Below are 72089 nucleotides of genomic sequence, written 5' to 3'. Positions count from 1 at the left end.
CAGCCCTTTGTATGAAACACTCTATGCTGCTTTGCCTGATTCGCCTTGTGCGCTATATGCTGTTTGACGAGTGAGCCTCCCTAAACGTAGTCTATTCAGATGGAGCTTTTAATGCCAACATCACTGAGCAGGAGGTTTCTTTTCTCAACAACAATAAGTCACCGTGCCCGGATAGTTTCAGTGCAGAATTCTATATATCTTTGAGTATCCACATTACCCCTTTTCTCTCCTGCCTTTATCAGTGACTACACAGAGCTGAACCCCCCTTTCTTACAGTCAGTGAGGCCCAGACTATTTTTCTTTTAAATGCACCAAATCTGTCTCTTCCTATCGACCCATTTTTAACCTAGACTATGAAATTATGGCAAAAATCTTTGCAATTAGGCTCCATTCCATACTCCCATCTATTTTTTTTATTAAATTGAGTTTATCTTTGAACATTTTCCATGAACAAATAGATCAAACTAAAAATGGTAACCATTCGCACCACTTACCAAATCTGTACAATACAAAAAATAATCAGCAAAAAAATAACAAAATAATAAAACATAGAATATAGCCAATGCCATGACAAGAAAAAAAAAAACAATACAGGAATTATAAAAGCATAGTCGAGATCAAAGTCTAGATAATAAGATATTTTAAACAATCGGCCAATAGACTAACATGAGAGAAATCTCATCAAACATGGAGCTTTATGTTTATTGCATGCCATCTGCTGGGTGCCAAACCATTAGGAGAAGGGATTTCACCCCCCCAGCAACACAATAAATAGAAGCGGTCCAAGAACCCCATATGCGATCATATTTATGGATACAATTGCGCTTGGTATATAAGAATTCTTTCATGTCCCACCACTTCATTTATCAGTCGACACCATTCAGCAAATGTAGGGTCTCTAGTGGCCATCCAAGTGTGGGCAATGCAACCCTTGGGGAGGGTCAATGCATTTAGTATAGTGACCAGTGATGCATTGGACACTGTCACCGAGACCCAAACCAAAACTATAGACTTTAGGAGATAAAATAAGAGATATGGTAAGACCTCACCTTTGTTATCTCTATTTCTACAAAGTCCATAGGAATCCACAGGAGACCTTGGGGTATAGGCAATGACGTCAGTCTCGGGCACCTCAATAGTTAAACTTGTGCTCCCAGGATGCACCGGGCTCCTCTCCTATACTCCACACCCAAGCCAAGGCACCTCAGTTTCGTAACAAGCCAATGGCCGGAGGATGAGAAGAGAGGAGGAAGAATTTCTGGAACACACAAGTATCACATTCTCACATACAGAAGGAGACGGAAACCGGTGGCCAGAACACAGCTCATCTGCAGCACAGGTGCGACAAGGCAGGAGTCCTGTGGATCCCTATGGACTTCATAGAAATAGAGATAACAAAGGTAAGGTCTTACCATATCTGTTATTTTCTACTGCAGGGTCCATAGGGCTCCACAGGAGACCTTGGGGATGTCCCAAAGCAGTCTCCTTAAGGGTGGGGATGCTCCTGTGCAGAGAGGAGAATCCACCGCCCGAAGGAGGCACCCTGAGAGGCAAAGGTATCGAATGCATAATACCATAGGAATGTATGGACAGTAGACCAAGTGGCTGCCTTACACAGCTGAACAGCTGAGGCACCATGACGAGCTGCCCATGAGGGACCCACAGACCGAGTAGAGTGAGCTTTGACAGAGGACAGAACAGGAAGGCCCTCATGAATGTAAGCCTCTGATATTGCCAGGAGCATCCAGTCTGCCAACGTCTGCTTAGTGGCAGGCCATCCTTTCTTTTGGAAACCAAAAAGGACAAACAACGATTCCGACTTCCGAAATGAGTTGGTACGGTCCACATAGGTCTTTAGAGCCCGTACCACATCCAAGGATGCCTCACCAGCTGAGAGATCTTTGGAGTTAAAGGCTGGCACTACAATTTCCTCATTAATGTGGAAGCTGGATACCACCTTAGGCAGGAAACCAGGATGAGTACGAAGAACCACCCTGTCCCTATGAAAAATCAGAAAGGGGGGACGACAAGAAAGAGCCCCCAAATCTGATACCCTTCTGGCCGAAGCAATGTCCAGAAGAAATACAATTTTAATAGTAAGCCATTTTAAATCCACTGAGCCCAGTGGTTCAAATGGTGGTCCTTGTAGAGCCCTAAGGACCACAGTCAAATCCCACGGAGCCACCAGTGGGATAAAAGGAGGTTGGATGCGAAGCACCCCTTGCATAAAGGTATGTACATCCAGAAGGGTAGCAATCCTAAGGTGAAACAGTACTGACAGGGCAGAAAGATGCACCTTCATAGAAGCAAGGCGAAGATCGTGATCTAAGCCCGCCTGTAGAAATGCTAAAATCCTGGATAATCCAAATGTCTAAGGATTATAACCTCTGGAGCGACACCAATCAAAGAAAGTGTGCCACACTCTGTGATAAATTCTCGCAGAAGCAGGCTTGCGAGCTCTGAGCATGGTGTTGACCACGGAGCTAGAGAAACCCCTGGAACTCAAGAGGGCAGTCTCAAGAGCCACGCCGTCAAAGACAGACAACTCAGGTCCGGGTAGAGGCAAGGACCTTGCGATAATAGGTCCGGACGCTGTGGCAACAGCATCGGATTGTCTATTGACAGACTCTGAAGATCTGCGTACCAGTGACGTCTGGGCCACGCTGGAACTACCAGCAGTAACATACCTCCTCCTGTTTGAACTTTCGGATTACCCGAGATAGAAGGGAGAAAATGGAGGGAACAGTTACACAAACCGGAATGTCCACCAGCAGAGCTTTCATGTCTCTTGTCCTGGATCCGTACCTTGGCAGCTTGTGGTTGTGCCGAGATGCCATCAGATCTATTTCGGGAAGGCCCCACTTGTTTACCAGAAGTTGAAATACTTCCTGATGAAGTGACCATTCCCCTGGGTGTACCTCATGAAGGCTTAGGAAGTCCGCTTCCCAGTTTAAGACTCCCGGAATAAACACCACTGATATGGCTGGGAGATTCACCTCCGCCCAAGTCAGGATGCGGAACACTTCTACTAGTGCCGCCTTACTTTGAGTGCCTCCTTGGTGGTTTATGTAGGCCACTGTGGTGGCGTTGTCTGACTGGACTTGCATGGGATTCCCCTGAAGTATGAGCCGTGCTTGTTGAAGAGCCCTTAGAACTGCCCTTAGTTCCAATATATTTATTGGCAGCATGCACTCCTCCATTGTCCACCTTCCTTGGAAGAAGTGTGGACCTGTCACTGCACCCCAACCCCAGAGACAGGCATCTGTCGTCAGGAGGACCCACTCTGGAATCCAAAGGGGCGGCCCTTGGTAAGGTGACTTGCATGAAGCCAAAAAGTCAGAGACAGACGTACCTCCAGAGACAGTACCAACATCTGCGTTCTTAACCGGCGTGGAGATCCATCCTTCCATCTGGCCATACTCCACCATGTCGAAGGTCAACACCATGGAGCTGTGAACCCGCTGCTGCAGTGTGGATATCTTGTCCCTGGTTAAGAAAATCCTCTGTTATTGAGAATCCAACAAAGCCCCGAGATGTAGCATCCTCTGTGAGGGCGTCAGTGAGGACTTCTTCCTTTTTATCAACCAACCGTGGCTTTGTAGCACTGTCCATGTCAGTTGCAGATGCTGAAGAAGCAATTCCAGAAACCTGGCCAGCAATAGCAAGTCATCCAGGTAGGGTAATAGACGGATCCCCTGCAGCCGCAGTTGGGCCGCCATTACCTCCATAAGTTTGGTAAACACCATGGGTGCCGTGAACAGTCCAAACGGCAGGACCTGAAGCTGGAAGTATTGATGTAACACTGCGAACCTGAGGTAATTCTGGTGAGCTGAAGCTATCGGGACGTGCAGGTAGGCATCCTGTATGTCCTGAGACACCGTAGAATCCCCAGGTTCCATAGCCAGTATAATTGACCGCAGGGTTTCCATCTTGAACCGGGGTGTTCGGAGGAACTTGTTTAGGGACTTGAGATTCAGGATAGGCCTATATGTACCATTTGGTTTTGGAACCAAAAAGAGAGTGGAATAATACCCTGTTCCCCTCTGGGAAATAGGTACTGGAACTATAACTCCCTGTAGGAACATAGATCAAACCACTCTCTGCAGTTCCAATGCCTTTTCCTGATCCATCTGTTGTCCCGTAAGGCAGAATTGATGTGGAGGTCTGTTTTGGAACGAAAGGGCGTACCCTTGAGAGACCACTTCCCTTACCCAAGTGTCTGTTGTGGTATGATACCAACACTGGGTGAACTGAAGAAGTCGGCCTCCCACTTTGGGGTCCCCCAAGGAGAGGCCCGTCCCATCAGGCTGAAGGTTTAGCCTCAGGCTTGGTAGCTGGACGTCTAGCATTCCAGGCCTTCTTTTTGGGCTTTGTGACTTTCTTAGTTCCAGACGGTCTGGGATAGGACTGAGCCTTGGCCTTACTCTGAGGGCAGAAGGTCCGAAATGACTGAGTTCCAGAACTCCAGGGTAACGGGGCCAAAGGTAAACAGGCAGACTTGGCAGCCGCCAAAGTGTCCACAATTTCGTCCAAATCTGGACCAAAAAGTATCTGGCCGTTAAAGGGTAAACCTTCTAACCCTTTCTTGGACTCGGCATCCGCCCTCCAAGATTGCAACCAGAGAAAGCGTCTAGCCGACACTGCAGCCGATGAAATGCGGGATGTTAGCATACTAACATCCAGAGCAGCCTTATGCACATATGTGGCTGAATGTCTGAGGAAACCTACCAGTTCCACTTGTTCACTGGTAGCTTCTACAGGCAAGGACGCCTCCAGGGCATTAGCCCAACGCTCCATTGCCCTGGCTACCCAGCATATAGCCATAGCTGGCCTAGCTACTCCCCTTGAAAGAGAATGGACTTTAAGCATATTTCCACCTTCCTGTCCGTGACATCCTTTAATGACGACATGGATGGCATATTGAGTGTCGCACTTTTGACAAGGCGCGTAATATGAGAATCCACCTGAGGTAGAGTTTCCCATTTAGAGAACTACTTCTCCTCAAACGGATAAGTGGTCTCCAATCTCTTCTGTGGCTAAAATCTCCTGCTTGGAGTTTTCCATGCTTCTTCCAAGTGTTCAACCAACTGATCAGACAGCTGAAAAGCTGTCGCTGAACTTTTAACTTCTTTAAAGAAAGCATGTTTGGATTTGCCTGCTGGGGTATCCTCCGTCAGGTTTTGCACCGTATTGGAGAGTGTATTAACCCACACAGGTTCCGACTGTGTTTGGTAGGGAGTAGGTTGTAAAGGCATACTATGAGCCACAGTCAACTATCTGGGGGTCCCTTGTGACGCACATGGCATAGCAAGCTGCGGAGGGTACCCCAATGGTGGGGTCACTGGTGGTGCATCAAGCCGACCCATCAGGGTATTTAGTGCTTGTGCAAAGCAAGCCCATGGAGGCTCTTGAGAAGAGCTGGGCCCAGCAGGTAATCCTGCATTCCTGGTACACAGGGTACACAATCCTCCCACAATAATCTCTCCCTCTCTTATTCCAGCCAAACATCTGTTGCAGGACTGTGTAAGGGGTAGATCAGTCTGACCAGACTCACTGCCAGACATTATAAATGTATGTGTCAAGCTCCTCAGTACAATAATCCTTTGAACTGTGAAGCAAATTAACCCCTGAGCAGCACTGTCACTGCAAGGGCTAGTGAAAGAGAAAGTACAGGGATAGATAAAATGGCTGACAGAGAAATACAGGCAGACAGCGCTAGCACCGACACATACAATGCCAGGAAAAACCTGTCCTGCACTATATTGCACTATCATCAACTAGCTAGACCTTGTGTCTAGTAGGAATAGTGCTACATACACTGACCTGCTTAGAGGAGAGGTATGTAGCGGGGCCCAGGCACCGCAACTCCCAGTGAGATCAGCGCTTCAGCACATATAAAATGACTACTGGACTCATAGGATGCATGTCTGAGGGAGGAGAGCAACATGCAACCGCCAGACCGCAGTGGAAAGGCGCGCAGTGCAGCGGGGGAGGGGCCGGCTGTGCAGTACAGGGAAGGCCCGCTCCCCTGGCATGCTATTAACCCCCGGGATGCCGACAACGTCCGCACGCTGTGGCCCGCTATCCCTGATAGTATAGTGTCAGAGCACGTGCAGCCGCTTCCACAGGACAGGCCCGCTGCTTACCTTAACGTCCCCCGTGAAGTCCAGCCACAGTCCATGGCGTCTGGAGGTTTTTGCTAGACAAAACCCCCAGACACCCGCCGCGATCCCTGGCGCCATGCCAGCATCTCAGCGCCGGCGGGGTGTCGGAGTGGCAGCATGGGCGTCCGCTGGACTGCCCCTGCTGACCACTCTTGTAGTTTTTAAAAGTTTTCTGGGGCTGTCAAAGCAGCCCCTCTTGAAGTGACCCGACTCCGTGCCGAGCACCTACGAAACTAAGGTGCCTTGGCTTGGGGGCGGGGTATAGGAGAGGGGCCCGGTGCATCCTGGGAGCACAAGTTTAACTATTGAGGTGCCCGAGACTGACGTCATCGCCTATACCCCAAGGTCTCCTGTGGAGCCCTATGGACCCTGCAGTAGAAAAGAGCAATGTTACCCCCCTTTTTTACTAACCCAATTGGTGACCTGAACCGAAAATGTTTGGACAGCACAGCATTCCCAGAGGCGATACCAAAATGGACACTGGGGGAAGAGGAACACTTAGGACACCTATCAGGGGCCCCAGACACAAATCTACTCATAATCAAGGGGGGAAGATAAACATTATGCAGTATATAAAAATGAATCGCACTGCAGAGGGCGGACAGAGGACTGCGCAACGTCAAAGACTACTCTTCATCCTCCAGTGGGCCCAAGTCCTCCAATTTAAGTTGAAGCAACGTCTGTGCAAGGTCTGAGCTTTCAGTAAAGAGATATCCTAGAAATCAGTCCCTTTTCACCACACGCTTGCCAGAGGGTTTTCATAGGATCAAGGGCAATCAATGGAGGACATAAAAAAAACTGAAAGTATAGGGCATGATGAAGCTTTAAACAGTGAAAGAACATAGAGTTTGGGACCCCAAATTCAGGGGTACATGTAATAAGCCTTGGAGAGAGTTAAAGTACCAACCAATCAGCTTCTAACTGTCATTTTATAAATAAAAACAGACTGTAAAGTAACAGGAGCTGATTGGATGGTACTTTATCTCGCTCCACTTTATTTCTATCCAAGGCTTAGTACATCTACTTCATAGTCTTAATAAAGGGTGTTTCAGTCGCTATTGGCCCCAAAGTTTGTCTTATAACTTTTAAAATAATTGACGTAATTTAGTGAAATGTCCTATCGCCAATACCTGGAAAGCTGCACAGTGAAGGAACAGAGGGGCACAGAGAGATCCATATATAGCTGCTGCCTGCACCCTGCTGATCACTGCAGTGGCGCAGGCAGTGGTTATAGATGGATCTAGCTTATCCATTACCGTGAAGTCCATCCAGGCAGCCGCTTGGCAATGGCTCCCTAGTAAAATAAAGTTGGACAAGGCTCGCATGACCTCATACAAAATATGTATTTACTATTTCGCATGCACCACTGACAGAGGGGAATGGTATTGAAATGCCGGCGGCTGTTTAGCAGGCATTTCGTTTTCAAATCCCGACAGCGGATACCCGACTGGGGCAGGTAAGTACCCTAATCCTCCCCTGCCCCCCCTAACCCTCCCTTAGTGGTGCCTAACCCCCCCTAGTGCCTAACCCTATCCTACCCCCGGGTGCCTAGCCCTAACCCCCCCCTTACCACTCCCTAAACCTAACCCTCCCGGGCTGGGTGCCTAACCCTAAGCTTTCCCTGGCGGTGCCTAACCCTAACCTTCCCCCCTAGGGGTGCCTAAACCTAAACTCTCCCCCTTTGATCGGACACAACGAGCGAAGGAAAGTCCTTCGCTCGTCGTGTCTGGCGCATGCGCACGACGGAGCTCCCTCCGTCGTGCGCATGCTCAGTGCAGACCATCGACCCACTTGCGAGCGGACAGCCGCTCGCGAGTGGGTCTGAATCAGGCCCAAAGGCAGCCAGCAAAGGGACACAACAAAATGTGCACTAGTGTGACCTGTGGACAGCTGGTATATTGTGATGCCACACCACATCAGAGACATATTTAACTGTGATCAGCATATAATACCTAGATGTTCAGTATATTTTACCTTCCAACATCACTCAGAATCCCCACGCCAGAATCCTGACCGTCGGCATCCCGACAGGTAAGTATTAGCGTTAGGGGTTTAGGGGTTAGCAGGGACTGTAAAGCGTGGTTAAGTTTCAAGGGGGCATACCACAAGTCACAGGGGTCTGGCCTTGTGGCATGCCCCCGTCTCTTCCTGGCCTAGCAGAGCACACCGGCCCATCACTGCCGCCACCCCTTCCCTCCCCCTGAGCTCCTACCATGAACTCCGGGGGGGGGGGGAGGAGGGCGGGGACACCTCCGAAAAGTGCCAGATGGCCAGTCCGGCCCTGGGGATTAGGCACTATGGGGAGGGTTAAGGTTAGGCTGCGGGGGGAGGAGGGTTAGGCTGCAGGGGGGAGGGTTAGGTTTAGGCCATTTACCTTAAGGCGTTTGGATTTTGGCCGTCGGAATGCCGCAGTCGGTATTCTGACCACCGGCATCCCATACCCAACATGTTATATTGATGGGAGAAAGTTTTGAGCTTGCAGATGGGAATTAAAATAGTTTTTTCCAACATTTATCAAACTTGTGTAAAATACAGGAATATCACTTCACATACATTTTTCTGCACCCCAAAAAACTGTGAAGACTTTTATTGGCTGAAAAACACTTGCTGGCTATCAATATCCACCATTAAAAAAACCATTGTAAAGATATTTGATACCTTTTAAGAACCTCCAGCACTTTGATTATGACCAATAACAACCTTCATATGGTTCTGCTATCTCAGTTGCCATTTTTTGGGGGGTTGAGAATGATTTCCCCACTTTTTCATGCCCCTTCTCCCAGGTCGCACTCTGTAGAAAAGTCACGTGACCTTGCCACGTGTTGCACAAATTGACATTTCTAATCGAATATCGCATTTCTCGCGTGCGTGCGATCGCGCGGTGTATGTAAGTTTGGAGATGCAAGTTCACTTTCGGAAATGCGCAACTAATTGGATGGACCCCTCACAATTCTCTGTAAAGAGTTGTGTAATATGTGTGCGCTATATAAATAACTGTTAATAAGTAAATAAAATATGCTCTAAACGTGATGCTCAGGCTCAACTTGTGTCAGCGATTGATTGCATGCAGTTTGTGATATAACCTATCTACTATTAAGTGTATGGGTGGAATTTCTTGTAAGATCAAGGGGCCCATTTATCAAAGTGTATTTGAGGTATAATCCCCAAGTTTACATCAAATATTAGGTATCCCCCGTATATATGAAGGAGGGACTGCGGTAGGTATCTGATACCTGCTGTGATCCCTCCACTACTGCTGGCAGCCGCCTCCCCCACAGGTTTCTATGGGGGATGCGGTGCTGCCAAATTTACCAATATCCGGAATGCGATGTATTCCAGATATTGGCCCCCGCAGCTAACGCCATCTGAAGGAGGCGTTAGCTGCTGTTGCCTATGGGCTACACCGCGCACTATTAGCCGGCAGAGGGATCCGCCGGAACCCTCCCCAGCTATGGCGGATGTGCATGTGCAGTACGTGGGACTGCGCATGCGCACCTCCCCCTGCACTGGCCGGCCGCTCTCCGGAGACATCACAGGGAAGGGCTCCTTTTGGAGCTCGTGTCCCTGCATGTCCCAGATGATACATCCGGCCGGTATAAGCGCATTTTTCAATGCGATCATGGGCATTACTGGCATGCCCCAATCACGTTGCAAAAGTGATCATTGATATATGGTGACCCAAGTGTTCCACAGTAAAGTGACAGGGATAAGACTAAGGGGCCCATTGATTAATGATCGCATTTTGCAATGCGATCAGGGCATGCAGTACCGCCCATGATCGCATTGCAAAATGGTATCATAGCGGCCGAATGTATGATCCGGCACATGCAGGGTGATGGGCTCCAAAAAGAGGCACATGCACATCCGGCACATGCAGGGTGATGGGCTCAGTTCCTGCGATGTGGCCGGAGGCTGCTGCGCATGTGCAGTCCCGCGGACTGCACATGAGCGGCGCCCAGATCCCTCCGCCGGCTCACATGCGGTAAGTCCCCATAGGCAACAGTGGCTAACGCTATCTTCAAATGGCGTTAGCTGCTGGGGCCAATATCGGGAATCCTTCGCAGTCCCGATATTGATACATTTGGCAGCATCGCATCCCCCATTGAAACCTATGGGGGAGGAGGCTGCCAGCGGCAATGGAGGGATCGCAGCAGGTGTCGGAGATAGCTGCTGCGGTCCCTCCTTCATACATCCGGGGGATACTTAGAATTTGAGGTAAACGAATTTACCTCAAATTCCCTTTGATAAATGGGCCCCTATATAGCTAGCTCTGTACAACTTCATTAGTTTTACAAAGTGTGACTTGTTGTTAATGGATTGTCACAGCCCAAAAATAAATAAATAAAAATTATTGTAGCTCAAGCTTAAAATACCGTGTTGTGTGTATGATAGACATTTAGGGATTTTGCCATCATTAATACATATGAGATAGAGCTGAGACACCTTGTGATCACCTTGTACTGCAGACTGTGTGTACGAGGCCTACACTTCCTGTGTACTAATTGTGTCTCATTAATTCAAGAGCGGTTCACACAGCACTATATAGTGAAGTGCGGTCTCGAATAGAGCTTCAAGCAGAGCAATGTATGACTGCAAGGTATTTTTATGACTATTATAGGAGATTGCAGATGACCTTGGTCTCGGCCGCTGAAATGAGAATGACACCCCTTGTATTTGAAGTTACCATACAGTTGTTGTAATGCGATGCTGTTCGTGAACAGGCCCACGCCAAACAATGAGAACAATCTCAGGCACCTTCAGCAAAAGAAATCATCCAAATATTGTCTCTGTGAATGGACCCCTGTTGTTCCCACAATGGGATGAAAGTTGCTGATACTAAGAATACCTCACATGGGACGAAATAACAATAGGCTTGTTTAGTATAGCTTCGCAGACACAAAAAGAAATGTTTATGTTTTACATGGCCATTTTGATGGCTGTAAAGGACGTATAGAGAAATGCACAAACACACAAACAGGAAAGTCATGAGAATGCCCTATTCAGGTGCCAATGTGCTAGATCACAAGTCTGAAGAGTAAGTACATTTCCATAACACATCGACAACACCCTGTGTATAGATGCATGTGATAGCTGGAAGCTGGCTGCCTGCTGGGCATTGATAAAACTAAAGGTCATGCTGTAAGACATTAGCAAGTGAATGCTTATAGATTAGGGGGGTTTCTGTTTACACCGAGAGACAAATTAGGAATGTAGAATATAAAGACTGCACCTACAATGTACCGATTACTAGCGATAGCGACTTCCATTATATAAACTAAAAATGTTCACAGTTTCTTTCATATCCATATTCTACTAGTGATATAGGAGGTGATGATATAGCATGGTCTCATAATCTCAGGTGGTTGTACAGCCCAATGACAAACCCAGGCAGCTTGTCATGTCCATGAGACGTCCAGCTTTTTGTAAGAAAAGAAAGAAATTAACTTTTATCTAGGTAAGTGCATGTTCAATACTTTAATACTGTATATTTAGAAAAAAAAGATATTACATTTATCTATTTACTAATAACAAGTAGCCTTTTGGGTGCAGAATATTTGAAATATAATATATGCCTTGAGTAAAAGGTTTGCTATTTAAAACTTAATTAAATTTAATTAAGTAAATGTTTCTTTTGGTACTTGTAACGGGCAGCATGGTAGCTCATCGTCGCTGCTTCTCCTGCCGTTTTCAAATTGTACGTTTCAGCGAATCATGACTTTAGCCAATCAGTGGCCGAATTGACAACATTTTAACAGTGGCAACCATAACAATAAAAAGTACTTATTTTTAAGGCTAGAATAGATATTTTGTAATATAATGTCAAATACTGTAATGTATTCCAAGACTAAAGCAGTCATTAAATCATTAAATAGCAAGCATTAAATATTTGCGGCTTATTCCCCGAAAATATACGTTTTCCGGGGGTAACTGCAAATATTTAGTATCCCCCGGATGTATGAAGGATGGACCGTAGCAGATGTCTCCAATACCTGCTGTGATCTCTCCATTCCCGCAGGCTGCCAGATGCTGCCAGATTTACCAACATGCGATGCACTCCGGATATTAGCCCCTGCAGCTAACGCCATCTAAAACCAGCGTTAGCCTATTGTCAGCATCGGCTCCAGGCATGGGCAAGCCGGTCCGTTGCCCGAAGCGTCATAGTATCCGGTGGGCGCAAGAAATGCCCACCCTCCCTCCCGGCGCTAGTCTGATTATGTAAGCTCAGGAGGAGGGAGCGGAGGAGGGAAGGAGCGGCAACACAGGACGGCGCTGGGTGCAGCAAAGCCTAGCGCCGGCCCTGCCAATTGTAGCCAATGTGCTACAGATCACACAACTTACAGGGAAAGGGTTACATAGGAACCCTTCCACAGCAACGGCAGCCGCACATGTGCAGTCAGTGAGACTGCGCTCGCGCAGTAACCCCGACAGCACTTCGGGGAACATCGCAGAGACAAGCTCCTGTCCCTGCATGTACCAGGTGATACATTCCGGTGCTATGATCGCATCTTGCAACGCAATCAGAGGCAGTAATACCATGCTCAGATTGCACTGTAAATGCGATCGTTAGTAAATGAGCCCCAATATCTGATGGTGTTAATAGTACAGGAGCTCCCTGATGCTTGATAGATATGCCAACATGGGTCATCCCTGGTGGTAAGCCTATTCGTGTATAAATCTATATTCTGTACCGAAAACCACCTTTTAGGGGTGGGCCTCTGTTAATTGGCCAGGCCTCTGTGCTTGTGTGTCACTTTCTGGGTCACATGACTTAAAATAGACTTATAATAGAAATGACCAGATATAAGATTTATGGACGATTATCATAGACTACAGTTTTACTACAGTAATAAAATGCTTTATATCTGATATGTATGCATGATAGAGAAGGAGAACAAAATAAACATCCTCTGACTGTACAGTGCTGTAATAAAATACAATCAATAGATATTTTACCACAGGCCCATGGCCTTCAAAGTAAATATGACCTACAGGAAGTTTGAAACCAGTGAAAATGAAGAACAAAGTCAAATTTGTCCTGGTTGCATGAGTCGGAGCGTGTGATAGGGTGATGATTTGGGGAGGGAGTGTGACAAACAACCAACCAGTTCTTGCAGAGTATAAATGATATTTAATCCTAACACAAGTGGGTAAAGTGCGACTCACTTTTTACTTGTATTAATAAATAGTGAACAGAAATGATGTATTTCTATGTTTAACAAAACACTTTGGGACAATAATATGCAAATAAAGCCTTGAAAAGCAGGAAAATAAAAATTATATAAATTAACAGGCATTCAGAGAAATCACATTGTGATTTCAATTGAACGCGAATTGAATAGCGTCGGGAGCGAGCTCCCGGAGCTTTTCAATTCAGTGTGCTATGGTCGGAGAATGCCGGTTATCGCGCCTTAAACATGGTGTTTAGTCGCGAGAACGGCATTCTCTGACCAAAGTGCAGGTCGCGCAGTTGTTTTGGTCGGATTTCTCCTCACATCCTCAGGGGGGTGCGAGAAAAAATCCTTAGCCCGCCCAGACAGCACACTGAATTGAATAGCTCCGGGAGCTCGCTCCTGGTCGCTATTCAATTTGCATTGAATTGAATCGCCCCCAATGTGTTTAGCATAACAACTGATTAGAATAGCAAGGCGTTAAGCTGGGTACACACCTGAAAGATATATCTGCAGATGACGGTTATTCATACACACTGAACAACCATCGCTGCTAACTGGCCGGGGGTCGCATCACGCCGCCCTCCCCGGTGGCCTGTGCAGCAAGTGTATGGGTAGCCATTAGACCGTCCGCACACTGCACAATGTGCAAATATATCTACAGATATATCTGCCATCGGCTGTACTGCACAGCTGACGCGATATGTCGTTCACAGACATATCATCTGTACAAATTGGCCGATGCACACACGATATATCGGCCGTTTAATTGAAAGTCCGATATTTTTGGCCAGTGTGTACCCAGCATTATGTATACTTTATCAATGTTTAAAATAAGTGGATTTGTCAAAATGAGTAAGCGGGCAGCATCCATGGTACAGTAAAGTACAGCCATGTGCTGACTGCTTCTCAGACCTGGGGGGAGATCACATGTAATAAAGTACAGTTTTCGTGCAAATTGTGCTGTGGGATTTAAAGGGACAATTTTATTACAGCTAAAATTTTCCTTTTACATTTTTAAGGCAAAAATAAAATTTTACATTTTTAAGGCAAAAATAGTCGAAAGACATAGATTTTGACAAATTGCACCCCATTAAATTCCCCCCTTGATGTCAGATAGACCTATTTGTTCTCTATAAGGAGAGCCACGGAAAGAAGATTTGTCCTTACTCTTGTAGTTAAACGACAGTTTCAGCTTCCCATGTGTACATCCTTGTAGATAGATAGATTTGGGCAACAATTGGCTGAACAACCAAAAAGTTGTGTGCCAGGACCAAAATCTGGAGTCAACAATATTGTAATTTAAAAAAATACATGCCACACAAATTGTTCGGGTGCTAATGGATAGCCGTGATCGTCGAAAAACAGGGATTTTTTGCTGAATAGCCACGTTTTTCCCCACATGTTTTTTTTCACCCTATCTTATTATTTCGGTTGGAATAATAGGATAGTTCTCCCGAAAACACAAAGGACCTGTGATAAGCTTGTGGACCTATGTGTTTTCGCCATTTAGGTGGTGAAAAAACGGCACTTATCGTGGATTATTTTTCGGGGCACATCAGGTCCCGAAAAATATCAACGATAAGTGCAGGCGTCGGGTGACACTTCGGTGCTAATAGGATAGCCCCCCCGCAATCAATTAGCAGCGCTGCTTTAGCACTGCTAATTGGATACCCAACCCTTAGGGGGAGATGTACCAAATCTTAGAGAGAGATAAAGTGGAGGTGTTGTCCATAGCAACCAATAAGCTTCTGTCACTTTATAGTTTACGCTGGATAAATGACAGATAGAAGCTGATTGGTTGCTATGGGAACTTCTCCATTTATCTCTCTAAGGCAGGGGTCAGGGAACTTTTTTATATTTTACCCCAAAATATATTTAGATACGCCGACGGTACCCCCTTGATTTGAAAGGAAGGAAATCATATAGAAATGCCCCCATATAATGCCCCGTAGTAGTGCCCCCATAGTTATGCCCCTGTAGTAGTGCCGCCATATAATGCCCCTGTAGTAGTGCCCCCATATACTGCCCCTGTAGTAGTGCCCCTATATTTATGCCCCTGTACTAGTGCCCCCATAGAATGCCCCTGTAGTAGTGCCCCCAGTTATGCCCCTGTAGTAGTGCCCCCATATAATGCCCCTGTAGTGCCCCCATAGTTATGCCCCTGTAGTAGTGCCCCCATATAATGCCCCTGTAGTGCCGCTTGTACAAAAAAAACAAAAAAACACTTACCTTACACGCCGCCGTCCTGTCCGCCCGGCTGCTCCTAGGAACTATGGGAGAGACGTTGTCATGACACTTATTTTACCCATATTGTACAAATCTGGTTGTTTAGTAATCTGGACATATGACAGGATGAAGTGGACCCTAAGCATAAAACTGCCCCCAAACGCATCGATTTGGATTACTGTCCAATTTAGACACACTGTGTATGTAGCCGAGAAGCGGATGACTATATGGGTTTAGAGTGGACATCTTCATACTCTGTTTACCAACATGCACGAAATCAATAGGATTATTATTGGGTATCAGTCTATTGGACCATTTCTGGCTGATGAGTGCATACCACTAATTTCAATAAACCTTTCAGAACAGAGTGGATTATCATAATTATTATACAGTGTATAACTCTCAGCATACACAGATATCCAAATGACAGAAATTAAAATACTGATTTTACTTTGCATAAAAATCCACTTATTGATTTCACATATGTGTATAGATGCCTCAATCGGGCAGGAGAATTCTATGAGAGTGAAGGAAGCAGACATGTGCGGTAAACTGTCCTTAAAATAGAAGTAAATTGACTCCATTTAAGAAAATACCACCACTTTTTGTACACAATAAACAAAAAGTAGCGCTAGAAATGTTAGAACATAAAAATTATAAAAACAAGGTACAGGTATAGCAATTGTCTAGATATTTAAAATATACAATTTATTCATATACATAAATGATTGTGACAAAGAATAGAAATACAGAAAATTAATTTCTGTTCAGTAGAAAGGACACTGGACTGATTCAGAGGCGCTCGCAAAAATGAGCGCTCGCCCTGAATCAGGGCGGGCGCTTGTTTTTTTAGTTGTGGCCTCCTGGCCGCTCGCATAGCTGTGGGTTACCACCCACAGCTTATGCGAGTGGCCAGGTGATGGTCGCGATGGTCTAGACCATCGCGCTTGCGACGAGACCCTTGCGGTAGGGTCTCGTTGCCGCAAGCCCCAGTGGACTTCCTGCTCTAATAGAGCAGGAAGTCCACCTACTGACATCACAAGTGATGTCAGTAGAGCCGCCCACAAACGGCAGGCGTTCCTGCAGGAACGCCTCCATTTGCCCAGCCACCCCCCCGCCCCACCTTCCAAACGGGACGAGCTATCAATCAACATCGACAGCCACCCCTTTTTATGCGAGCGCCGGAGCGAGTGCTTTTTGCACTCGCTCTGGGGCTCGTGCACGCGCACTGCCTAACAATCGACCCGCTTGCGAGCGGGTCTGAATCAGGCCCACTGATCTCACCCAGAACTTTTAGTCCAAACTTTGCTTCAGTATACACAGGTCCTGAAGGAAAAACACTTAGGATGCCAAAATAAACAGCATAGGACAGTCCGCTGTATATAGATAGTAATATTCACCGATAGAGGGATGTCCCTTTTAGATGTTGATCATACGGTAATAGTCTGGGTCTTCAAAAGATACGGTGTTCATATGTGGTAATGTCCCAAATTGTAGGATGCAGACTTACTCCCAGTGTGCTTGGCTTTAAGGCTCGATATGATTAGGATTGTGCAATAGTCCTTTAAGGTTCCTCCAATATGTAGTATAGAAAAGTTGGGGTGATGATCCTTGGTGGCCCTAACGCATTTCCCTGCCCCAAAGTGCAGCTTTTTCAAAGGTACCTTAAAGGACTAAAACCATCTATATACAGTGGACTGTCCTATGCTGTTTATTTTGGCATCCCAATTGTTTTTCCTTCAGGAGCTGTGTATACTGAAGCAAAGTATGGACTAAAAGTTGTGGGTGAGATCAGTGTCCTTTCTACTGAACAGAAATTAATTTTCTGTATTTTTTATTCTTTGGCACAATCATTTATGTATATGAATAAATTGTATATTTTTGATATCTAGACAATTGCTATACCTTGTTTTATAATTTTTATGTTCTAACATTTCTAGCGCTACTTTTTGTTTATTGTGTATATGTATTGGTAGGGAGTGACTATCCCGCTTTAGTAGCTGCTTGGACAACATACTCATATCGGTGCCTTTGTAGCATCAGTTGGAGCTTTTTTCTGTTTTACTTTTTGGCTAAACACTGCAGGAAAAGGTTGTGGTGTTTTCTTTCACATGCAGTTTTTTAATACCATTTTATGAGGCAGTTTACCTCCATTTTCTGCTTCCTCGTCCTTTATAGAATTCCCTCCTAAGTAGTCATGTACATGGAACTATGCATGTCACGGTGACCTCACAATGTAGTATGAGGTATACGGAACACGGAACAGAAAAGTCCCGACTATGCCATCAACTTACCACAATGGAAGGATGTACAAATAGCTGCTGGGGACGATGGATATGAAATATGTGCTTTATTGAAATGGCCGACCACAGTGTCCCTATAACAATGCACCCGCCGGAAAGCAGCACAGTTATTCATGGATCTCCTGAAATAAGCATGCATCCTCCTGCCACAAGCATGATGTATGGTGTGTGATGCTAATCCTTATTTATCATTTGTCTTCCCATTATATTAGAATATTTTAGTGTGTCTGCAATGATGCCCAGAAACCAAACAGGCACATAGGGGATGGAGCTCTTCTTTACAGTTCTCAACCATAATATTTATATGCCCCCAGATCATGTTTTTAGGGTTACCCTCTGTGTGAACAAGTGGGACAATTGCTGATCTAGTTATACAGACTGAATCATACACGAGGAGGAAGTCTTCAAAATGACCTTACAGGTCAGCTGCCCAAACGGTGGCCTCGGGACCCCGCAAGGCTTTTTGCATGGCCTCCACCATTCTTGGCAACCTACATAGACTATGTTCTATGTAGTTTTATTCACCCCACGAGTATTTGTAACATAAATGCCAACCGCTTTGTGAAAATGCTTGGACAGAGGGTTTAGCAGTCCCGCTTTCGGCCACTGTTTTTTGGGCCACTGTCTCACCATCCCACTTGCGGGCTGCAGTGTCTTGCAGGGGAGAACGGCTGAGAGGGAGCTCTCGTTCACCGCTGCTCTTCATAGTGTGCATGTGGTGCGCCGTACGTATCCAAAGTGTCAAGAGAGGCTGGGGGGCAGCCCAACAACTCGTTGAGCACTGGGCATGACCCCAGTGTGACGAGGAATGGGGGCGTGATGCGTGGCCAAACCCCCAAAATGATTCACGGTAGGATGTGACACGCGGTCATGTCCCCTTTTTGGCCCTCTGTGCTCCTCCCAAATGTTTAGGCTACAGGTTCTCAAATTCTGTCCTCAGGACCCCAAACAGTGCATGTTTTCCAGGTCTCTTCACAGAATCACAAGTGAAATAATTAGCTCCAACTGTGGATCTTTAAAATGTGTCAATGAGTAATGAATACACCTGTGCTCCTGCTGGGTGACCTGGAAAACGTTACCTGTGTATGGTCCTGAGGACCGAGTTTGAGAACCACTGGTTTAGGCTATAGGCAGATGGTGAAATTATATTTTTACTACAACCTCTAAAATGAAAAGTGGAAGTGTTGCCATAGCAACCAATAAGATTCTAGCAACCATTTTCTAGAATGCACTGGATAAATGTTAGCATAACTCTGGTTGCTGTGGGCAACATTTCCACATTTCCTTTTTAGAGGTCTTAGCAAATCTGCCACTATGTGTCTACCTAACAGCAACTAGACACCACATTTAAAATTTGATAAAAAATACTGTGTACTTTATACATTATTCTAAAGCTGGGTACACACTGGAGCGACGGGCATTCGTTACGATATCGGAATGAATGCCCATGTACAGTGATTGTGCGTCCACACTGGACGACTTTAATGAATGACGGAGCGATCACCGTTACGTCATTCATTAACAATGCACTCGCCGCTGGCAATATTGCTAGGTTTGATATGCAGCACATCAAACCTGGCGACCGTCGTTAGCGACTGCGGGAGCATGCAATAATGCGTACACACTGAGCGATGTAGGCGATATGTCATTACGAAACAGCATATCGGCCTGACATCGCTCCAGTGTGTACCCAGCTTAAGAACATAAACTTTATATTAATAACAATGTGTAATCTTGCCTGACTAAATCTATGCGGGTCTTAGATCTACTGGGTGTTGTATAGGTCAAAACACAATTTTACATTTGGTTCTTGTTTTTTGGTAACTTGTAGGTCTGCCTTGAAAGAGTTAATGTTAAAAACATGTGTGGCTGTAATGTGGGTCTGCAATAGGTAAACAGTGACCAAATGTATCAAAGTGTTTCCCCTCCAGAAGGTGTTTTTCACACAGGACTTCAAAGAAACCAAGAAACCTGTGCAAATCTCATTTACACACCAATCAGCACTTAAGATTAAAAGTATGTTTATCAAGGCCCCTGCTCTAGGTCTCAAAGGTTCAAAAGCTGCATACACACACAACGATTCAGTTAATGAACGATTTTAGTAAACGATTTTCTACCTTGAAAAAATTAACTAAAATCGTTTACTAAAGTTGTTCATTTACTATGGGCTTGATTCAGAGCCGGACACTCTGACCAGAGCGCTCGCTCTGAATCAGGGCCCTCCTCCATGAAAATGGAGCGGCCTCCTGGCCACTCGCATAGCTGTGGGTGACCACCCACAGCATATGCGAGCGTCCATGATGATGGTCGCGATGGTCTTGACTCTTGACCATCGCGACCATCGGGCTTGCGACGGAGACCCTGCGGTAGGGTCTCGCTGCCGCAAGCCCTGGAGTGATTTTGGCTCTATCAGAGCCAAAATCACTCCCACTGACATCACTAGTGATGTCAGTGGGGCCGGCTTCAGACGGTAGGCGTTCCCATGGGAACGCCTCCCTCTGGCAGGCACGCCCCCGGCACGCCCACCAAAGGGGGCGTGCTGTCAATCAACATCGACAGCACGCCCCCTTTGGTGCGAGACCCAGAGCGATGGAGAGCCCGTCGCTCGCCGGGTCTCACGCATGCGCACGACGGAGCTCAACCCGTCGTGCGCATGCGCAGTGGGGGAACATCGACCCGCTTGCGAGCGTCCTGCGCTCGCGAGCGGGTCTGAATGACCCCCTATGTTCATTTAAATGCAATGAACGATTTTTATGAACTACAAACGATTTTTGCATATTAACTTAATGAAAATCGTTCAGTTGACAAGTCTAACTGAACTACAATCAGGGCCCTCCTACCTAATATTGGAGCGGCCTCCTGGCCGCTCGCATAGCTGTGGGTGACCACCCACAGTTTATGCGAGGGGCCAAAAAGATGGTCGCGATGATCAAGACCATCGCGACCATCGGGCTTGCGACGAGACCCTGCGGTAGGGTCTCGCTGCCGCAAGCCCAGGAGTGCTTTTGGCTCTATCAGAGCCAAAAGCACTCCCACTGACATCACTAGTGATGTCAGTGGGGCCGGGCCCCAGACGGTAGGCGTTCCCATTGGAACGCCTCCGTCTGGGCAGCAACTCACCATCGACAGCATGCCCCCTTTGGCGCGAGACCCATAGCGACGGCTTGGCCGTCTCGATTCGGGTCTCGCGCATGCGCACTAGGGCACCATCGACCCGCTTGCGAGCGCTCAGCGCTCGCGAGTGGGTCTGAATCAGGCCCACAGTTTGTGAGAGGGTCCTGTTACCTTATTGTGTTTCTTAACACCCAAGTTCCTTTTACAATTGTGTTGTTACCAAAGGTGAAGGCTGCAGGCTATACTCATACTACAAACAAATGCTAATTAGTGCCAACAATGATGGTTTTTAAGACAGCCACATAGTGAAACCTCTCATTTTCCGTGAGCGCCAGGATTAATGTCCAATTTAGCCACTCATTTATGTAGCCAAACTGAATAAGATCCAACCTCCAGCCTCTTGGTCTGAACAGTTGGGTCACGCCAGCATCATGATTGGAGTTTGTTCGGCCCAAACTAGTGATATTTGGTCTCTGCCATTAAATCTCACGAGATTGGGCCTGAATCAGATATGTACGCTAATGCAATCGCCGGGATACGTATTAAGATGCCCACCTGGGCCTTTGCAAATCCAAGCAACTGCGTACACAAACGCAGCCGCCATCACAGATCATTCAAGAATTGTCCCTACGGCCGCACAGAATGGCCGTCTGGCTTTGTAGGCTGAAACGCCCCGAACATGGTTGCTACATGCCTGCGTTTTTGACACCTCTCCCCTTAACTGCCCCCAAACGGTCACTGAACGTCAATCACTTTACAACTAAATTGTCACAGCGAGCAGCATAGCTAATGTACCATGGCACGTAAGCAGTGTGTGGTTGTTTTTGTAATTTCAAATCTAATGATTTCCAGTCCCCCTCACACTCAGAGAGGACGGAGATGGACAGTGTGTGTGCACTTTGGAGAGAGACCCCGGTTGTCTTATCGCCATCACATATAATGTGTGGCATGATATGAACTAAGGGCCTAATTCAGACCCACTCGCGAGCGCTGAGCGCTCACAAGCGGGTCGATGTTGGCCCAGTGCGCATGTGCACGACGGACCCGGCTCCGTCGTGCGCATGCGCGAGACCGGATAGCGACGGCCAAGCCGTCGCTATGGGTCTCGTACAAAGGGGGCGTGCTGTCAACGGTGAGAGACAGCACGCCCCCTTTGGTGGGCGTGGCTGCCCAGACGGAGGCGTTCCTATGGGAACGCCTACCGTCTGGGGCCAGCCCCACTGACATCACAAGTGATGTCAGTGGGAGTGCCTTCGGCTCTGATAGAGCTGAAAACACTCCAGGGCTTGCGGCAACGAGACCCTACCACAAGGGTCTCGTCGCAAGCCCGATGGTCGCGATGGTGTTGACCATCGCGACCATCTTTTTGGCCGCTCGCTATAGCTGTGGGTGGTCACCCACAGCTATGCGAGCGGCCAGGAGGCCGCTCTAAAATTAGGAAGGACGGCCCTGATTCAGAGCGAGCGCTCTGTCAGAGCATCCGGCTCTGAATCATGGCCTAAGAGCACTGTGTGGCATAATGTGAACTGGGGACCTACAATGTAGCATAATGTGAACTTGGGTATTACAGTTTGGCATCATGTGAACTAGGGGCACTACAATGCCACAAATTGTGAACTGGGGGTACTATAATGTGTCATAATATGGCACCGTGTGGCATATTGTGAACTTAAGGCAATGTGGCATAATGTGAACTAGGGTACTACTATGGGCTCAATTCAATGCGAATTGAATAGCGCCGGGAAAGAGCTCCCGGAGCTATTCAATTCAGTGCGCTGTTATATCGGAGAATGCCCGTTCTCGCGCCTTAAACATGGTGTTTAGTCATGAGAATCGGCATTCTCCGACTTAAGTGCCTGACGCGATGCTGTTTCTGCCGCACTAAGGGAAGAAAACGGCATTGCGCCAGTAATTTTGTCACAGGGCTGCGAGAACTGCACACTTCATCTGGGTTTCCTCCTAACTTTAAAATAAGCCCTTTTATAGTATTGATGTTGGTATTATTACTCAAGAAGCCAATCAAATATGTTCTAGAAGACATAGAGGGGTATTCAATATGAAACTTTAACTTCACTGTCGAAGTTAACGTTTCATATCGGAGTTTTTACCTGCGTTAAAGTATCGGGCGCGCTCCCGCTTATACCCGTATTCAATATAAAATTAACGAAAACGGGAAACTCCGAAGTTGGATTTGCGTAAAGTTACGAATTTTTCCTTAAAAAAATTGTAAGACCCCCCTAAAGTAGTAAAAACATGGGGGAACACTATGGGTACCCCCGTTTTAGCCTTTTTGAAAGTCAGGGATTTAACTAGCCGCAGCAGGTGTTTTTTTCCGACATTGAAGAAGTGATGCAGAAGAGCACTTAGGTTATTTTTTTCGTTTTTTTAAGTGGTCCCATCAAATTTGGGGTACATAAAAATGGGTACTAGCAAATTTTTATGTCCCTAAAGTAAGTTTTTAAAAATTCTGCATTTGTGCACCTGCCGCTATAATTCTATTCTAGAAAACATCTGCCGCATACTTGCAGAATAGCCCTGAACCTATTTTCCTATTGTTAAACATTTTTTTCCCATTTTTTTTTTCACCCCAATTTGTAAATTAATTTTTTGGGGTGTCCCTATTTTTTTTTAAAACTTTTTTTGACACAGTTCTTTTTTAAATGTCATTCCCAGGGGTGCAGGCTATTTTTTTTAAGCCTGCACCCCTAAACCCCAATTCTGCACTTTTTTTCGACACCTATTCAATGGTGAAAAGTTATCTTTTTTATCAAAGACTTTTCAAAACTGCGATAAGTCTTTGAAATTGAATACGATGTAAAAGTCAAACCTGCGATAATGATGTCAAAAGTGCGATATTAACACAAAAACGATGTTATCGCTCCCATATTGAATACCCCTGTAAGGCTTCATACATCAGAGACACCTATAACATAGCTGTAATCTTTTTAAATGGCTAGAATAGCCTTATAGTCTAGACACTGAGGGACAAAATGTAAAATAAATCAGGAACAGGGGACCTGCTGTGACCAAATCAAGGGGACAACTAGGTCTACAAGTTATACCTCTTTTACACCGGAGCTAAAACCCGGGTTATTGCAGGGTTAACCCGGGCAGCTCCCTGGTGTAAAAGGGGAAAGGGTTGGATCGCTGGGTCGAGTGACCCGGCAATCCAACCCAGGTAAATAGCAGGGTTTAACGCGGGCGAAGCCCGTGAAACCCAGGTAAATAGCAGGGTTTAACACGGGCGAAGCCCGTGAAACCCCGCTGTGTGTACGGCGCCCTCCGGGTCTTGATGACCTGGAGTGCGCTGCAAGCCAGCCGATTGGTCCGGCTTCAGTGGCGCTTGGAGATGAAGTCATCTCCAAGCGTCCACTTTCACGCCGGGAAAGCTGGGTCTATGCAGACCTGACTCCGGTGTGAGCGGCGCCGACTCGGGAATATCCCGAGTTGGCGCCGGCTAAATTCTGGGTCTGATCCGGATAGGAACTCTGTTCCAACTCCGAGTCAGACCTGGAATTTTGGTGGAAAAGGGGTATTAATTACCCCCGTGACCAGTTTATTATTATCTGTATATTCAGACCCTCCAACATGACCCCTTCCACCTGGTACAAAATACTCTGCTCCTGGACTTCCCTATTCATTTAATTGATTGCTGTCACCTGTGTTGAAGCTCCCTTCTCATCAGTTAACTAGTTCAACACTGGTGACCGCAATCATACATTATGTGGGAAGTCCAGGAGCAAGGAGCATTGTGCACCTGGTGGAAGGGGTCAGGTTGGAGGGTCTGGTATAGTGTATGTCACTGACTGTCTGACTCCCCATTAGAACATGTGCTGCACACGTGGTGCACAGAGCAGATGATGAACCTGCTGCTGCTGTGCTGCGGATTTCCCAATCTATAAAACTACAACTCCCAGCATGCACTGCCGTAAACCGGCCACTGCAAAAAATGCTGGGAGCTGTAGTTCTGCAAACAGATTGGCTCCCTCGGAGATCATGGTGTCGTCACGCAGCCACCGACAAAATGGCGGCCGAGCCCTCCCCCTTTCTCTTTTTTCCAAGTGACACGCCCCAAAGCCCTGACTGGCCCGCCGCAGCAGCAGCACCCACCCTGGACGGCGAGAGTCACGAGGAGCTAGTGAGGGTGTGGGCGGGGCGCGTCGGCTGGCTTGCTTGCTGCGTCAGCCTCACGCCGTGCGTGCGTGCGCCCGTATAAATAGCGCGCCGGAGGGCCCGCGGCCTTTTCCCCTCCTCCTCCCGGCTGTGAGTGCTGTGTGTGAGTGTGTGCTCCGGAGCCCGGGCCTCGGCACACATTTCTTATTATTAAAAAAAAAAAAAAAAAAAAAATTATAAAAAAAATAAAAAATCCACAAAAAATCCCTTGAAAAAAAGAAAACAAAAAAAAACCAACGACTCGGCTCCCCGTGCACCTCCCGCCTCGCTTCTTCATCATCATCCGTCATTTTATTTTATTTTTTCTGTTGATTTTTTGTAAAGAGGACGTCGCCGCTTCCCGCCCCCGTCACACGGCTCGCGGAGGACTAAACACAAAAGACAAAAAAAAAAAACAAACAAAAAACCGGAATCAAGTAACGGACGGGAGCCCGCGCCGGCAGCAGCGAGAGAGAGAGAGAGACGGTCCTGAGGTCCCTTCCAGATCGGTGAGCGGGGCAGATGGGGTGGTGTGCTGGGCTCTTGCCCTGGGTCGGTGGAGGAAGTAGGGGATGGTGGCATACGGGCTGCGGTGTCCTGGGCCTCCGTGCTAGGCGGTGGGGGGTGGCGCTCCTGCGATAGGCCGCTGGGGGCAGGGGAAGGGAGTGCAGCTGGAGGCCGCGCTAGCTCTGGCCGGGTGATTGAGTTGCCACCCACCCCCCCCACGAGTGTTACTGTGGTGGGTACTGGGCACAGGCAGGGCACGGAGGTCCCCCTGTAGTGGCAGGGGAGGGTATATACTACATACAGTACGTATCCCCAGTGGCTATAGAAGGGAAGGAGGCAGCTCAGCCCTTACAGCTGTGGATAGGTGGTTGCCCCAGCCCAGTGTTAGTGTAGCTTTGTGGGCACCGTGCATGGCAGAGCCTGAGGTCACACTGTAGGTTTAGTGGCAGATGTGTGTACATAGGGTTACAAGGTTTGTGTACAATCCTTTACCTGCAGTAGTAACCTAAGAGGTACTGGTGGCATGGGTGCAACTTACAGCCCATGTTCGCTGTAGATTGGGGTAGAAAGGGGAAATGGGCACCAGACAGTATAGACATGGAGGTAGCTATGGTGGCAGAGGGGGTGGGGGTGCACAATTTTTATGCTGTCCTATACTGGCTTTAGTGACTATAGAATGTAATGAGGGGAGGGGGCAGCTCTGAGCCCTTACAGCTGTGTATTTGTGGCTTTGCTCCAGCATTTATGTAGCTCTTTGTTGGCACTGTGCATGGCAGAGCCTGAGGTCACACTGTAGGTATAGTGGCAGAGGTGGGTACATAGGGCTATATGGTTGTGTGCTCCGCTGTACTGGCAATAGTACCAGGTGGCATAGGTGCAGCTTACAGCCCTTTCTGTAGATTGGAGTAGAAGGGGGGTATTGGGCAACAGACAGTACAGACATGGAGGGTAGGGAGGGGGGGGGGTACGTGGGGGTGCACAGCTTTGCTGTTCTATACTGGGGTTAGTGACTATAGAAGATAATTATGGGAAGGGAGCAGCTCTGAGCCCTTAGAGCTGTACATTGTGGTGCCTGAGTGCTAATTTATGGTGGGTAGGTGGCTGAGGGCTCCATGGAAGTAGTTGAAGAGGTCATACTGTAGATAATTACTATAGCGGGTGTCAAGGTATGAGTGAAACACAGCCCTTAAAACTAAGTATATGGTAGTCTGGGGCAGCCGTACACTTTACACTTGTGGAGCATATTCATTCCTATGGTGTCCTTGGCCTGTGGAAATGCACATCCCAGCATGCCCCAAGAGCAAAAATATAGCAGTTCTCCCTGGGATGTGTAGTTCCACAGCAGTTGGAGCGCTGCACATTAACAGTAACTAGAGCAGTGGTAGGCAAACAATCCAAGTATGCTCTGCCATGCTTAAACAGTCAATGGCCCCAGTTCTTATGGGTTTTAGCCTCAGGCTGCTGGTTCTTGTATGTTGTACCTGTATTGTATAGCGCTCTGTGTTTGTACCCTAAACTGAAACATCCTTAAAATGTCGTCCCCCCCCCCTCCACAGGAAGTCATTGTTTAGCTAAAGCATTTGAGGTATTTAATTTGTATGAAATTAGTAGTTTCTTATATTGTATTGATGCGTAAGGGTGTCATGACTAGTATCTGGTGGTAAAGGTATTTTATAGGACTGGTGTTAGATGAAGGTAGGTGCAAAAAGATTCCTATGTGGAATTTTTGTAAAAATTTTTACTTTTTTTAAATGCTTGCAAAAGCCAAGCTGACAGTGAGTTTAGTGAAGTAATAAATTGTGAATATAACATTTACTGGATTGATCAGTGTACAATCAATGTTTGGATAAATGCGTGTGGTTTTGATACTTTTTTGAAGCTTAAATGTTCTTCGGCACCAGTGATTTCGATGTTTAAATACAAGGTCATGTTTTTAAGCATATTTTAACCTTGTGTACATAATTAGATTTATGTAGATACTAAATGAGATTCCTTTTAATTAAAACTTTTGACACCTAAACTGCTATTTAGTTAGATAAGTGTTACCTCTGTACCTTAATGTGTTAAATGTGTCCTGGGTTTGCGCATTTACTCCCTAACATGTATGTTGCTTAGTCTGACTTATTTGAGCAGATTCTGGTAATTCTGACATTACTGCTCTGTCTAATCGGTTTTCAAATGTAAGTTTTATGACTCATCTGAAACCTAATGCAGTAAATGAGTGCATATTTGCTTACTCATTGTGTTGCCTTACAACCTGCACATGGTACAAATAGCCTTTATATCTTTTAATTACATTTTTCCATCATTCAGTGTTTTATAGAACATAAATGTGGAATGTTACTGTATAAATATTAACATGTAATAGTATATTCTTTGTAATTGGCCTTTTTTAGTTTTTTCAATTAGACATTTTTTTGTAGAAGTCTAGTACAGATAAAATTCCCTCAATATGGAGTGCTGATTTAGACAAGAAACATGTTAAGCATTATACATATTTAATTTTTTTATGGTGGTGAGAACCAAATCATTACGCTTACTAAGAAGTCTAATGTAATGGGAAACATGTGTTGGGATTTGTAGGACTCTGGCACATTCCATTGTGTCTGTAGTCCCATGTCCTAAAGCTTTGGGAACCCTTGGTGCATGTGGAGTATTTCTAGGTTCCCTAGTACAAGCTGCCATTTTTAGCCCAAGTTATCCTCAAAAAGTACTACAGATATGCCCTCTTGCATCTTTACCGCTTGTGCGGCAAATCGTGCCACGCATGATGCGAGTCCCACACCCGTGTGCAGGTACGCGTGCTGCGTTTGCAACCGATACTCCATTGGATTGCATGGTGTACTGTGGTCAGGGGCATTTGTAGACTGGAGGGGGCAGTCTCCAAAACGGGCACCCTCTCTGTCCGGCAGCACAGCTGTGTAGCCAGCGCCGGAGTTAGACTCTGGGCACTAGAGTGCGCCCAGAGTCTATAGAGTATGTGCAGGTTACCGGGAAAATGGCAGTGGTGACCGTTTTCCCTATACTGCGCATGCGCAAACAGGAAAATGGCTGCGGCGGCTATTTTCCATTCGTTTTTACAGTGCCAGACCCCCGTGACGACGTGGGACCCCGGAGAGGTAAGTAATAATATGGGTGCAGGGTGTGCAGTGCGGGGCCCCTCTGGACGTAGGGGCCCGTGTCCCCTGCACACCCTGCAACCATTATAGATACGCCCCTGACTTGTGGCAATGGGTAATCGCATGGCGCGATGCGTACGCACGTTTGCAGAGTGATGCAAAGATTCACGAGGACACAACTGTAGCTTAATATTCGTCAAACACCATTCTCTAGAACTTGTAGTTATTAAACTGTAAACCTCAAACATATGATCTTGCCTATGTATTGGCACTTTAATATAACTTTTTTATAACTACTTTATTGCAGTTAAATTTCAACCACCACAAAAGATGAATCCCAGTGCTCCCAGCTACCCTATGGCATCCCTGTATGTCGGGGATCTTCATCAAGATGTAACAGAGGCTATGCTGTATGAAAAATTCAGCCCTGCTGGTCCTATTTTGTCAATCAGAGTATGTAGGGACATGATTACACGTCGGTCTCTTGGCTATGCTTATGTTAACTTCCAGCAACCAGCTGACGGTAAGTACAGTTATATGAACATGTTTTCAGCATTATACATTTTAGGGTCACTTGACACAGAACAGCCTGCAGCTATTTACATTCTTGCAGCGTCAGTAAAGCTGGTAGAGCTCGTGTTGCAGCGAGGAATGGCTGTCTGTGCTTGGAAGTCTCCTGTATGCTTAATGTACAAACTGAAAATACATATTGCTGTTTTTAATTACAATTTGATTCTACAATTGCCATGGATCTGTAAACTTTGAAAACTAGCTAGCAGGAGGACGTTTAAGGTCCTAAATATTCAACTCGTACCTTATTTTACACAAAACACCCTTTGATACATTTCCGCGCAAATTGTGTATCTATTTAATTTATATGTAAATCTTTTTAAAATGTTTTGGGCAGCCAGACATCATTGACACAGTTACTCTTCTTGGCTCTGAAGAATTTTATCCAGAATGGAAACAATACAATCACTTATTTTGTTACCTAACTGAGCTGCGATCTATTTCAGGCCATGTTTGGATGCTGGAAGTCAAATGGATGGGACTGACTAAAAGTTTATTCGTTCCTTACCAGAATTTTTCTGTTTTAATATATTGCATGTTAAGGGACAATTAACTCAAATGTAATTTGTCCTGTTTCAAACCAACTAGAATTAGTGGCATTGATATACCGCAATCTTAGTTTGGACTCTCCATTCAGTGCATTTTAGCTGCTTCATTTAGTCTGACTAAATGGCTCACATGGGGGGGGATTCAATTCAGGGCGATGTTGAATAGCCACGGGAGGGAGCTCTCGAAGCTATTCAATACACTGCGCTGTTTGGGCGGGCAAAGGATTTCTTCTCGCACCCCCCTGGGGATGCGATAAGAAATCCGACAGATGTTCCGGGGGCGCGCATCTGCTATAGTGCTTAGCACAGCACTAACAGCCGAGTGCACGGCGCTTTAGTCAGGGAATGCCGGTTCTCGTGCCTTAACACCCTTAAGTCGTGAGAACCGGCATTCTCCGACATAACAGTGCGCTGAATTGCCCCGGGAACTCCCCCTTGGCGCTATTCAATTTGTATTGAATTCCCCCCATTGTGTAATAGGCAATGTTTTCTTGCACTGCTTGCCTGGTTATGCATATTGGAGAGCAAGAAGCTGAAACTAGACGGAATATTCCCAGCGGATGTGATCAAAATCCACCTTTTGTTTAGGGATTCAAATTCAGTTCCTATATTTCAATTTTCTTGTTCTTTGTGACTTACCCCAAAAGTTTGAATAGGTACTATTAGCTGTAACCAAGTATACAATATAACACATTTGGGTCACAGATGCAATGTAGCAGTTTTTGAAACTGGTGTTCTATTGGTGGGACAAGGCATTTTATCAAAATCCAATTTGTTAGGGGGGAGGAATACCATGCACTGCCACCTGGGTAAATGTCCAGTTATGTTGGTGCATAGTAAACAGGACAGCAGTGGTATTTTAATGCTCCTAAATTTGATAAACATTTGTAGTGTTTTATGCACAGTATAGTATCCCTGTAGTGTGTGGACTGGTTGGAATACTGCTGGCTCCACTGATTCAGATTGGCATTTCTGAGATGCCTTTTGTGACAAACTAATGCATGGCCAGCATGAGGTTGCTCTTGGTTTTTATCAATACAAGCATTCCATAGGAAAGATAAGCTTGTACACACTTTTTTTGCAGATTCTTTTTTGCCATGGCTAGAACAAATACCCGCCCAGTGTTACCAATCCTATGGTTAATGGGATGCTAACTAATTGTAGACTCTCGCCTACATAATCCCCCCTTTCAACTTTTATATTTCTCATTTACTTGAGTTTGTATTTTGGCACCAACCTAGAGGCTTTCATTTATCCAATCCTCTCTTCCCATATCACTAATACGGATTCTTGTCCAGCGGCAGAGTAAGTTGAATTATACACGGGGAAGGTAGCTGCTGTTGTTTTTGTAGTTCTGCTCATAGTTATTACATTTCTATCCTTGGCTATACATCTTTATCTTAGACTTGTGCATTTTTTTTTCTGCCATTTTTGCTCTTGTGAATTATGAAACTTCTGTTATGCCATGTAGGAAGATACAACAAACCTTTGATTATAGTCACGACTGCATTGTAGATTAGGTGACCGTTAAGTAACACCATTCAGATGTACAGCTCAGGATGTTGGAGGTCTGATTGCATGCTGTTTGCATCCGAGAACCAATTTAGAAAATTCTACATGACTAGTCACCATATTGCTCCTTGTGCAGTGTCACCAGTTGTTAGTGTAACTGTCATTTTTGATCTTTCAATTAAACTTTTACATTTTTTTTGTTACAGCTGAGCGTGCTCTGGATACAATGAACTTTGATGTCATAAAAGGCAAGCCTGTGCGCATTATGTGGTCTCAGCGAGATCCATCTCTTAGAAAGAGTGGAGTTGGCAATATTTTCATCAAAAACCTTGACAAATCCATTGATAACAAAGCTCTGTACGATACGTTTTCTGCCTTCGGAAATATCCTGTCTTGTAAGGTAAGGAGATTTAGTGCTCTGCTTTTGGAATCCATATATCACAAGTTACCAATATAATCTAATTAACATGTGTTTCAGGTCGTGTGTGATGAAAATGGATCAAAGGGCTATGGATTTGTACATTTTGAGACCCAGGAAGCTGCAGAGAGGGCCATTGATAAAATGAATGGCATGCTTTTAAATGACCGCAAAGTGTATGTATAAATTAATTTTCCGATGTCTACTACCGAAGGAATTGGATAAGCAATGCAGTGGAATTTGTGTGAATAAACTTTTACCTGTCTCACTCTACCTAGTTCAAAGTGTACTTGTAACTTATAATAATAAGTATGAAGGGCAGCCGTTATGTGTACTGATGCCATATACATGAGAATGCAACATTTTAACCTGAGAATATCACTGAGTTACGTGTCCTCCTCTCATGAGTGTGTACGTCTTGCACCTCCATCCGTGTCAATGGGGGTTTCTGCTACTTATAAAACAAATTCAGATTTTTCTTCAAAGGTTTGTTGGACGTTTCAAATCTCGCAAAGAACGAGAAGCTGAACTTGGAGCCAGAGCTAAAGAGTTCACCAATGTTTATATCAAGAACTTTGGGGAAGACATGGATGATGAACGACTTAAGGAAATGTTTGGCAAATACGGTAAGTGCTTGGTGAAGAACTAAAGTTGTAGAGTATTTTCTACACTGGCAACTTAGTTAAACCGTTCCATTTGCTTCAAATTTCTAGAACTGACCCTATTGGGTTAGTTTACGGATGTGGACATTCTTCCTCTAAATGCATGTGTACTTATTTTAGGACCTGCGCTTAGTGTTAAAGTTATGACTGATGAAAGCGGGAAGTCTAAAGGATTTGGCTTTGTCAGCTTTGAGAGACATGAGGATGCACAAAAAGTAAGTTGGACTGTTGCAGAATGATCAGTGTTCTAGTTCTGATTGCTACAATTAGTATAGTTGTATCAGGTGTTAAATTTTAATATTGAGAATGTTAAATACTATGCCTAAAGTTTAGGAAAAGAGCATCCTAATAAGCCTGCCCCATCCCCACACTCCTCATCCCCCTACTCTAAATCAAACTCTCCTCCACGCTACTGCAAACCTATTCTCATTCTCAACTCTGTCCCTCTCCTGTGCCATCTGGAATGCCAGATCTGTGTGCAAAATTCTGGTCCTATCCATGACCTCATCATTGCCAAATTCCTGGATTTCCCCCTCTGACACCACTTCTCCTGCAGCACTCTCCTTTGGGGACCTCACACCCTGTCCTGGGGGTCGCCATGGTGGGGTCCTTCTAACCTCTGGTCACTACTATCAAACCGCACCCTCTGAACCCTTTCATTCTCTCCATTCGAGGTTCATGCTATTTGCTTTATCCAACCTTTTCACCTTTGAGTAGCAGTCATTGGGCGGAATTCAATTGATTCCTGCCCCCATCGCGCCAGATGGAGCTATTCAATTCTTGCTCCTGTCGGGCACGATCAGCTGACAGCGCTTCATTTCACCTCGCAGCCCCTGGGGGATGAGAGCTGAAATGTGCGAAAAGTGACATGTTTGGGCGCCCAAACATCATTTTTCGCGATCGTGCCCAGCACTTTGGTCGGGTTTAGCTACTTTACGCGGCTAAACCCGACCACTTTAAGCGCGATCAGCACGAAAATCTAGAACAATTGCATAGCGGCCCGCGATCTGTCACCTTAGATGGGAGATGCGGGCCGCGAAAACAATTGAATTCAGCTCATTTATTTGTCCCTCTTGCCCTAGCTCCAAATACTTGATAACTTTGCACCTTGGGTTCTAATCTTCACGCTGGCTCAAGACCCACTACTTCCTCAAAGCTTTCAAGCTCTCATCCTAACCCACTGCTCCATGCTCCTACTTCACTATCCAACTGTCACCCCTGTCTGTCTGCCCCTGCCGTTGAGAATGTAAGCTGTCATGAGCAGTGTCCTCTTCCCTCATGTGCTTCTCCTTCCCTTGCTTACAGTATACGATCAGTTTCTCCTTACTCCCCACACTGGCACATAACACTTGGTTGCTGACTATCATGCTTTTGTCCTGCATTGTTTTGTACTGTTAATAATAATTGTATTGTGTGCCCACTTGTTTATGTACTTTGTGAGGCACTGCCAAACCCTAGTGGCACCATATAAATAAGCACAGATCCTCCACTATATCATACATATATAATGGCAGTTAAACAGCAAATTAATCTAAAATACAATTTGTTTTGAAAGCTAATGCCTGCTTCTAGGGCATAATCCATACTGGTGTTCTCGCTATATTCTGGAGCTTCCAAAGGAGAAAGCAGACATGAGCCTTTTGCTTATGACTTGCATAATCTGGCATAGAATTAACTAGTCTCCCTTTCTCTAAGGCTGTGGATGAAATGAATGGCAAGGATATGAATGGCAAAGCCATCTATGTAGGTCGTGCCCAGAAGAAGGTTGAGAGACAAACTGAGCTTAAGCGAAAGTTTGAACAAATGAAGCAGGACAGAATCACCAGATATCAGGTAAGTCACTTCATGTAATGTGTTACTAGTACAGGTGTTAAGATATGAGCACTGTGGTCACTGAGTACAATTATGTGGATTCCAGTCAGCCAGCATTTAAAAATATTGGGGAACTAGGTCTTTTTTTTTCAGGGACATATTTTTTTTTGTACCTCTCCAGATGCCCCTGAAATGTCCTTCAGACCTACCCATGTGCCCCTTTTATGCCATCAGACATCTCCACGTTCTCATCAGAACCCCCCAAACCTGGTCAACATTGCCTCTGCTGCTGGAGCCCATGCATAGAGTTGGGAAAGCACACCATTCTTTCTAGCTCTCATGGTCTGTTAACTAATGGTTACTTATCCAATGTTTTACTTTAGGGTGTCAATCTCTACGTTAAAAACCTTGATGATGGTATTGATGATGAGAGACTGCGAAAAGAATTCTCACCTTTTGGTACCATCACCAGTGCTAAGGTGAGCGGCTTTCAATTATCTGGTTAAATAAAACATGTCATAGGCGCCAAAATTGTCTATACAGCTTACATTAGCTCCATTTTTTTTTTTTTTTATTAAACTAGGTGTTAACTTTCCATGTTCTGGTATGAATAGTTAAAATGATTTATGAACATTAAATGGCATGCTTTGTATAGATGACAACGATAACAAGGTTTTACTTTAGAGAATCTCCCAACAGACCTGCCATCTTCAGGAGGGAAAATTCCAAGAAATAAAACTTGTACTCAACATGCTGAATCTAATCTTGCAGGTAATGATGGAAGGCGGACGCAGCAAAGGGTTCGGCTTTGTTTGCTTCTCATCGCCAGAAGAGGCAACAAAAGCTGTCACAGAAATGAATGGCAGAATTGTAGCCACCAAGCCCTTGTATGTTGCCCTAGCACAGCGCAAAGAGGAGCGACAAGCCCACCTGACAAACCAGTATATGCAGAGGATGGCCAGCGTCAGGGCTGTACCCAATCCAGTCATCAACCCTTACCAGCCACCACCCTCCAGTTATTTCATGGCAGCTATTCCACCGGTATGTTTTCAGTGGCATCAGACTTTAACAGTTGATTGTTGTACAAATTGTGTATTTGGAGTTAATCCGCTTTCTACCTTTAGGCTCAGAACCGTGCTGCATATTATCCGACCGGACAGATTGCGCAAGTTAGGCAGAGTCCCCGCTGGGCAGCTCAAGGTGTTAGGCCTCACCGTAAGTAATTTTTTAAAAGTTAAGTTGGTCATTACTTTAGCCGTTAATCACTTTAATAAAGCATGCCGTGTTTGAATAGGGAGCTTAGAATTTAAGTAGATATAGATCTAAATTGTGCTGTATTCGGTAGAATTACATTTAAGACTTGATGCTTCAAGGACTGCTGACCTTGATGCTTTGTGGTATGACATGACTTCTGTGAAAGCTTTTTGCTGACATTTGAAATTGTATATAGTCATGCTGGCCACTCATGCGGATTGCAAAACCTCTTCGATTGTAATAAACCTTCATGGACTTTATTCTGTTTTGAAACATTGCCTACAAAATCTTTAGTTCCAATAAGCTCTAGCTGCTTAGGACATTATGTGCATAGTTCAATATATATATATATATATATATATATATATATATATATATATATATATATATATATATATATGTGTGTGTGTGTGTTTTAATGGTCCTTTTAGTCTCTGCAGCAAGAAAAAATAATTTTCTGCCTTTTACAGCATTCCAGAATATGCCAGGAGCCATCCGAACGGCTGCCCCGAGGCCACCAACATTCAGCACAATGAGACCAACATCATCTCAGGTCCCACGTGTGGTGCCAGGTCAGCGTGTTGGTAAGGACTGCAGCTTAGTTGCAGGTTGTGACCACCTCAAGTGGCTTGGTTTTCCAGCTATCAAAAATAAAACTCTTAAGGGTATTTGGGTCAGTAGTGAATATTGCTAGTGAAAACCTCTGGGCAAAAATGGCCGGTTACTGAGCTATAATTTGAGATTACCCAACATGCATAGAGCTTGCGTTACCATAAGACTGCAGTTCTATTTATAATTTTGGATGAAGATTATACATAATGCAAAAAGCAGACTCCTGAAACCGGATGCTGCCTTAATAGGTGATGGGTATAGTAGTTCCAGAAAAGTCCCCTGTTCTCGTGCCGAGGAGAGAGCATGTAGCTTATTGCTTGTTATAAGCAGTATGGTTACCTCAGTGAATAATGTTTGGGCAGGGTAAAGTCATAATTCCTGCAGAACACTAGGAAGAATCAAGTAGGAGACAACTGATTTTGAAGGGAGTGTATTTATAGGATTTGCTTATGACCATTTCCTGACTCTGGGGTATGGTTGGCGCTTACAATGATTGTGTAGATCACCTGCAGTAGATGTTCCTGCAAGTGATGTGGAGTGAGTGCGGTACCATGCCCATAAAGGCCACGCTTCGGGCACGGTGGCTCGCTTCGCTCACCAAGTTACAATTCCCACTCTGTCCACATGGATAGTAACCAATCACGTTGGATAGTAACTGATGACGTCAGGATACATCTACCGAAGGGGATCTAGCCACGACCTTAAGACAATGTGTAACCTAGACTTACAATCCTGACAAGATCTCCTTATTGACTATATAGTTATTTAATGTTTAATTTTGTTTCATACAGCAAATACGTCAACACAAACGATGGGTCCTCGGCCCACAGCAGCTGCCACTGCAGCTACAGCGTCGTCTGTGCGCTCAGTTCCTCAGTATAAGTATGCTGCTGGAGTGCGGAATCCTCAGCAGCACCTTAATACTCAGCAGCAAGTCGCTATGCAGCAGGTAAGACCTCCACAAAGTCCTGTTGGATTGCGATTTGTCAAATCAAAATAGTTATGATACTGTGATCAACCAAACCTCTCATTGCACGACCCTCCACCTGTTACGGTTAACATCGAGCTCTTCCATGCTGCCTATGATTTTAAAATTTCTTACTGCTTCTATTGTGTACTTGGCAGCCTTTGTTGTCCCAGTGAGTCTATTTCCTAATTAGTGCATTTGCCTTCTAGCCTGCTGTCCATGTGCAAGGACAAGAGCCCCTGACTGCCTCTATGCTGGCCTCTGCTCCTCCACAGGAACAGAAACAAATGCTAGGTATGTAAATCTTTGGCCCCTCTTTACCTCTCCATAGAGCACTTTTCTGAGTGTCTGGCTTCACCGTCTATTCTTATTTGATAGGTGAGCGTCTCTTCCCTCTGATTCAAGCCATGCACCCCACGCTGGCTGGTAAAATTACTGGAATGTTGCTGGAGATTGACAACTCTGAACTGCTCCATATGCTTGAGTCTCCCGAATCCCTTCGCTCCAAGGTATGAACACTGGTCTTGCTTATTTGCATCAAAGGTCTAAATTCAATTCGCTGTGCTGGGCAGTTACCATGTTCAGATGTGCTTTTCCCTTAAGATCTATGGTACAGCAACTCTGCAGAATTTCCTATGTTCCTCTGTAGGATGTGAGGAATTATCTGCCATGTTGATAGCCACAAACTGCTGGAGTAATGGTCGTAATGCCAGCACCTTGCCACTAAATGAATTGCCCCTGATTAGTTCAGCTTATAAGTTCTGATGTGTATGGGTGATTTCTCATTTCAGGTTGATGAAGCTGTTGCTGTGCTGCAAGCCCACCAGGCCAAGGAAGCTGCACAGAAAGCTGTTAATAATGCTACTGGGGTGGCAGCTGTCTAACATGCATGTAAGTTGCAGCAGCTTTTCCTAATGGAAAGAGAATATCTCTAACTTGGCTGCTTTAGGTGCAACCAATTTGTTTCCCAGTCTTTTATTTTGATAGGGTGTTGCTGTCACCAGACTGTTTACATGCTACATATCCTTTAGGTTATACTGATTACACTGGTACTTTCCACAGTATAAGTACCATGGTAGAACTATGGACTGTGTGGTGGGCACTGTCAATACTAAACAATTGTTCGTCACTAAGGCCCAAATGTAATAGCCTGTTATTTGGCCCATATAGCACATAGGTTTAAAGCAGCAGTTTGTTTTGGTCTTAAAACAAATTGCCGCTTGCAATATAGCAACTTCTGCCAAATTCTCAGCAATGCCTGCATCTCCCATGCTATTACATTTGGGACTAAAAGTTTGATGTATCAGAGGACCAGCGGAATGGGTGTCCATTGCAACCAATCTGCTTCAAGGTAGAAATGATAAGGTACATGTAATAAAATGACAGGTAGAAGCTGATTAAGTGCTATAGGTGACTTTACCCACTGGTCATCTTCTCCACTCTTCACTGATGCATATTAACCCTTTAATCCTCAAAGCTGAAACACTGGTGTTTCATAAAGAACTTTGGCGTATATATCTACATCCAGTGTAATTTTACATTCAGATTTCTTGAAGTTTGATTTGCGGGTCCAATTTTGGCCTTATCAAAGCCTATACCAGTACACTAATTGCATCCTGTTTTTTTCTTTTTTTCTTAGGCAAACGGGAAATTTCAAAAACTTCCATTTCGTTGGATGAAAATATCAAAACATGGAAAAACTTAAATCTTGCAAAAACACTGCAAAACATAAAATCAAATAAAAAAGGAAAGGAAACAACAATGCTTACGTACAGACAAATGCCAGGTCTGGCATATCACTGCTAGTCCTAGTTATTTAAAAAACAAAAAAAATAGCAAAATGTAAAAACAAACAATGGTTTTTTTAGACCTTGGGGAAGGCATTTTGAACACAGTACGAGAAGTTAAGCATTCCTTTCTTTAATTTTGTAATTCTTTACTGTGGAATAGCTCAGAATTTCGCCACACTCGATAGCTTGTGGGAAAGATAGCTGGGCAAAGAGACATAATTTGGATTATAAAATTCTTGCTTTAATAAAAATTTAAACATTGCTTTGTGTTGACTATTAAATCAATGGGTTTATTTGTACATAAATTGGCCAATGACAGATGTGGAGCTCCAGATTCTCTATCTTTAATCTGATATAGTTTGCAGTCCTCATCCAGAGAATATAGTACAGATGATAGAGGGAACACGCTTCATGTTTATCTTTATCATGTTAAACAATTTTTTTAAATTCAATAATTTTTATTGTTTTTATAATAACCTAAAAAAACAATTACACATGTATTGACTCCAGTAAAAACTATGCCTGATACAGAATCCGTAGAGTCCAATAGCACATAACTGATTAAGCATACTGTTCAGGTACTGGACATAGTCATTGACTCACAGAATAATCTATATTATCGGAATTTGCATAATTCCCAATAGAGAACCTAAAATAAGCACCCAACAACAAATATTGGAAGACACAGTAAAGCATACAATGTAAAAATAGATACAATCAGGCGATAAATATAGGTAAAGACAAATAACCAATATAACAGGATATAGAGAGCACCTCAATAAACAAGAGCCCACAGACGACATATGAGCTCGCACACCAAATATGAAATATAAATGACCAATACTAGAGGCATATAAAAGTACCTCACATCTTAAGCCTGACAAATCAAAACAAAACCCTCCAATACAAACCACCCTATAATCCCTCCCCACCCTATATGGCCTAACCACATCCCTGGCATACTTGGATCCCAATTCCCTCTATCCAATCTAAACAAAAGCAAAATCCTCAAGCAAACCACCCCATAACCCCCACCCTGTGTGGCCTAACCCCAACCCAGGCATACTTTGATCCCAATCTGCCCTTACTAACCTACAATACCCTAACCCATAAATCCATCTGTAAGGCAATCTGCCACAACTATCCACAGTTACTGTAAGGTACAGACAAAATGGTGGCTAGCAAACCACCTATGTTCACTAGCAACAGCTATATAATGCAGTCAATGGCAGGACCTTTTATGAGGAGCTGAATCCCACCACCATATGCACTTAAAATGGCTGCCAACTCTCCAATCTGTTTACCGGAGACAGGAACCAGGGACAGGATCCCTTAGGGAGCAGCAGGAGATCAGAGGCACCAACAGCAGGGAGAGACCCACAGAGTAATGATAAGCGGCCGGCTCAATGTGTCAGCAAGACCATCAGCATCGCTGCTTCAGGTAAGGAGCGGTCCCAAAATGGTGGCTGCTTGTCTTCAGCATGCAGGAGCAAGGCAGCGGGGAGTGGAGACCAGGCAAGTAGGTGGCAGCAGAGGAATCTGAGCACCAGGAGCTACTCCAGGCCACGCCTCCTTGTTAGAAACATTTGAATTATGATCAAATGTTCATGGTTGGATTTTCTATATTACTGACTGTTTCCATAATTGGCCATTATATATTGCAAACAAAAGGTGTCCAGTATTTGGGCTGAACGGTCATGAGGAAAATGTAGCCTATGTTTTGCTAAGGAACTCTGTACCTCATGGATACCACACTTGGTGAATATTAGGCGGTGCTTCTGAATCACTTTCTGAAAGGAAAGAATCATGGCTCCACACTGGTTCAATCCATAAAGTGGATGATTCTACCATTGTGTAGTTCAGGAGTAGGCAACTTTTTCGCCTTTGCTGCCATTACATCAACCTTCCAAGTTGAACGCTACCACCATTACAACTTGTCATATACACAAATATTAACAAGCATAATAGATGGGAACTTATATAAAACGTTAGTGGCTTCCCTGTCCTTGAAGATAATTGGTTCATGTTAGGTGGTTGATGCACTGTGAATCTACTGCATCCAGGACTTTTTTTTTCTCCAAAAACTGATAACAGAAAATTAAACATTCGTTGCAAATTTTGTGATAGCAGTTCAACTCATGTAGTTGCTGTAATATCTAGGAATTTTTTTAAAACCTTTTTTAAATTTGTTTCTCATACTGGCAATCTTCTACTCGGACATGACCGCTGTGAAAATCATTTATAGAAATTATTTGGAAAAACTAAGTTTCAGAGTTTCTGTTGCTTTCTTAGGGTACAAGATATTTTGAAATATTGGGCCATGAATTTAGCAGCCTTTAAACAGTTTTGAAAAATCTTGCAAAAGAGAAACTTATCCCTTAAGTTGTTTGTTTAGTTCTTAATGCTTATCCGCAAACATTTGAGCTGTTAAAAAGTACCTCAGAGTACATGTCATATCTGTGAAAAAGAATCCTAAAAGTCATAAAGTTTATATTTGACCCTGAAGTTGTTTGGAATATTTAAATGGCCAGTGTTGTCTGTCAAACATGAGATTCAGAAGCCATTCTTTGCTTTCCAGTTCTGGATACTTTTCACCAATTTCACAAAGATGTTTCAATTTCATTCAGACATTTGACAAATCAAGAGTATATTCCCTCTGCTCAGCCAATGTACAGTGCAGTTCAAGATCGCCATATTCAGGTTCCGTTTTTTCTAAGCAGGCTCTAAATACTGTAGCCTGTAAGTGGTCATGCCACAATTCTATTAACAAATTTGCCTACAATAATGCCATTTTAAAGTTTTTTTTTTTTTTCTTTAAGCATGAATTTTCTTGATGGATGACAAATACTAGATTTGGTTTTTTAAATTTTGTATTTAGAAGTTCAACAAAGCAATTTATTTACCTGCCAATGCCCCATCAGTACGTACAGAAAAGTTCCTTGTCATGGAAATTGGTGAAAAATAGGACCAATGAACATCTACCCCCTTTTGTGGTCCCATACATTGAAGCAACTGTACAAATTTCTTCATAAGATTCGGGTTTCTGAGAATAAAATTGCACAACTTGTTAAAAGGGCTATGTCACGTATGTATGCTATTAACCAAAGTGAGACTAAAAACTTCACTTTATCTAGATCAGTTTTCACCTGCCCATCGATATATATGTGACCTAACCTGAAGATAATACTTTGGACAGTTCGAGCTGAATGCAATACATCTCAAATTTGAGCAATATTTTGTATGAAAAGTTTTGAAAGATTTTCATTTGATCTTTTTTTTTAAAGATATCTTTTATAAGCGGTAAAAAGCTTTCTTTTTCGTGCATAACACAAAGCTGCTATATAGCTTTCGGTTTTATAAATTGAATTATGGAATTTTTTTTTTTTTTCATAAGACACGCTTTTCCTAAAAATTATTCTATTACTCTGTAGTCCATTATGGGGGAAATGCAAAATATAAAGACAGCGCTTCTTGACAAAAAATGTAATGCATAACAATGACCTTACAAACAATTATTAATAAAATACATTATAATAAACAAATAAAAAATTACTAGGTGGTACAGAGCCGGCCGGTGTAGACACTCATCAATCAGCTGAAAAACCATAATTTCTACTTCAGGGTCCATAGGGTATCCACAGGATACCTTGGGGTATAGGTGTGACGTCAGTCGCTGGGCACCATAGAGTTAAGCTTTTCAGCCTCCCAGGATGCACTAGGGTCCCCCTCCTATACCCCGCCCCCGAGCCAAGGCACCTCAGTTTAGTTTGGTGCCCGGCCGGCGTCGGGTGCTCATGTCGGAGTGGGGGCTAGAAGAGCCCCTGAAGCTTTCTTCAGTGCAGCTGTGGCTGCACATCTGGATGTACAGCATGGACAGTCAGTCCTGACGTCCATGCTGTCTTCCCTACACCCCCGCCGGTACCGATCCGGGGATGCTGGTGAGCATCTGGGGTCACAGCTAGCAGTGACCCCAGATGTTCCGGACCATGGCCGGATCCAAGGGGGACAAAGGTAAGCAGCGGGGTCCCGCGGTGGGTCCCCGCTGGTCACATGGTCCTAAGTCCCCAGGCAGGGGGCTCCCTGGGGACTGGCTGCAGCGTGGAGCCAGGCGACCAACCTGCGCTTTCCACTACCCCCTGGGACAGCGGACCGCAGCAGAGCGGTAGCGCTGCGGCGTCCCAGGGGTTAAATGTATGCCAGGGGAGCGTGCCTTCCCTGTCTCACAGCCGGCGCCTCCCCCGCTGCACACAGCCCTCTCTGCATGCTGCCGACTGGTCCTGTGGCAGCGCTCCTCCCCCAGGCCAGCCTCCTCTCTGCTCCTCGGCGGCCATCTTCTCCAGAACGCATGGTGAACGCTGCTGGAAGCGCTGGACGGAAGCATCGTGGTCTGGGTCCCCCCGCATACCTCTCCTCCGCTGTGGCTCAGGTCTGTGTATGCAGCGCTGTGTCCTACCAGGCCCTGTGTCTGTGTAGTTGAGTGATCAGCGCTGTTAGTGCAGGAATTGTTATTTCTCTGCATTGTATGTGACTGCTAGCGCTGCCTGTAACTTTTCTTCTCTAAACTGTCAGCTTTATTACTGTCCCTGTTCTTTCTGCTAAAGCCCTTGCGGTGCGGTGCTGCAGGGTGGTCTCTCGCCTATTTAATACTTAATTGGTGAGAGAGGTCGCATACGTGGTGCCATCATGTCTGAAAGTGATTTTCCCCTCCGGCTACAGTGTACCACGTGCAAAGTACCGTTAGCGGAGGGGGAGGGTAGCGCGGAGGGCCTTTGCCGGCAGTGTTTGTCCATGGCGCGGCCTATTACGGTTACAGCACCGGTACAGGAGCCTCCCTGGGCTTGTTTCGCTCAGGCGTTAACAGCTTTAGTGGGCCAGTTAGCTCCGCAGCCCACGTTTACTCCGATGGGTTTGTCCCAGCAGTCTGGTGTCGTCACCCATGCAGGGGTTCCCACGACAATTGGTGGTACCCCACAGTCTCCCTATTTCCCCGCTCCCGGGTTCTCAGGAGCCAGCGTGGGTTAACTCCCTGACGAGTTCTGTACAGCACTTGTCGGATGTGTTGCAAGGGGAGTCTGTGATGCGGCCTCATAAAAGGCCGGTGGCGTCTCTGTCCGCTCCTTATGAGGATGACGAAGGGACGTCTGATGATGGGGAGATTCTGGATCCTTACGATTAGGAACCTCTCCATACTAAGGACGCTGATGCTAAGTCCAAAGTATATATTCCTGGACTTATTCGGGCGGTCCGCACAGCCTTGGTGATTGAGGACGAAGTTCCCCCAGCGGCTAAATCTAAGTATGCCTTTTTCAAAGATGTGAAGGGCGATGCCACAGTCTTTCCTCTTTCGGGTCAGTTGGTGGACCATTTAGAGGAGGCGTGGAAACAACCTGGCAAAAGATACCAGCCGCAGAAACGCCTGGCGGTGGCTTATCCGTTCGCGGATAATTATTTTGCTAAGTGGGAATCCCCTCCACAGGTGGATTCTCACGTGACCCGTCTTGTCCGTAGTGCCACATTGCCGATGCCATCCATGTCCTCCCTTAAGGATGCTACGGACCGCAAGGTAGAAATCTGCCTGAAGTCCGCTTATTCCCTTGCAGGGGGGGCAGCACGGCCGGCTATGGCCATTTGCTGGGTTGCCAGAGCGATGGAGCGCTGGGCGGATTCATTAGAGGCTTCTTTTGAATCCGACTGTCCGGCCGAACAGGCGGAGTTGATTGGCAATCTCCGTGATTCGGCCACCTACATCAACGAGGCGGCTCTAGACATTAGTACTCTGGTGTCTAGAATTTCTTCAGCAGCGGTAGCTGCTCGTCGCACCTTGTGGCTGCGATCCTGGAAGGCGGACGCAGATTCCAAGAAAGGTCTGGAAGCGTTGCCGTTTACCGGAGAAGTTCTCTTCGGTCCGGATCTGGATAAGATTGTGGCCACGCTGGCGGCAGCCAAATCTGCTTGTCTCCCGTCGGCCGCTGCTCCTTCTGGTTCGGGACCATCGTCCTTTTGGTCATCTAGGGCCCAGGGCAGGCCTAAACCACAGTCGTTTCCTCGACAGGCTGGCCCTAAGAAATCGGTCAAGCCCCGGAAGCAGGCATAGAGTACCAGACGTCCGGCCCCCAAGCCAGATGACAAGCCTGCGGCCTGACTGTCCGGGCCTCCCTTTGGGGGATCCCAGGGTGGGAGGCCGCCTGCTACAGTTCGCCCAGTGTTGGTCGACCACTATGACAGACACTTGGGTTCTGGAGGTGGTTTCCCACGGATACGCCCTCTCCTTCCGGCACAGACCCCCGGCTCGCTTCTTCACCACGGGTCTACCATCAGACCGGAACAAGGCTACGGAGCTGCGGAAGGTATTGCACACTATGCTCCAGGCTGGAGTTATAGTGCCTGTTCCATTCTCCCAGAGGGGCCAGGGTTTCTATTCAAATCTATTTTTGGTACAGAAACCCAATGGGTCATATCGTCCGATTCTCAACCTCAAAGCACTCAACAAGTCTTTGCGGGTCCCGAAGTTTCGGATGGAGACCCTACGGTCCATCATTCTGGCGCTGGAACCTGGGGACTACATGGTGTCATTGGACATACAGGACGCTTACCTGCATGTCCCTATTCTTTTGCGCCATCAACAGTTCCTCAGGTTTGCAATCTGCAGCGACCACTTCCAGTTTCGGGCGTTACCTTTTGGCCTGGCAACAGCACCACGTGTTTTCACCAAGGTGATGGCGGTCATGGCGGCTTCTCTGCGGCTGCAGGGAGTCCGCATGTTGCCGTATTTGGACGACCTGTTATTGGTGGCAGGATCTCCAGAGCTCCTGTTACGTCACTTGGACCTGACCATTGCACTGCTGCAACGGCACGGCTGGCTAATTAACTGGCAGAAGTCCACTCTAATCCCGTCTCGGAGGATTCTGCATCTTGGAGCCTTATTGGACTCGGGACAGCAAAGGATCTTCGTGACGGAGGACAAGATCTCTGCTTTACAGTCAAGGGTGCGCAGTTGCCTGCACAGCCGCCGGGTGTCCTTACACTCGGCGATGAGGTTACTGGGCTCCATGGTGTCGGTGTTCGACATGGTGGAATACGCCCAGTTTCACTCCAGGCCTCTGCAGCACCTGATCCTGTCCAAGTGGAACGGGCTGCCTCAGTCTCTGAAGTCCCAGACGATTGTGCTCACCCAGGAGGTTCCACTGTCCCTTGCGTGGTGGTTACAGACGACCCACCTCAAGAAGGGACGTCCGTTCTGGGATCCAAATTGGGTCCTGTTGACAACGGACGCCAGTCTTCGGGGCTGGGGAGCAGTTTCGGGTCCACACTTGTTCCAGGGCAGGTGGACGCCGACAGAAGCGGAGCTTCCAATAAATATCTTGGAACTCCGTGCGGTCTTCAATGCTCTCCAGCAGGCACAGCGGTTTCTCCAGGGTCGCCCGGTGCATTTCCAGTCGGACAATGCTACCACCGTGGCCTACATAAACAGGCAAGGAGGAACTCGCAATCGGGCGGCTCTCGTAGAGGTCTCGGATCCTGGTTTGGGCGGAGCGCAATCTTCCGGCCATATCAGCGGTCTTCATCCCGGGAGTGCTAAATTGGGAGGCGGACTTTCTAAGTCGCCAGGACGTTCATCCGGGGGAATGGTCCCTGCACCCGGACGTTTTTCAACTACTGGTGGACAGGTGGGGTCTTCCAGAAATCGACCTCATGGCGTCCCGGCACAACAACAAGTTGCCGGTGTACGGGTCTCGCACAAGAGACGAAGGGGCGTCTCTGGTGGATGCTCTGTCCGTCCGGTGGACGTTCCGGTTCGCATACCTGTTCCCTCCGGTCTCCCTTCTTCCACGGGTAATCCGGAAATTCAAACAGGAAGGAGGGACGCTCCTGTTGATAGCTCCCGCGTGGCCCAGACGGCACTGGTTCTCAGACCTTCAGGGTCTGTCCGTGGATAGTCCTCTGCGGTTGCCGCTACGACCGGACCTTCTGTCTCAGGGTCCTTGTCTTCACCCGGACCTGACTTGGCTGTCTTTGACGGCGTGGCTGTTGAGACGGCCATGCTGAGGTCCCGGGGGTTTTCCAGCTCTGTGGTGCGTACCATGTTACGAGCTCGGAAACCGTCTTCCGCGAGGATATACCATCGCGTGTGGCATACGTTCTTCCAGTGGTGTCGACCGAGAGGTTATGCACCGCGGGAGTTTCGTCTGTCTCGGATTCTCGCCTTCCTGCAAGCGGGACTAGATCATGGGCTTCGCCTTGCTTCTTTGAAGGTACAGGTTTCGGCCCTATCTGTCTGGTTTCACCGTAGGATTGCTACAATCCCGGATGTGCGCACCTTTATGCAGGGTGTTCTCCGCATTCAGCCGCCCTTTGTTCCACCTGTGGCGCCTTGGGATTTGGCTGTGGTCCTGAGGGCTCTCCAAGGACCGCCGTTTGAACCACTGGGCTCAGTGGATCTTAAATGGCTAACAGCTAAGACTGTTTTCCTTCTGGCCATTGCTTCGGCCAGACGTGTTTCTGAGTTAGGGGCTCTTTCTTGTAGACCCCCTTTCTTGGTTTTTCATGGGAACAGGGCAGTGCTCCGCACTCGGCCCGAGTTTCTTCCCAAAGTTGTTTCCCAGTTTCATGTTAACGAGGAAATAGTTGTTCCGGCCTTTAACTCACCTGGTCTTTCCGTGGGTGAGGCCTCTTTGGATGTTGTGCGGGCCTTAAGGACTTATGTTGACCGCACTTCTTCGTTTAGGAAGTCGGACGCTTTGTTTGTCCTTTATGGCTTCCGTAAAAAGGGTTGGCCTGCTTCAAAGCAAACTTTGGCAGCCTGGATCCGTATGGCTATTTCTGAAGCTTATCTTCATGAAGGCCTACCGGTCCCTCCTTCTGTGAAGGCTCATTCCACTAGGTCTGTGGGTCCTTCGTGGGCAGCTCGACGTGGTGCCTCGGCAGTTCAGATCTGCAAGGCTGCTACGTGGTCCTCTGTCCATACCTTCGTGAGGTATTACAGGTTTGACACCTTCGCCTCTCAGGATGCTTCCTTCGGGCGGCGGATTCTCCTTTCTGCACAGGAGCGTCCCCACCCTTAAAGGATACTGCTTTGGGACATCCCCAAGGTATCCTGTGGATACCCTATGGACCCTGAAGTAGAAAATATGAGATATGGGAAGAACTTACCCTTGTTATCTCTATTTCTACGAAGTCCATAGGGTTCCACAGGACTCCCGCCCTGTCGCACCTGTGCTGCAGATGGGCTTTGCTCTGGTCACCGGTTTTCCGTCTCCCTCTGGTGAGAATGTGATTCTTGTATGTGTCCAGATCTTTTTTCTCTCTCTTCCTTCTCCTCCTCCGGCCTATGGCTTGATAACTAACTGAGGTGCCTTGGCTCGGGGGCGGGGTATAGGAGGGGGACCCTAGTGCATCCTGGGAGGCTGAAAAGCTTAACTCTATGGTGCCCAGCGACTGACGTCACACCTATACCCCAAGGTATCCTGTGGAACCCTATGGACTTCGTAGAAATAGAGATAACAAGGGTAAGTTCTTACCATATCTCATATTTTTGGACATCCATATAAACCAATATGTCATATGGTTTTATAAACACACCTTGATTGTTATAGAAAAATAGCAAGCATGGGAAATGATTTAGCATGATTTAGGTTCTGTACACCTAGTAATTTTTTATTTTTTTATTATAATGTATTTTATTAATAATTGTAAGGTCATTGTTATGTATTAAATCTTTTGTCAAGAAGCGCTGTCTTTATATTTTGCATTTTCCTTGGGACTTTTTATAGGTAGTGGCATTTACCTATCTTTTGATAGCAGCTAAACTAAGATTAAATTAATTCTAATTTTAACAATTGCTATATAATTGGCTGGTTGAGAGCGCCTGGTTATATTTTCCCTTTATGGGGGACTCTGCAAGAGTGTGGGTTCATAGGTGAGGCTGAGGAGTAGATACATCTGCAGCAACCTGCCTTTTTTTTTTTTTTTAAGTTCTTGTAGGGGAGGCATGAAGAATTGGATCTTAGGTTTTTATTTGTAGTTTTAAGCTGGCCATACACCTGCACGATTTTGGGCCGATTGCCTGATTTTTTTCGATGAGCCATAAGATGGATCTTGTGAAAATCTTGTATTTCATATGTTCCATTGTATCGTGTGCAGATCGTGCCGTTTATTTTGTTCATGTGATCCATCGTGCAGCAATTCAAGTAATTTCAATGACTCTTCCTTATGAGCCTGTGAGACACCGGATCGATCTTACGACAGATCCTGTGCTAAGAAAAACAACAAACATTATGCCATGGAGCTTAGGGGAATCGTATGGAAACCGTATGATGAATCTGATCTTATTCTGGTTGTATAGGTGTATGGCCAGCATAAGTTTTCCTTTCCACCCCTGGTAGCCTGGATCCCCTTATGGGATCAGGCCCTGGACGAACAGGTGTTAGGACAGTGCTGGCATCTGTCTCCCCACCACAATGTGCTCCCATCCCCTGAATTCACCTGTGGGTTCTATCAGACCCTGATCACTATCTCTGGAAGGTCCTCCTTATCGCTAGCTAGGCTGACGCTGCAGCTTGACTTACACTATCATCATAGCTGCGGTTGCGATGTGTGGCTGACCGTGTATTCAGTGTCTACATACCAGAGCTTTTACTACTCAAGCTCTGGGTTGTCTCTTGCCATTTTGAACACAAGACTCTGCAATCACAAGCTAGGACAGCAGCTGCCCTTTAACACTACACTAACCAGCCGACTGAAGTATTGCTGGGCTGCAGAGGGGACTGTTGTACATGACCGAAGCCCACCTCTCAGATTCCAGCTTCGGCAGCCACGAACTCCAGAAGCAGCGCTGGGTGAATGGGCTGCAGTGCAAGTAAGCTGAACATTGGCTTGCTTCTCAGGCTCCGGTTCTCGTGGGCAATTCTGGAGAGCACCGCCTTCTGTTGACTCCTGGTTTGCTTGGTTTCATTCCTTTTTCATGCAGCTGGGGGATGCCTATTCCTAGTGAAGGGTGGAGTTTGACACTTGCTCCCGTCCCCCAGTGATCGCTATAGTGTGTATAGTGATCGCTATAGTGTGTATTTTCCCAAAAATGAGGTCTGGGAATTCACTTTTGCAAAATGGGTGGGTCCCCGGGGACACCATCTGCTGTGGTGAATCCCCTGGCTTTTTATTTAATAGATGTCTCCCTGGCCAGGGAGGACTATAAAAAGAGGTGGAGCCAGCCCCTTAGCGCCTTTCCTAGATGCTGTGCACCCGGCACTACAGGGACAGGTCACAAGCAACCCTTGCACACAGCGAGCCCCTGACACGTGGACAGCCCTCGGCATGTGTAGAGCTGCGTGGACAGCACCTGGCATGTGTAGAGCCGCGTGGAGAGCCCCTAACGTGTGGATGGCCCCCTGCTGGTCTTGGTATTTATTTCATTTACCTTGCATCTCAGCTTGCTTTAGGTCTTGTTCTTACAGCCTCCCTGCTGTAATCATTCCCTATACTCCATACTTCTCATACCTACATGCTATATAATGGCATATTATATATGGAATATTTAGTTTTTTTAAATATACGGAAATGGGAGATTCAACCTGGAAAGTATATATGCATGTCCCTATTGCATCATGTGATTTATTTGACTTCCAACTGCAGTATAAATCTGTCTCGCTTGAATTTTCAACCCTATCTGCTATTCTTGATCCATACATAGGGGTATACACTACCGTTCAAAAGTTTGGGGTCACCCATTCAATTTCGTGTTTTACATGAGAACTGACTTGTATTTATCAAATGAGTTGCAAAATGAATAGAACATATAGTCAAGACATTGGCAAGGTTAGAAATAATGCTTTTTTTTTTTTTTAAATAATTTTGTCCTTCAAACTTTGCTTTTGTCAAAGAATGCTCCTTTTGCAGCAATTACAGCATTGCAGACCTTTGGTATTCTAGCTGTTAATTTGTTGAGGTAATCTGAAGAAATTTCACCCCACATTTCCTGAAGCACCTCCCACAAGTTGGATTGGCTTGATGGGCACTTCTTGCGTATCATACGGTCAAGCTGCTCCCACAACAGCCCAATGGGGTTGAGATCTGGTGACTGTACTGGCCACTCCATTACAGACAGAATACCAGCTGCCTGCTTCTTCCCTAAATTGTTCTTGCATAAGTTGGAGGTGTGCTTTGGGTCATTGTCCAGTTGGAGGAGGAAATTGGCTCCAATTAATTGCTTTCCACAGGGTATGGCATGGCGTTGTAAATGGAGTGATAGCCTTCCTTATTCAAAATCCCTTTTACCTTGTACAAATCTCCCACTTTACCCGCAGCAAAGCAGCCCCAGACCATCACATTACCTCCACCATGCTTAACAGATGGTGTCAGGCACTCTTCCAGCATCTTTTCACTTGTTCTGCGTCTCATAAATCTTCTGTGTGATCCAAACACCTCAAACTTTGATTCGTCTGTCCATAACACTTTTTTTCCAATCTTCCTATGTCCAATGTCTGTGTTTTTTTGCCTATAATAATCTTTTCCTTTTATTGGCCAGTCGCCTCTTCACTGTAGACGTTGACACTGGCGTTTTGCGAGTACCATTTAATGAAGCTGCCAGTTGAGGACCTGTGAGGAGTTTATTTAGCAAACTAGAGACTCTAATGTACTTGTCTTCTTGCACAGTTGTGCACCGGGGCCTCCCACTTCTCTTTCTACTCTGGTAAGAGCCTGTTTGTGCTGTTCTCTGAAGGGAGTAGTACACACCGTTGTAGGAAATGTTCAGTTTCTTGGCAATTTCTCGCATGGAATAGCCTTCATTTCTAAGAACAAGAATAGACTGTCGTTTCACATGAAAGTTTTTTTTTTTTTCTGCCCATTTGGAGAGTATAATTGAACCCACAAATGTGATTCTCCAGATACTCAACTAGCTCAAAGGAAGGCCAGTTTTATAGCTTCTCTAATGAGCAAACCCATTTTCAGCTGTTCTAACATAATTACACAAGGGTTTTCAAGGGTTTTGTAATCCATTATTCTTCTAACGCGCTTAACAAACACAATTGTACCATTAGAACACTGGATTGATGGTTGCTGGAAACAGGCCTCTATACACCTACGTAGATATTCCTTTAAAAAATAAACAGACATTTGCAGCTAGTATAGTAATTTACCACATTAACAATGTATAGAATGTATATCTGATTTAATGTTATCTTCATTGAAAAAAAAACTGCTTTTCTTTCAAAAAGAAGGAAATTTCTAAGTGACCCCAAACTTTTGAATGGTAGTGAATTTACTAAAGTGCTGGTTTTTATAAGAGTTGTTGCTCATAGCAACCAATCAGATTCTAATCATCTTCTAGAAGGTGCTAGATAAATGAAAGGTAGAATCTGGTTGTTATGGGCAACAAGTCCACTTCTAAACAACTGAACTTTAGTAAATATATACCCCCTAGAGTCTCACCCTTATTGTTTTCTTTCCACATTCTTATTAAAAAATATTTTTATCCTCTAGCCACAGGGGACACTGGAGACTTCAAGGCAGTGGGGTATAGATGGTGCTGGGTGGAGCTGGTACTCTTCTTTTGTTTGAGGTGTGACTAGCTTCTCCCCCTCTATACACACCCCCTACAAGCCAAGTTTAAACTTGTGCCTGAGGGGAGCTGGATGTGTTTTACACTCCTCAGGGTTTAGGATATTTTCAAGGTTAAAGCATTGAGCTGCCCTGCCTGTCTGCACAGGGGGAGCTGCCGGGGGGACCCACTTGCAAGTGCATGCACTTCGGCTGGGGTCCCTGACTTCAGAGACCTACATCTCCATATAGGGAGTGTTGTATGCCACTGATTGCAGCACATAGCGGACCCCCAACAGTCACAGGGCTGCTTGCTGCTGGCGGCGGTAGTATTACCTGGCTCCCTGACTAGCGTGCTAGCCAGGTTAAACATTACATTACAGGCGGTACAGCAGACTGCCCCAATTAGCGGGGCAGCCAGGCAGTGTAAAAGGCTGTGTCAGCCATGCTGGGGACCCGAGTTCCAAAAAGCGCATATATTTATTATAAGCATTTAGCGGGGGCGGAGCTTAGCTCCGGAACCCTACTCCTTCCCAGCAGCCCCAGTGCTTCTCTGAAAGTGCGCGGGCGCCCATTACAGGAGGAATCTGCGTCTGCTGCACAGAAGTTGCTACACAAATCTGAAGCCCGATCCTGGTCCGTAAGTAAACGGGTTTAGGCTGGTCAGAAGAGCATCTAAGGCAGGTTAGTAACTACTTATTTATAGTGGTTATTCCTCCTATGCCTAGTTTTCTGGCACTGCTAGCAGTGCTATTAGGGCTGGTGTGGCTCTCCCCTGCCTCTGTATCCCAGTTTCTTCTGACCTATTTCACTACACTTTTATGTTTGTCTGTATGTAGCATGACTGGCAGATCAAAAGCATCTCAAAAGTTATTTTACCTTCAAAAAATGTGCAGTTAAATTTACTCAGGGGCAGTCATCTACCTCCCACTTGTGTAACAATTGCAATACTGAACAACAATCTGCAGGAATGTCAGAACTAATGTCTTGGACGCAGGTTACATCGGTCATGTCCTCTCTCTGCTGAACTGGAGGTTTCTCGCAAAGAGGCTTCCAGGTCAGCGGCTCTAGAGGAACTAGAATGGACAAGGTCCTTAGCTGTATCCATGGAGGGGATTTCAAAAGCCATTACTCTTTCCCATACCACTATGGGATCCTCTCATCAGGTCTCAAAAAAGAGACCGTTACCCTCAGTCCTCCAATTGAAGGAGGAGGATATGCCAAATTTAGAAGAAGGTGAATATGCTCCAAATTCGCCTAAAGAACTCCAGGAGGAGTCTTAGGCGGTATCTGAGGGGTAGAGGCTTTAATTTCTGCAATCCAACAGGTATTGCAGATACAAGAGGAGGACACAGATCCTGTCTTTCTGTGTAAAGAAACAAAGACAGGCTATTGCTTTTCCGGTCTCAGAAGAGCTAGATTTTCTTCTGTCAGCTTGGAACATCCCGGATAAATTTCAGAAGTCCCGGCGGATATTATCCTTTTCTGGCAGATAACAGAAAATCTTGTGAGCCCCCCTTCCCCCCTTATAGTAGATCCATTAGTATCACGGCTGTCTAAGAAGACTATGCTTCCAGTGTCCCTGGAGCCATGTCTTTGAAAGACACATCTGCCTGGAGATTGAAAAATACTTGTCCATTTACACAGCTGCAGGGATGACTGCGTTCTGCGATTGTAAGCTGCTGGACAAACCAAGCTATTGAGCTTTGGGCAAAACAATTTGCTGCCGGTGGAAGAACTTATTCCGTTGACAGAACATATAGGTGAAGCTGCAGCTTACCATGGAGAAGCGTCCAAAGACGTTTGCAATATCACCTCCAGAGCTTCAGCTCTGGCGAGCAGACGCAGAATCAAAGAGCTGTGGAAGCACTTCCATTCACGGGAAGTATTATTTGGAGCGGAACTAGAGAAGTGGATTTCTCAGGTTACAGAAGGTAAATCCACTTATCTTTCTGCGGCTCCTACCTTAGAAGATCTTACTCTGGATCCTCGTTTCGGTCCTTTCGTGCCCCGGTTCGTTCACGTGGTCACTTCAGAGGAGGACCAGCAACTTCCTGTGGTTCCGGAGGCTGGGGTAGAGCCGCAGCAACAACAGCCTCTGCACAACAGGAGGTTGTCTACTACCAAGCCCTGCACGTGACAAGCTTCCCTCTCACCTGGGGGCCCCAACGTGGGAGCGCATGGACGGAAACTTGTACGGACGCTGAGGTCCGGGATCTCATCACTCGGGAATATAAGCTCGACTTTCAGTTTCAACCTCCACCTTGGTTTTTTAACACAAGTTTACCAGTTTCCCACGACAGGAGTGTCGTTCTACAAGAAGGAATAGACAAGCTTCTATCTACAAGAGTGGTGGTCCAAGTTCCCAGACATCAGACCGGAAAGGGTTTTTACTCCAGTCTCTTCGTGGTTCTGAAGCCGGATGGCTCGGTCAGACCTATTCAGAACTTGAAGGATCTCAATCCTTACCTAAGGATTTTCAATTTCAAGATGGAGTCCCCTTTAGTTGGTGATTGCGGGATTGGAGGAAGGTGAATTCATGGTATCTCTAGATAACAAGGACGCCTACCTTCACATCTCTATCCGATCACCTCACCAGGTGTTTCTGAGATTTGCAGTTCGGATTTCACATTTCCAGTTTCAGTCCTTACCATTTGGCTTATCAACCCCCAGGTATTCGCAAAGGTCATGGCTGAGATAGTGATCCCTTGTATCCGAAGGAGACTCATAATTATTCCTTACCTGGACGATCTGCTGAAGGCACATTCCAGGGACCAATTACTGCAGAAAATTATAGTGACACACAACCTTCTCATTCGTCATGGATGGATCCTGAATTTCCCCAAGTCTCATCTGCAACCGACGCAGAGGTTACTATTTCTGGCAATGATCATGGACACATTGTCTCAGCGTGTGTTCCTTCCTCAGGAAAAGGTAACTTTCATTCAGGAGATGGTGAGTACTGTCCTTTGATATCAGGTTTCGATGCATGTGTGCATCCAACTCCTGGGGAAAATGGTGGCGGCCTTCGAGTCCATTCCTTACTGTCGTTTTCACTTCAGGCCTTTTCAGCTAGATCTCCTCTCACTATGGACAGGATCCCATCTTTTCCTTCACCAACAGACGACGCCACGACAGTGGCATACATAAACAGACAAAACGGCACCAGAAGTCGAGCGGCTATGAAGTAAGCTGGTTTCTAATCCGGGCGGAAAAGTTTGCAAGGGCAATTTCAGCAATCTTCATTTCGGGCTTCGAAAATTGGGAGGCAGACTACCTCTGCTGGTAGGACGTGCATCTAGGGAAATGGGCACTACATCCTCAAGGTTTTCCACCAGCTGGCGTCTTCCGCAGGTCGACCTCATGGCATCCAGACAAAATAATCAACTGCCTCTCTACTGCTCTTGGACGAGAGACCCGCAGGCGATGGCAGTGGACGCATTGCAGCACCGTGGCAGTTCCAATTTGTCGACCTGTTTCCTCCATTCCCCTTTCTCACTCGAATCCTACAACGCATCAAAAGGAAGAAGGCCATGGTTCTATTAGTAGCTATGGACTGGCCTTGCAGAGCTTGGTATTCCAACATTCAACTTCTGATTGACGATCCGTGGCCCCTACTACTAAGAAAAGATCTATTACTTCAGGGTCCTTTAGTCTATCCAGAATTAAAGCGGCTACGTTTGACGACGTGGCTGTTGAAAGGGCCATCTTAAGATGTAAAGGGTTCCCAACCAGGGTAATCCCTACTATGCTCAGAGCCAGAAAGAAAGTTACTTCAAAGCATTACCACCGTATTTGGAAGGCTTATGTTTCATGGTGTGAACATAGAGGATTACTGCCTACAGAATTCAACCTAGCCAGATTTCTGCTTTTTCTGCAAGCAGGTCTCTCAGCAGGTCTGTGTTTGGGTTCTCTGAAAGTCCAAATTTCAGCTCACTGTTTTCTTCCAAAGGAAATTGGCCTCGATACCGGATGTGCAGACTTTTCTGCAAGATGTGATTTAGGTTACAGCTACCTTTTTGTTCCTCCTACAGCCCCATGGGACTTAAATTTAGTCCTTTCCTTCTTACAGTCCTCCTTGTTTGAACTTTTGGAGTCTGTGAGGTTAAAATACCTTTCATGGAAGGCTACACTTTTTTTTGCACTGGCATCAGCCAGGAGGGTGTCAGAACTGGGAGCTCTATCCTGTCGTCCTCCATACTTTGTATTTCATGAGGATAGAGCGGCACTCCGTACTAGAATGGATTTTCTTCCAAAGGTGGTTTTGGTAGTCTACATCAACCAACCTATTATGGTACCGGTTCTTCCACAGGATTCACCTTCATCAAAAAATCCTTAGATGTTGTTAGGACCCTTCGGATATATGTGGAGAGGACTGCAGCCATACGTAAAATGGACGCTGTTTGTTTTGTATGATGCTGTTCGTCCTGGTTGGCCAGTTTCCAAACAGCCGCTGGCTTGCGGGTTTCGCCTGCCCATCAGACATCCGAATATGGCCTCATCTAGACAGCCTCCACCTTCTATTACAGTACATTACACTCACTCAGTGGGTGCCTCGTGGGCGGTTGCTCGCGGAGTTTCCATGGATTCTCTGTGCCGGGCGGCCACTTGGTCAGACTGGCATACCTTTGTTAGTTTCTACAGATTCTATACGTTTGCGGCCACTGCAGCGCAGTATTGTCTGGTCTGTTTTGCAGGGTTCTCAGCACTATCCCGCCCGTGATGGGAGCTCTGGTACGTCTCCACTGTTTTGAAGTCACCAGTGTCCCCTAGTGGATGAAGGAGAAAATTAGGATTTTGGTACTTACCGATAAATCCCTTTAATCAGATTCCACAGGGGACACTGGATGCCTACCCTGCGGCTGTTCCTTCCTGCCACACTTGTGGTCACTTTTACGTTATGAATGTTAGAGACCTGTTTCCCGTCTCTTGTTGGATTTCTGTTATTTCAACATATTCAAATATTTTGTGTACTTTCGCTGCCTCCTCCTCTGTTCGTCCTTTTTCTCTGCTCCCCTTGGGCCGTGTAGCAGCCTTGAGGGCTGGAGTAACTTGGCAGGTTGCGGCCTCTGGGCCGTGTAGCAGCCTCTGGGCTGTGTAGCAGCCTTGAGGGCTGGAGTAACTTGGCAGGTTGTGGCAGATGGAGATCTGTGCAATAATAAGGTCACTGGCGTTGGTACACCGGATGGCGCACGGAATAAGCTGGAGTGTGGCCTGTGCCGTTGGGTTGACACAAACAGCTGATGCTGTAGTGTGGCTTGTGTCGCCGGCTTGACACAAGCAGCTGACACAGTTGTGCGGCCTGTGCCGTCGGGTTGACACAAACAGCTGATGCTATAGTGTGGCCTGTGTCGGGTTGACACAAGCAGCTGATGCTGTGCTGCGTACTGTGGACACAGAGTACTGTCCGTGCCGCCTGGATGACACGAATGGCAGAGGACAGGTATGCGAACCGTGCTGCCAAGATGATACGAAAGGCAGGTAGATGATAAGCGAACCGTACCGCCTGGATGACACAAAAGGCAGAATATCACAATACAAACGACCAGAGAACTGGAGCTCGACTGGGTGACAGGAGACTAAGCCAGAACCGGAAACACAAATACTCTATCACTGCAATGGAGTGAAGGACTGGCTGTAATTTAACAGATACAGGGTCCAATCAGAGCAACCCTGCAAGCCTCCTTAATGATAGACTAGTGTGCACACAGACAATACATTAATTAGCATGCAGCTGATACTGCACACAGACACAGTGATTAATGAACACATGAGATCAGCACACAGACAGAAAGGACAGGCTAAAGCTGCATACACACACAATGATTTTGTTACCAACGATTTTATGAATGATTTTCTGTCAGATTATCTGTCATATTTTTTAAGGTGTAATGAACGATTTTTTTTAACTACAAACGATTTTTGTAACTTCCCTTAATGAAAATCGTTCAGTTGGTCAGTCAGAATGAACTACAAACGGGAACATGCATGAACGATAATCGTTCATCGTTATAACTCAGAAACTGAACAATTTTTTCAACGATTTAACATCGTTATAGTTAAATCATTAAAAAAATTGTTATGTGTGTATGCACTTAATGAGCTAAACAGACAAAACAGGATTACATGCAGATCCTAACACCTAGTCAGGGAGGTGCCCAAGAACCTGATTGTCACTATGTCAGAGCTACAGCATTTCTCTGTGGAGAGAGGAGAACCTTCCAGAAGGACAACCATCTCAGCAATCCACCAATCAGGCCTGTATGGTAGAGTGGCCAGACTGAAGCCACGCCTTAGTAAAAAGCAAATGGCAGCCCGTCTGGAGTTTGCCAAAATGCACCTGAAGGACTTTCAGACCATGAGAAACAAAATTCTCTGGTCTGTTGAGACAAAGATTTAACTCTTTGGCGTGAATGCCAGGCGTTATGTTTGGAGGAAACCAGTCACCGCTCATCACCAGGCCAATACCATCCCTACAGTGAAGCATGGTCGTGGCAGCATCATGCTGTGGGGATGTTTTTCAGTGGCAGGAACTGGGAGACTAGTCAGGATAGAGGGAAAGATGAATGCAGCAATGTACAGAGACATCCTGGATGAAAATCTGCTCCAGAGCGCTCTTGACCTCAGACTGGGGCGACAGTTCATCTTCCAGGACAACGACCCTAAGCACACAGCCAAGATATCAAAGGAGTGGCTTCACGACAACTCTAGGAATGTCCTTGAGTGGCCCAGCCAGAGCCCAGACTTGAATCCAATTGAACATCTCTGGAGAGATCTGAAAATGGCTGTGCACCGACGCTTCCCATCCAACCTGATTGAGAGGTGCTGCAAAGAGGAATGGGCGAAAGTGCCCAAAGATAGGTGTGCCAAGCTTGTGGCATCATATTCAATAAGACTTGAGGCTGTAATTGCTGCCAAAGGTGCATGAACAAAGTATTGAGCAAAGGCTGTGAATACATATGTACATGTGATTTCTTAGTCTGTTTTTTTTAAATTAAATTTGCAAAAATCAGAAAAAAACTTTTTACACGTTGTCATTATGGGGTATTTTGTGTAGAATTTTGAGGAGAAAAATTTATTTATTCCATTTTGGAATAAGGCTGTAACATAACAATTTGGAAAAAGTGAAGTGTTGTGAATACTTTACGGATGCAATGTATTTCCTTGCTTTATCTCTTCTAGTTTATGTTCTGAACTAGTTTCTATGGTGATGGGTTATCTGAAAGTCAGACGCACTGCGCGTTGACTTAATCAGCCTGAGACGCCGGGCAGGTGCGCTGTCCCGTCTCTTGAGTGGTCACACACTAGGGTGAAGGGCTTATAAGGTAAAGGTAAGCAATGTTCTATTATTCTTTGACATCCTGAAGATTTGATGAAGAGTTGATGCACAAACTATAAGTGGAGTTTATTTGGAAAAGTGAGTGCCGCACCGATGGTATACACACACTCTATACTGTAGGTTCATAGTTACACATGTTCATTTAGAAAGCCTATAAATAAATGGCTCCTCTCAAACATTTATTTTATACACTTCTGGCTGGTGGTCCAGGACCAAATCAAATTAATTATGGTCAATGTGATAGTCAAAACCAGTGCTAGCGGTTGTCTCTCTCTCTCTCTTTTCTCTCCTCGGTAGAGTATTATTGGAATATACACACCATATTTTAGCTACTTATGTGGATCACTTAGTGTTAGAATTTATGTAAAAAAATCAGTCGTCTTAGACAACCTTTTTTACCTACTGTGAGCGTATTTATTACGCTGTACTCTAAGTGAGTAAAGTTTTGGAATAGGTGGACCAGTATGTTGGTGCCCTTTACAGATCTCCCAGGGTCTGCCCTCCGTTTTTCAGTATCCTAGGCTTATGACTAAAAGCTCACAGTACCTTCCTGCAGTTTTGAACCTAAGGATCCTGCAAGGAGGAGTTTGTGGTTCTGTCGGGGATGTGCAGTGGTTGGTCTTCACTTTGGGAAGGTATGGATCATCCTCTCCATATCTATACTACTTCCAGCGGATCATGTATCCTGGTCTTTTGGACACAGCCTCTATACCTGGCCGACCAGTTGGGCCATGTCTTTGTACATTGGGATGCAGCCAGGATTTGTTTTTTCCTATCTCTGGAGACCATTATTTTGGTTCACTCTGTTTTTTAGCTCTTTTCTTCTGGTCAGTGTCGTCTTGCTGACCTTTTGATGCATTTTCACCTCCACTTTTTGGTGTTTGGTTTGAGACTCCATCTTGTGCTCCCTTTAGTATTCTAGAATAGAAGATCTAGGTACCATGTTCTTACTGCTGTTCTTGTCTGCCTGTAAGCAGGCCAGTATTGTTAAATGGAATTACCTATGCATCACCTTTTATTCTGGAGGTTGCAGGCTTAACTGCACACTTCTAGGGAGCTGTAGGCCTGACATGGGTGCATCTGTTGTAACAATTCTACAATTGTACATGCCCATGTCCCTGACCTTTTCTAGTTCTGCTGAATCTCTGGTGCACTGATCAGTATAGTGGGTCACTCCTTTTTCCTTCCTCTGTCATCCTTTCTATCAGGGGTGCTAGGTTGCACACTGCAGTATTATTGTCAGGGCGTCCAGGTCAGTTTGCGTTTGGATGTCCTTCTTGGTCGGTGCATTTGGCTGCTTCAGAGGCTTGCTTCTGCTTTACAGGCTCACAATGTTTGAGTTTTACTCTTGCAGCCCCCTCAGCTTTCTGAAGTTGTTTTCTTTGGAGCTTTTTGTTAGCTCCTCAACTTTGCTCTACTCCTGTGTACTTTTCCCTCGTTTCAGTCGCTATGGTCTGTTCTGTTGGGACTATGCTGGAAGTTTAAGCCTGGTGGACAATTAGGGTGCATCCCTTCCCAGTTTTGGCTTAGTTTTATATGGGCATCTTAGCACGCTTCTAGTCTTCTTTGTTTCGGGAGGTTTGACTTGGTACGGCTTCCTTCTGTGTTACCGTCCTCACTTTGCCTTGGGAGGCGATTCACTGGAATCCTTGGATGGTCTGCAGTGGCTAACTTGGTAGTACCCCTTTCAGACAGAGAAAAGAACCCGGTAATTTCTACTTCAGGGTCCATAGGGTATCCACAGGATACCTTGGGGTATAGGTGTGACGTCAGTCGCAGGGCACCAAAGAGTTAAGCTTTCAGCCTCCCAGGATGCACTAGGTCCCCCTCCTATACCCCGCCCCCGGGCCAAGGCACCTCAGTTTAGTTTGGTGCCTGGCCGGCGTCGGGTGCACCTGTCGGAGTGGGGGCTAGAAGAGCCCCTGAAGCTTTCTTCAGTGCAGCTGTGGCTGCACATCTGGATGTACAGCATGGACAGTCAGTCCTGACGTCCATGCTGTCTTCCCTACACCCCCGCCGGTACCAAGGTAGAAATCTGCCTGAAGTCCGCTTATTCCCTTGCAGGGGGGGCAGCACGGCCGGCTATGGCCATTTGCTGGGTTGCCAGAGCGATGGAGCGCTGGGCGGATTCATTAGAGGCTTCTTTTGAATCCGACTGTCCGGCCGAACAGGCGGAGTTGATTGGCAATCTCCGTGATTCGGCCACCTACATCAACGAGGCGGCTCTAGACATTAGTACTCTGGTGTCTAGAATTTCTTCAGCAGCGGTAGCTGCTCGTCGCACCTTGTGGCTGCGATCCTGGAAGGCGGACGCAGATTCCAAGAAAGGTCTGGAAGCGTTGCCGTTTACCGGAGAAGTTCTCTTCGGTCCGGATCTGGATAAGATTGTGGCCACGCTGGCGGCAGCCAAATCTGCTTGTCTTCCGTCGGCCACTGCTCCTTCTGGTTCTGGACCATCGTCCTTTCGGTCATCTAGGGCCCAGGGCAGGCCCAAACCACAGTCGTTTCCTCGACAGGCTGGCCCTAAGAAATCGGTCAAGCCCCAGAAACAGGCATGGAGTACCAGATGTCCGGCCCCCAAGCCAGATGACAAGCCTGCGGCCTGACGGTCCGGGTCTCCCCTTGGGGGATCCCAGGGTGGGAGGCCGCCAGCTGCAGTTCTCCCGGTGTTGGTCGTTCACTACGACAGACACTTGGGTTCTGGAGGTGGTCTCCCACGGGTACGCCCTCTCCTTCCGGCACAGACCCCAGGCTCGATTCTTCACCACGGGTCTACCATCAGACCGGAACAAGGCTACGGAGCTGCGGAAGGTATTGCACACTATGCTCCAGGCTGGAGTTATAGTGTCTGTTCCATTCTCCCAGAGGGGCCAGGGTTTCTATTTAAATTATTTTTGGTACAGAAACCCAATGGGTCATATCGTCCGATTCTCAACCTCAAAGCACTCAACCAGTCTTTGCGGGTCCCGAAGTTTCGGATGGAGACCCTACGGTCCATCATTCTGGCGCTGGAACCTGGGGACTACATGGTGTCATTGGACATACAGGACGCTTACCTGCATGTCCCTATTCTTTTGCGCCATCAAGAGTTCCTTCGGTTTGCAATCCGCAGCGACCACTTCCAGTTTCGGGCGTTACCTTTTGGCCTGGCGACAGCACCACGTGTTTTCACCAAGGTGATGGCGGTCATGGCGGCTTCTCTGTGCCTGCAAGGAGTCCGCATATTGCCGTACTTGGACGACCTGTTATTGGTGGCAGGATCTCCAGAGCTCCTGTTACACCACTTGGACCTGACCATTGCACGGCTGCAACGGCACGGCTGGCTAATCAACTGGCAGAAGTCCACTCTAATCCCGTCTCGGAGGATTCTGCATCTTGGAGCCTTATTGGACTCGGGACAGCAAAGGATCTTCGTGACGGAGGACAAGATCTCTGCTTTACAGTCAAGGGTGCGCAGTTGTCTGCACAGCCGCCGGGTGTCCTTACACTCGGCGATGAGGTTACTGGGCTCCATGGTGTCGGTGTTCGACATGGTGGAATACGCCCAGTTTCACTCCAGACCTCTGCAGCACCTGATCCTGTCCAAGTGGAACGGGCTGCCTCAGTCTCTGAAGTCCCAGACGATTGTGCTCACCCCGGAGGTTCGCCTGTCCCTTGCGTGGTGGTTAAACACGACCCACCTCAACAAGGGATGTCCGTTCTGGGTTCCAAATTGGGTCCTGTTGACAACGGACGCCAGTCTTCGGGGCTGGGGAGCAGTTTCGGGTCCACACTTGTTCCAGGGCAGGTGGACGCCGACAGAAGCGGAGTTTCCAATAAATATCTTGGAACTCCGTGCGGTCTTCAATGCTCTCCTGCAGGCACAGCGGTTTCTCCAGGGTCACCCGGTGCAGATCCAGTCGGACAATGCTACCACAGTGGCCTACATAAACAGGCAAGGAGGAACTCGCAGTCGGGCGGCTCTCGTAGAGGTCTCTCGGATCCTGGTTTGGGCGGAGCGCAATCTTCCGGCCATATCAGCGGTCTTCATCCCGGGAGTGCTAAATTGGGATGCGGACTTTCTAAGTCGCCAGGACGTTCATCCAGGGGAATGGTCCCTGCACCCGGACGTTTTTCAACTACTGGTGGACAGGTGGGGTCTTACAGAATTCGACCTCATGGCGTCCCGGCACAACAACAAGTTGCCGGTGTACGGGTCTCGCACAAGAGACGAAGGGGCGTCTCTGGTGGATGCTCTGTCCGTCCGGTGGACGTTCAGGTTCGCATACCTGTTCCCTCCGGTCTCCCTTCTTCCATGGGTAATCCGGAAATTCAAACAGGAAGGAGGGACGCTCCTGTTGATAGCTCCCGCGTGGCCCAGACGGCACTGGTTCTCAGACCTTCAGGGTCTGTCCGTGGACAGTCCTCTGCGGTTGCCGCTATGACCGGACCTTCTGTCTCAGGGTCCTTGTCTTCACCCGGACCTGACTCGGCTGTCTTTGACGGCGTGGCTGTTGTGACGGCCATGCTGAGGTCCCGTGGGTTTTCCAGCTCTGTGGTGCGTACCATGTTACGAGCTCGGAAACCGTCTTCCGCGAGGATATACCATCGCGTGTGGCATACGTTCTTCCAGTGGTGTCGACCGAGAGGTTATGCACCGCGGGAGTTTCGTCTGTCTCGGATTCTCGCCTTCCTGCAAGCGGGACTAGATCATGGGCTTCGCCTTGCTTCTTTGAAGGTACAGGTTTCGGCCCTATCTGTCTGGTTTCACCGTAGGATTGCTACAATCCCGGATGTGCGCACCTTTATGCAAGGTGTTCTCTGTATTCAGCCGCCCTTTGTTCCACCTGTGGCGCCTTGGGATTTGGCTGTGGTCCTGAGGGCTCTCCAAGGACCGCCGTTTGAACCACTGGGCTCAGTGGATATTAAATGGCTAACAGCTAAGACTGTTTTCCTTCTGGCCATTGCTTCGGCCAGACGTGTTTCTGAGTTAGGGGCTCTTTTTTGTAGACCCCCTTTCTTGGTTTTTCATGGGAACAGGGCAGTGCTCCGCACTCGGCCCGAGTTTCTTCCCAAAGTTGTTTCCCAGTTTCATGTTAACGAGGAAATAGTTGTTCCGGCCTTTAACTCACCGGGTCTATCCGTGGGTGAGGCCTCTTTGGTTGTTGTGCGGGCCTTAAGGACTTATGTTGACCGCACTTCTTCGTTTAGGAAGTCGGACGCTTTGTTTGTCCTCTATGGCTTCCGTAAATAGGGTTGGCCTGCTTCAAAGCAAACTTTGGCAGCCTGGATCCGTATGGCTATTTCTGAAGCTTATCTTCATGAAGGCCTACCGGTCCCTCCTTCTCTGAAGGCTCATTCCACTAGGTCTGTGGGTCCTTCGTGGGCAGCTCGACGTGGTGCCTCGGCAGTTCAGATCTGCAAGGCTGCTACGTGGTCTTCTGTCCATACCTTCGTGAGGTATTACAGGTTTGACACCTTCGCCTCTCAGGATGCTTCCTTCGGGCGGCGGATTCTCCTTTCTGCACAGGAGCGTCCCCACCCTTAAAGGATACTGCTTTGGGACATCCCCAAGGTATCCTGTGGATACCCTATGGACCCTGAAGTAGAAAATATGAGATATGGTAAGAACTTACCCTTGTTATCTCTATTTCTACGAAGTCCATAGGGTTCCACAGGACTCCCGCCCTGTCGCACCTGTGCTGCAGATGGGCTTTGCTCTGGTCACCGGTTTTCCGTCTCCCTCTGGTGAGAATGTGATTCTTGTATGTGTCCAGATCTTTGTTCTCTCTCTTCCTTCTCCTCCTCCGGCCTATGGCTTGGTAACTAACTGAGGTGCCTTGGCCCGGGGGCGGGGTATAGGAGGGGGACCTAGTGCATCCTGGGAGGCTGAAAGCTTAACTCTTTGGTGCCCTGCGACTGACGTCACACCTATACCCCAAGGTATCCTGTGGAACCCTATGGACTACCATATCTCATATTTTTCTGGCTCTAGCCGGGTCGACCCGGGTTTTTTTTCTGTCTGAAAGGGTCAACATGGGACCTAATTCCCGGTACTTCGACCCATGTATTTACCAGGGTTTTTCCCGGGTCTTACACGGGTTGGCGGCTGTCTGAAAGGTACTGACCCGGGTTTTTCTACTCCGGGCATAGTAAGCAGCGCTTATTGGCTGAGATGGCGATGCAGGGGCTGCACTTTTCATCTCTGTGTGCCATAAAAGCAGTCCATTTATTATGACACACTGTATATTGCAGAGATAATCTGTGTTCTGTGTGAAAGGGGTCTACCCAGGAATTTCCCGGGAATTATGTGCTGTGTGAAAGGGGGTTAGGAGCAAATTCCCGGGTTGAACGATACGGGAAAAACCCGGGTTTTTGGGATTTTTCTGTCTGAAAGTGGTATAGGTGAAGTTTTGTTGGCCATAATATTCTCTCTGAGCTGGCAGCTCTGACTACTGCTCCTACTAAAAGAAAAAAGGTTTGTAAGGTTGCGCTTAACCTGTAAATCTAAAGGTAGCTGCTAGGAAAAATAGAACAGGGATCCTCCTACCCTATTCATATGGGGATAAAATTGGAAAACAAAGGGGTATATTACAGTGCTCACCTTATAGAAAATATGTATATATTCTAAATCAATTACAAAAATAAAAATCTATAGATAATTGATTAATATAGTACCTAATACCGGTATACTGACATGACACTACAAACAATCAACATACAAAATTTGTATTCCAAATGACATCTATTGCGCTGAATAGCGGCTTCAATCATGTAGACAATTTCACATAGATATAGTTAATCCAAATAAACTTTGTACTCCAGATGAAATCCGTTTCAGTCAAAATTGTATAAAACGAAAATAATTAAGATCAGCGTAAAAGAGTCAATCTATTGTGCAGATGTAAAAGAGGATCTTTAATCAGATCCAAACAGTAATATGCACTAAATGAATACTTAGTAAGGCCATTCATTCATGCAGCAAACTCAGAGGGTTAATACCCAAAAAAAGCAACAAGTTAGAATATTGATGCAGATAATATCTGTAATAGGTAAAGGCTCATGAGGTGCAGGTTGAAAATAGCCGTTCTCCGCAATGCACTCTGTAATCCCTCACGGGATTCAGACAAACGGAGGTGCTTACCTCCCTGCTGGTGCTGAATACATGGGGGACGGTGGGGGAAGGGGGGGGGGGAGGGTCCAGCCCGGGTGAGTACTAAGTGTCGGCCGGCACTCCAGGGCGCAGTCCTGAGATTAAAATATCCCGGCTGGCGTCCGTTGATGCACTCCTCGGTTATCAACACTTTTTTCCTGTACACAGGCTTCGTCAGGATACCGAGTTAACTAATCCTCATCCCTTTATCCTCATCAGGACTGCTGGTCATGATAGTTGGTGATTGAGGACATCACTTCCATCCTTACATTTCCCAAATCCATGCTGCATAATTTGCCCTTATCTCCCGATTATGCTGTAGGTTCCCAGAGCCAATTATGATAACAAAAGACACACATGTAACATATAACAAATGACAAACCTGTTAATAAATATATAAAATATTTATAATTACTGCTCCTACTTCCTGATTTTTCTCTTTGCCAACGGGCGATAATCTGCACTATGCCATTTTCCAGTCCTTCACTTCTTGGATGTTATCCAAGCTCTGTGAGCTCTTTGTTTCAGGTCACATCGATTTGAAATACAGACGGGACAGCCTCTTAGTCCTTTCTGACGTTTACTGGCGGGCCAGGCCTTGCTGGAATGCTTATGCTCTTCAGTACACTTATGGCTTCTTTTGGTCCACTGGTGCCTATCCCTCTCCAGGGTGCATTCTACTTGGGCCGTGAACACTTTATTTTCATGGCTCAATGCCTTTATTGATCTACTATGCTGGGTGGCTTCTTAGTCCCTTCGTACAGTCTTTGTCCACCTTTTCCAAGTTCCACAATTTGTGGCAACTGACGCCAGATTTGGGCATCTAGATTTTATGCATGGCTCGGGTGATCAGTGACATCCACTCTTGAGGCTTGATTTGGGAAGTCCCACAGACTTGCAATATCTCTCAGATAAGACAACACAGGAAAGGATTTTTTGAACCCTCCATAAAATCAATTTCTATGAGTCCATCTGGGGGTCCTGCATTCCTTACCTCTTTTCAAGCTTGGTTAGATACATGGCTAACTTGCTGCAGCAGGTGGGAGGGCTTAGAGGTGTGTGTGGTTGGGGGTAATGAGTTTCAGCTCCAATAGTTTTAACTATTCCTCTTACATCCTATCTCGGCGACACTGAGGTCTTGACTGTGTTAGTGGGCTGGCTCAGGAATATAGGCACTAAAGAAGTAATGCCCCTATATATCCCCTCTTACCTCCACCTAACCTCAGTTTCCTTTTTCATCAATCTGGGGGATGCCATTACCTCTGCGTTCTGTATAGTGAGTTGTGGCATCGGCAACTAATACCCCTTTTACACCAGAGCAAAAACCTGGGTTTTTGCTGGGTCTACCCGGGTCGCAGCTCAGTGTAAAAGGGTCCCTGAAAAATAACCTGGGTCAAGTGACCCTGCAATCCAACCCAGGTAGCTACCAGGGTTGGACCCAGGATGGACCCAGGTAATGGTGCAGTGTAAATGGTGCAACCCGGGTTATCTGACCTGGATCATGCCTAAAATGAGCGGATTGGTGGTTGTGGAGCATTCACCTCCCACTTTTTATGACCTCACAGGTTTAGCAGGGCAGACCTCAGTTCAGTGTGAACAGGGCTGACCTGGGAGTAACCCAGATCAAAGGTGCTGTGTAAATGGGTCTGACCAGGGTTGGAACCATGTCCAAAAACCCAGGTCAGACCTGGGTTTTTGGTGGAAAAGAGGTATAACTAAGACTGGCTCCCACCCTATATATATATATATATATATATATATATATATATATATATATATATATATATATAACCCTTCCCCTTCCACTAGAACCTCAGTCTTGTTTTTAGTGCCCCTTGGAATAACACACTAGCTAGGTCCTAGCTTTCAGTTAGGTTTAATTTCTTTGTTTTTCTGTTTTGGTTTGGGTGCTTAGTTCCTGGCAACAGGCGACAAACACTAGTAGAGTTGGAGTTAAATAGAAATAGAGGTTTGTGTGAACCCTGTATCCCACTCTGCCTCTGGGAGAGTCACCAAACTACATAGTCCCTGGGACTCTCTTCATACCAGACACACATCTGAGGGGGCCGCTGGCAAAAAGGGAAGCTTGATACATATTTCAAGTAAAATCCTTGTTTGCTGTATTTACTGCTTCCCGCCATGCCGCTTTAGCGGAGCGGCTGGGCATGTTACTACTCACATGGCAGCAACTCTAGGATGTTACAGAGCAGAGCAGCTGCTATACGTGCACCTTCTGACGTCGTCATTATGAACCACTGTACATTAGACAAGCCTTGTGGATCTCTGGAGGAGGCGCAGGTGGCTAGGAAACGCCTATGATGACGTCAGGCGTATTGAATGAAGCAGGACGCCGACTGCACGCCTGGTCATGCCCCCATGCATTTGAGTGACGGCAGACTCACGGGACTTCATAGCACAAGCCACAAACACTATTTTGGCGGAAATGGTATGTCTCCTGTCAAAATACTATTGATTCCTAATAGTCGCTAGTCACTATTTTTCGCTGGAAGTCGCTTAAGAAGAATTGCTTTCCAGTCCAATCGTGTGGCTCCAAAGCACAAAAAGTTATTTATGTAATGAAAAAGTAACACAATGAAAGATTTAACACTTAGAGTAAAAAGCAATAAAATAGTACAAGCCGATACATACGCGTGCGCACTGGTTCCAGTATACAGTCATCAATCCAGAAGCCTGCGGTCATCCTAGGGAATGGCTGAACACTGGGATCAGGACACCGCTTATATACCTTACAGAGTTCGACGTTAACAAAATAACTAGTTGACAGGTTTTCATTGGTTCTTGCTTCTGGATATTCTGGTCACTGGTTGATTCATACGTTGTCATCAGGGGCATGGCTCAATCCTCAAACTGTTACATTGTGTAGGTTCCCGCCGAACAACTGGTTAAATCTAGCTACAGCACTGCATATAGATTATAACATTCTATGCAATAAATCCCTATCATCCATAACTAGCTGACGCAAGATGCAACTCCTTTGCCTATAGGAACTGAAGTCTGCGAATAAACAGGCATTTAGTATGATACCAAACATGACATGTCTACTATATTCTAAACCTTAGATCTTATATATGTACACATTTCATCATAATTACTTGTTAAAAAGACCTTTAATAACTCGTTATTACTTATTGTGGATAGGAACCATTTTATACATATACGTTCGCATTGTTATACATATATGCGTACATTGTTATACATAAATATATGCTTACATTGTTATACATATGCGTTCGCGTCGTGCATTGAGATAGGAAATGTTCGTATGTATGTGAATATGCATGTGAGCGTCTATGTGTACACACGTGGATACACATATGAGCGTCTGTGTGTGCGTTATGTGAATCAATGTATGTGTGTGGTGGGTTCGCATTTGTGCTCATTGGATTGTGCCGACATTGGATTTACTCTTTATCAGACCATAGACGACTAGATCAGGATTGTAATGCAGTTCTTTATCAACCTTAGTACCCATACCACCACCACTCACCACCATCATGATTTAATTTTTACTGTTCACCTTAGTGGTACATTTTCCACACTTCAACACAGTGAGAACACATCTGACACATAAACCAATTACTAGAATGACAATCCGTATAAGAATAAGGAGTTTACCTATACTAGCAACCATCTCCTGTACCCACTCTCCCAGACCGGCGAACCATTTTATAGGGTTTAACCAAGAGAACCATTTCTCTACCTTTACCTCTGTCGCATACAGCAAAGTATTTTGGTCCTTCCGAAACTCCCACTTCAGTTGTAGGATTTCATTAATTTTCCTGTCGATCACCTCTTTGGGGTCACTAGTATTATTGGTAATGTACGTGCAACACTTTACACCAAATTGGGTGGCCAAAGTCACACAGTATCCACCAGTAATAGATGTTAAATAGTTTAACACTAGCCAGGGGCGGATTGGGCCACCGGGACGCCGGGCCAGTTCCCGCTGGGCCGGTCCCCATGGTGGCTGGTGGCCGCCCAGCCCACCTCTCACCCTTCAATTACTAGACCCCCCCCCCTCCGGCCCTCCCCGTAGCGCTGCCGCAATCAGAACTCGATCTGCCAGCTGAACTGCGCAGCAGCACGGCCCACCCTTTAACAGTTTGTCCCCCCCTCCCAAGGTCTCCTCTACCTCGGCCGCACCCGCTGCCGCGATCGTGTAGCTGCTCTGTGCACAGCTTCTGCGCAGTGACACTGACTGGCCTGGGTAAAAAAAAATAATTCCTGACGGGGGAGCTGCTGCGCATGCCCAGCCGCAGCAGCTCCCCCCATAAGCCTTTGCGGAGCCTGGGCTCCTCCGCAGCCCGCCTCCAGCCGCCTACACAGGCACAGGTGCAAATCGAAAGCACCACTATGTGCAGTGTCCCCTACCTCAGCCTCTGTTGCCTGCACTCAGGTCTCTCTTTTTCTTTGGGCCATGTAATCCTGTTCCCTGGGGCTGCAGAGGGCGGGGTGAGTGCAGCTGTTCCTGGGACTGAGAGAAGCGGCCCGGGACACAGATGGCAGCGGCTTTCCCAACACACTCTGGCTGTCAGCGCAGAGAGAGAACGACAGCGGTGAGCTGAGGTGACCCTGGACTGGAGGTGATTTTTGTTCAGGTTCTTTCACTGCCCCCTGCCCCACACTACCACTACCATCCTGCCCCCTGCCCAACATTACCACTCCCATCCTGCTCCCTGCCCAACATTACCACTCCCATCCTGCTCCCTGCCACACACCACCACTCCCAACCTACCCCACACTACCACTCCCATCCTGCCCCTGCTACACACCACCACTCCCATCCTATCCCCTGCCCCACACTACCACTCCCATCCTGCTCCCTGCCCCATACCACCACTCCCATCTTGCCCCCTGCTACACACCACCACTCCCATCCGGCCCCCTGCCCCACACTACCACTCCCATCCTGCCCCCTGCTACACACCTCCACTCCCATCCTGCTACCTGCCACACACCACCACTCCCATCCTGCCCTCTGCCCCATACTACCACTCCCATCCTGCCCCCTGCCCCACACTACCACTTCCATCCTGCCCCACACAACCACTCCCATCCTCCCCCTGCCCCACGCTACCACTCCCATCCTGCCCCCTGCTACACACCACCACTCCCATCCCGCTCCCTGCTACACACCACCACTCCCATACTGCCCCCTGCCC

General features: G+C 46.5%; 1 protein-coding gene across 1 annotated transcript; it reads left to right on the top strand.

Moving 5' to 3' along the window:
• Positions 1-25236: 25236 nt before the first annotated feature.
• Positions 25237-39163, top strand: PABPC1 (poly(A) binding protein cytoplasmic 1). The gene is made up of 16 exons (XM_088442673.1): positions 25237-25640; positions 29065-29280; positions 31594-31787; positions 31866-31981; positions 32292-32431; positions 32588-32682; positions 34163-34300; positions 34663-34758; positions 35051-35320; positions 35404-35494; positions 36004-36117; positions 36937-37094; positions 37322-37406; positions 37491-37621; positions 37904-38003; positions 38752-39163. The coding sequence occupies exons 2-15, from the start codon at positions 29088-29090 to the stop codon at positions 37994-37996; spliced, it is 1914 nt and encodes a 637-aa protein (XP_088298799.1). The 5' UTR covers positions 25237-25640; positions 29065-29087; the 3' UTR covers positions 37997-38003; positions 38752-39163.
• The last annotated feature ends 32926 nt before the right edge of the window (positions 39164-72089 follow it).

The sequence above is a fragment of the Taudactylus pleione genome, unplaced genomic scaffold, assembly GCF_031769625.1.
Source record: "Taudactylus pleione unplaced genomic scaffold, aTauple2 ptg000314l, whole genome shotgun sequence".
Taxonomy (NCBI): Eukaryota; Metazoa; Chordata; class Amphibia; order Anura; family Myobatrachidae; genus Taudactylus; species Taudactylus pleione.
The sequence above is the reverse complement of the archived record's forward strand: the minus strand, read 5'-3'. Positions and strand labels throughout refer to the sequence as shown.

Coding starts and splice junctions, on each gene's coding strand:
- PABPC1 (XM_088442673.1), top strand. CDS start 29,088: ATGAATCCCAGTGCTCCCAGCTACCCTATGGCATCCCTGTATGTCGGG. Junction 34,301..34,662: donor ACAGAATCACCAGATATCAG/GTAAGTCACTTC, acceptor GTTTTACTTTAG/GGTGTCAATCTCTACGTTAA. Junction 37,622..37,903: donor CCGAATCCCTTCGCTCCAAG/GTATGAACACTG, acceptor TTCTCATTTCAG/GTTGATGAAGCTGTTGCTGT.